We start from the raw sequence: 60,948 nt of genomic DNA, 5'->3' as shown, positions 1-60,948 counted from the left end.
CTCTGCACATCTGCCACTTTTCATATTTCTCTGCTTGTGCTGTCCCCCTTGACAAGCACTTCACTCCTGCTTGATCTGGAAAGGGAACAGCATTGTGAAAGATGGAGCTGGAGCCTCTTTCCCCTTGCAGATCACTACCAGAGCTAGGCCCAGAGACTGTCCTGACGGTCAGACCCACCAAATGGGAAGAGCTGCTGTCTCCGAGGGCTCCTCCAAGTGCCAGGAGCTGCCAGAACAAGTGACTCTGCCAAGAAATCACAAGCAGTGAATCCTTCCCTTCCACAGGTCCTCCAGACCAGGCTGGGCAGATATTCCTCAGGGCTGACCACAGGTAGCATTGCCCAGGAGGAGAGAAGGGGCCACCCCAAGATCTCCCCTACACTTGAAGTGCTGCCATTTCATGGAAAACATTCACAGCACAACTGTTCCTCCTGGTGGCAACATCTGCACCTTGGGTACTGCAGCTGACACCAGCAACTGCAGCATGAAGGGCTTCAAGCAAATACCCATCGGGAAAAAAATGGAAGAAATGTCATGGAAGGCTGAAGGTTGTGATGGAGGGCGAGCGTCGTAAACAACTGGTCAGCTAAATTTAGGAAACCAGGTTGGGAGCTCTCCATGACCGGTTGGGTGTCCTCAGTTCAGACCACTGAGTCAACTAAAAACATTTAGCTATGACAGTGATGTGCTTTATAGAGAATACAAGATAAATGAAGGGAAAAAGGTTATCTAATAATTACTGTCACTGTTTCACATCCAGCTGCATCCACAGCTCAGTTTGACCTTTGAGGAACAATGAATAATGCACCGTTCTGGTGAATGTTCCCCCTTTCTTGACAGACCATCAGCACACTGGTAAGGAAGAACCTCTCCTGTTTGTCCTTTACTCACTGCTTGGTTCAATTTCTTTATGTAAGAGGACCAAGAAAGTCCCAGAAAAATTTCATACCTGTGTCAAATTATTTCCCCTGTAATTTCACATTGCTAAAATCCACAAACCATTGGTTCTCCAAAATCTGTTGCAGGGACAGCAGCAAAGCTCAGGTGAAACATGGGATCAAACTGATCTCTCTGTCTCTGGGGACCAACAGGTAACCAGTCTGCAATGCTGAAGCCACTGATCTCCAAGACATCCAGAAACTGATCAAAACCAGGGAGAGATAGACCTGGATTCTGTTTCCAGATTGGCAATGTTTACATGGTGCACAGGTAAGCCATGCCTTGTACTGAGCTGAATTTTCACGTCCTGCTAAATTGGGCAATGAAACAGAACAGAGAGGTGTGAGGGGTGCTGGGGATGTGCTGCATTGTAGCAAACAGCTACAGAGCTCTCCAGCTGGCCATGAGGAGCCAAGGATGAGGAAAGAGAGGGCTTTCTGGGAGACCTTCTGGGAGGGGAAGGTCACACAACCCTATGGCAATGCAGTGGTTTTCCAAGCTGTAAAATCAATTGCAATTCACCTGCTCTGCACCATTGCTTGTTCCAGGCAGATCTCATCTTTAGCCTGGCCCATTTCATGTATCCAAAACTGAGTCTTTTTATGGGCTTCCACTGGCTTCAGACCAGGCCCTACCAAAGCAGGCCCAGCAGACACCAAGCCCCACAACCAATTCTTGACCTGGCTCATGTGCAGAGGGGAGCAGAGACTTGGGGCAGGAGGGAGCCCCAAGAGAGGCAGCTGGAGGTCGCAGTATTGAGGGCTCTGCTGGCACTGGGGTTTGGGAATGTGCCAGAGTGTTGAAAGGACAGTAAGCAGCTGTTTTGGTCACTGGCTACTAATGAAGGAATCATCCTGGCAAATTCAAAGAGAACCTCTGCACCTGATCAGATAAAGCACAAAGATCAAAAGGTCTATTTAAAATCGGGAGAGGAGGGGACAGTCCCACCAACAGCTCTCCCCCAGCACTTGGTAGTGTTCACACACATTATGATATGAAGGACTAATGGCTGGAGGTCATGGAGAGTTTGTGCTTTCCCCCAGCTTCCCAAGGAGGTGTGTGACCAGTCTCTGCAGGGCTTCGGCCCGGACCACCGAGATGCGCAGCACTTCCTCGTGGTTGGCCTTCTCCTGGCTGCTGCAGCTCATCACCACTTTGTTGGTGATGAGGGAGATCCCAAGGACTCGGAGGCCACAATGCCTGGCGACAATCACCTCTGGGACAGTGCTCATGCCTACAGTAGGGGAGAAAAGAGCCAGAATGAGTCAGGATTTACACCAAAACAAGATCTCCCCAAAGCTGCAAACCACGATCCTACCTCCAAGCACACGCCCTTGTCTCACTCCCCCCAGGTCTGTGTCTGAACTCTGTAATAGTTAAAGGCTGTGATATGTACAAGGCTCAAATAGCTGCAGCACTACAGTTACAACTCTGCTCAGCACAATAAGCCTCCTGCATTTGATCCTTGTGCCACAGCTCCCTCCTCAAGATGTGTCAGACTGCTTTGCAGACTTGCTAAGGAAGTACTGATGTGCTATGTCATTTGGCTCTTCCTTGGCTAAAAAAGCTATTGCAAATAAAAATGGCTTTGAGGGAGCTGAGCTCCTTTTCTCACACACAGTGAATGTGCAGGTACTAATGAACAGAGATCCATGAGCCAGGGGTCATGGAAGGAATCATAGCTGGAGGAGTCATATGGATCATGGCACTTAGTTTTCCTGTACACAGTTGGGAAGGTATCCATGATTACTGTCCCTAAACAAGACTCATAAGGGGGACTGGATTGTAGAGAAAAAGCACAGTGAAAATCTTTACAGTGTCAGAATTGGAGGAAAAATGCTAGAAAAAGACTTCATTTTTATTGGGTCCCTCTCAGTCCTCCTGAAGTGGAACTATCTGAGCATGAGAGATTTTGTGTTTAGAAAATAAACACAAAGTTGTGCCGAGATCCCTGTCCTGTGCAGCTGCAAGCACAGGGACTTTCTGCAGATCCTCCCAGGAGCCGCACTAAGCCACTGCAGAATGAAGCAGAAATACACAGAGCTCATTTCTCCAGCCCCAGGAGACTTAGAGAGTCAAAGACTGAAGCAAGTCAGCCTTGAGCAGAATTAACTGCTTGGTGCATGTGCCCAAAGAGCCCAGGCAGCCCAGCCTGGCAGCTCAGCTCACCCACAGCGTCGGCTCCCAGCGCCTGCAGCAGGCGGCACTCGGCGATGGTCTCGTAGCAGGGCCCGGCCAGCAGGCAGTACACTCCCTCCCTGGTGAAGCTCAGCAACCCCAGCTCCTGGGCACTCTCCATTGCCAGGCCAAGCAGGTCTTGTTCATAAGCATCTGACATGCAGGGAAACCTCACTCCAAACCTGAAAGGCAGTAGAGGACACAGCTGTGTGATAGTGCTACTGCTCCCTCTGTCAGAGCCCAGGGGTGGTCATTCTTTGGAGAAAAGGGAAGGGTTAAGGGCAGACCTGCCATGGATCAATCTCTCTGATTCCTCTCTTAGCATCAGGTAATTCTGCCATCAATCATGGAATAATTTGAATTGGAAGGGACCTTCAAAGGCCATCTCATCAAAACCCATGCAGTGATCAGGGACACCTTCAGCGAGATCAGGTTGCTCAGAGTCCTGTCCTACCTGACCTTGAATGTTTCCAGGAATGGGGCACCTACCTGGGCATGAAATTCCTGCTAGATCTAATCACCCAAGACTGTCAGCACACAGAGGTGATGGCTGTTGGAAGGCCTGGCACTACTTCCCCACTGCAGGAACCCTTCTGGAATGGTATTTCATGGGCTTTTGTCTAGTGAGAAATGATGGCCAGTTGTCTTTCTCCCCAGCAATTGCTCATGATGGCTTTTAAACATTCCCCACTAGACAGTTGCTGCTCTTTGGGCTTCCTGAGGCACAGAGTCCTTCAGGCTGCCCCTGAGTGGGGGTTTGAGCCAGGCCTGATGGAGCATCAGTATTTAAGGCCCATCACAGCAGGCAGCTACTTTACATCTTGGAGCTCCAGGGCTATATTTTCGGTAGCTTTCATCTTCTGCTTCAAGACTGGGTCTCTTGCTTTAGGTCTCAAAATAGCAGCTCAGTCCTGCTCCTGATGGAGAGAATTCTGCTCCTGACTCAAGGAGAGCAGAAGTAGAAGGCAAAGATTGTTATGCTGCCACTGAGGAAACCTGGAAAATAAACTCCCAGCCGTGTTCACCAATGCAATTCAGTAGGAGTGGACCAGGTCCCTCGTTTATGCCATTAAAGCTTCTGCTTGTTTACATGTTCTTCCAGCTGAATGCTTAGGGCAGTAGGTGGCTTATTTTGTTTTTATAAACACTAAATATTATATAAATAAAAACAAACTTTCCCTTCTGGTCTAAGGCAATAAGTATTCATCACCATGAAAATTGCTTCCCTTTTCTGAAGGATGGCCAGCTATGCAGAAGCCCAATCTCTAATTTATTAAAAAAATATTATTTCCACATCACTTCATTGCCTCTAGTTTTGCTCTGTTGTGCTTAGATAAATCCTTCCTGGTAGCTCAGCTGGACAGGATTTTAGAAGTTTGCTCAGCTAAATCTCTGCAATACTTTGAAACCTGATTCATAAAGACCTTTTGCCCATTTTGATGCCTTGGTCAGCAGTACAAAAGTCACCTCCCGGAGCACTGCAGTCTTCACCAAGAAGCTGCTTTTGGGAGGCAATGAGGCAGCTATGCTGCCTTTGAACGTTGTCCAGATGCAGTTGTTTGATTGGAGTTTCTCCTCCTGCTCCAGAGCAATTATGCAAGTCCAGAGAGCTTTAAACACTCCATGTGGCGTCCCTGCTTTTGATCACTTTCCTCCAACCCACGGCAATACCTACAAAAATCTAAAGATGTTCCACTTCAGATGGGTACTGTCCTCTTGCCATGGAGTCACAGCACAGGGATTGTTTCTCCTGAGGGACCTTTGCTGTTTCTCCTGCCAGCACCTTTCAGATTCTTTCAGAAGCAAGAGCCAGGTCTGCTGTTACATCAGGAAAGAACTGAAAACCAGGCAGGCCACCTTACTCTCAGCAGAACTTTTTCTCTGGAAAGATCTGAGGACAATCCAGATGCCTGCCCTGCAAATCCATCCATTTTTCAAGATGGGCCTTCGATCTTACCAGTCGGATGGTGTCTTGGAAGGATTTTAGGATCATAAATTCATTTTGGAAGGGACCTCAAGGTCATCTAGTCCAGCATCCTGCTCAAAGCAAATCCAAATATGGTGGCAACTGCAGTTCAGGGGTGAGGATATGTTAGAAGCTCCTCTCTGCACTTTCCATAAGGTAAAGATTCTGCTACACAGCCAGTACAGGAAACCTGAATTCCCAGTTCAGCCAGCAGCAGGTTGTTCTTGTAGATCTCAAGGTCTCTGAAAAAGCTGCCAAGACAACCACCTCTCATCAGAGCAATGCCTTCAGTGAATACAAAGGCACCCCAGTTTAAAGACCTGGATACAGCAGTGGTGATCAGGAAATTTAGAGGTTTCATCTTTGCTCTGCCCTGCACCTACTGCCTGGCCTCTGCTGTACTCATTCCATCACACCAGAAATGGCTGTTGATAAACCCAGGCTGGAGACAGCACAGTTCACTGATTGCTCAGTTAAGAGGAACCAACAGAGAGAGGGACTGACAAGAAGAGAAGCAGTGGGTGTCTCTAGCAGATGGTGCAGCTGGTTGTGTCAGGAGAAGGCTCAGAAGCCTACTTGTACAAAACAAAACCTTCTGAGGGTTTGTGTGTAAACTCCTTGTAGGCTGGTAAAAGTAAGCAACAGCCAAGGGAAGGCAGGGCAGGTGGCACAGCACACAGAGCTACTGCTGTAACTCCTCTCTTGTGGCTACCTGGAGCCAAACTCTACCTCTCAGTAAATATTTGTCACAACTGGCACCCCCAGCCCATGGCTGAAGGAAGAAAGGATTAATTGATATGGACATGGAGCTGATGCCTTCTTACTTACCTCTCATCATTTGGTCCACGCAGGGGATTCTGCCCTCCCAAGCCAAACAAGCTGATGTGATCCCTTATGAACATGATGTCCCCCACTTGGAAGTGGGGATTCAGTCCTCCAGCAGCATTTGTGACAATCAAGATCTCCACCCCCAGGAGAAAGAACACCCTGATGGGAAAGGTGACCTGCAAGAAGCAAAAGTATTTGTGCAATGAGTGTCACAGTCAGCAGACAGCTACTGCTACTACATTTGTAATATCACAATTTGTGGATGCAAAGAGTCTACACATGGAGACAAAACAACCTTCTTCAAATTTAAACATTCCTCTAATTTAAATAGAAGGTTAATGATTTAAAAACAAATTAAACATAATCTTGCAATGAAACAAAATCCTGCATTAAAACCCAAGACCACATTTCCTACAGTTGCACTAAGGTCAAATAAAGGTGGTGCAGAAAGAACATGCAGACAGTTTTTGCTCACTGCCAAGGTCTTGCAGAGATCAAACCACTGTGCTGATTGAAGTAACCACTTATTCACAGGGACCTGGAGAGTAATCCAAAGTTAAGGAACAATTGGGAGCTGGAGAAAAAAAATTAGGAAGTTTGATTTGAGGAGTCACAAAGGAATTTGGATGATACCTGCTATCAATCAGATGCTACTGTGAGCAAAAAATTTCCTAATAATGGACACCACTTCTTCAAGAAATTAGTTAATTTTAATAGGCAAACATGTCTTGATAAACCTAGTTTTGTACTGAGTGATTTTAAAATAGTTGTTTTTCTATAAGAAGTTGAGTGGTGCCAAAAATTACAGTTTATATCCACATGCAAACAACCTCAATGCAAAAAGGAGAATCTCAGAGCAATCCAAATTAAAAAAGAGCCAATAAATAAATATTATTGTTGTTTTCTAGCAGAAAAGTACATATGTGCATGGTAGGTAACATAAATCTCCACACATTCCAGTGTGTTAGCTGGGAGGTTACAGCAGCTTGCAGTAGCCTGGGAACTTTTTCTAGGGGAAAAAAAAGCTGTAAAGTGTAGAAAGGCAATAGAAGATTGAAATAGATTATTCTTATCAAAGTTTTGTGGTTGCTGATTTAAACCATGATTAAACTGACTAAGTTAAAGCATGTAAATTAATCTGCCTTCTATGATAAACTATTTCTCCCTGCAAGAGTAGCAGGGTCAGCCAATTTATGTGGCTGTGCAGCATCACCTTCACCCAGCAGAAGCCATCCACCTCGTGGTTTGAATTCCCAGGTTTTTTTGGGGGGGGGAAGATCTGAAATCTAAGAAAGACTCATTTCAAGAGCAATATGAGTTCATTGCAAGAGCTAACATCCTGTAGCTAAACAGCAAGGCAAGCAGTCCCTTCTGCAGCTTTTACAACACATCTCCCCCAGTGAATATTTTCCTGAAGGAGGACTCACCGTGCTGAAGGAGTAGCCTTCGTAGGAGTGGAAACGCCCCTGCATGCACACACAGGGCTGTCCCTTCAGCTCCCCAAACACCAATCTGCCAGCATGCCCTGCCACTGGAAAGAACAGAGTGTCACTTCAGTTACAGGTCTCAAGGAGTTTGACTTCAGACTGATCTGTTAGTAGATGATTTTGCTTTACCACAGGGCCAAGCACTCCTGCAAAAGCAGAAGCTGGAAATCAAATAAATAAAAACATATTTCTGTGCTATGATATTTATGTTTTTTACTGCGAACACACATTTCTCCAGCATGGGACTGGTTTGCAGATCCGAGTGACCCCTGTGTGAGGCTCTGCTCAGGCTGCTGCTGCGTGGGGCGCTGACGCCCTGAGCTGTGCTCACCCGTGCTCCGTGGGAAGTGGGGGATGTCCTCGTACAGGAATTCTGTCTTGTTTTCCAGCACATCAGCCAGACCTCCCAGCCCAGAGCCGCAGACGATGGCGACCCTGGGCCGCTGCGCAGCACGGGCACGCAGCCACTCTGCTGTCTCCTTGTACACCTCGTAGCTGTTTCTGCAGGAGGAGAACAGGTCAGTGAGACTACCAAAGAACAAGCTTCAAAGGATAAAGGTCCTGAAAAGGTGCAGAGAAAAAGAAATTTCATTAAGACTATAATAATAGAAGCTTCACTGCTATTATTGAAGATGCATCACTTTTAATCTCATGTATTTTACCCCTGACTACAGGGAAGTCATTTGAATCCCCTTGGCTGTTTTTATTCTGTAGATGAAGAATGGCTAATGATACCTAGATCACAGAAATGCCACAAGGCATAACCACTCCTGCTTCTGATGGGCTCTGGTCTCTCCTGAGTTACTGAAAAAAGGCAAAAGCACAGTTAGACTGAGAAATTCCAACCTATATGAGTCTGTGGGCCTGATATTTTTGGGTCTTAGAGGTTTTAGCCTGCTGGTAGTTGCTAACTCCTTTCTCAAGGGAAAAGTTTCTTAGGAAAGCTTCTTCCCAAAACAATCCTAGGAAAACAACTATCCTTTCCCAAAACAATCTTCCTCCAGGTGGTGTTTGTCTTTCTGGTTCCCAGAGAAAAACATTTTGGCTGTTTCTCTAGTTTGACCAATGGGATTGAGGAGGCATCAGTCCTGTTCACCAATCGTGTTAAGTCTGTATCAGAACACCTTATAAAATTAGACAATTGAAGGGTTTTTATGCCTTTTGCCTTCTGAAATATTTGGAATCTTTTGTCTTTTTTTTGTGTTCTACACCGACATGAGTCTGCATGGGGATGTCCAGCCTGTGATGGGGAAATCCAAGTGCGGAGCTCTGAAGAGACCTGAACAACACAGCTGGAATGCTGTGCTGATGGAGTAGACACTGTCACCTGCAGTAGGTAAAGATTCAGATGAACTCCTGAGACATGAGTCAAGCAGCATCGACAGAGATGGAGAAGGCAGTCTCTGTAAGTGTTGAGTGCCATCAGCTCCCACTTCCATCCAGGCTGGTACCACATGTCAGACACCCACCCACCCTCTCGACACCTCGTGCCTTCAGTACAGAGGGTAAACAGGGAGATCTTACCCAGCCTCTTCTCTCCCACAGCGTGGGCATGGGATCACACCTGCAGCCCAGACATAGCCAAGAGGCCCAATGACATCAGTTTCCATCAAAACAAGTGAAAAGCAGGAATCTGGGCTCCACATCTTAGACTGACTCAAGAGAGAAACTCAGCAAATACCTTGGTTAAAAGTCTTATCCAGCAGGGAGCCTCATTGCCTGAAGGGGGGGTAGAAGTTGGCATTACAGTGCCTGTTGTATATCTGTCTCATGGGAAGGGAGAGGAGTTCAACTTTTAACCTCTTAGCCCAGTATTCAGATGCCTTAATCACAGTTTTGAAGCACAATCAATAGCAAAATAATCCTATAATCCTGTTTCCAATAGGACAATGCAGATACTTTCTGGAAGTCAATATCAAGGTTGATTGGAAGCTATCCTCAAAAGCAGGGGTACTAATAGCAGTTCTTGGAAGCAACTCAATCATTACCATTGATGAGTAGAATTAATGATTGTACATTGTAGAGGACTGGGTCCTGGCATGAACCATCACAGGCAGGCACAGTGGTTCTCTCTATGAAAAGTTGATGTGATTATTGAGAGGTGAGAAAATCAGATACTGTGAGGCTGCAGGTGATGTAAAATTGACTGGAGGTGGTGATAAGCAGTCACTGTCTGCCCAGGAATGCTTCTTTTGGTTCCTTTTTTGTCGAGTCTCTTGTTTCAAGAGGTGTAAACCTTAGGAATGCTGTGATGCTGCTCTCAGCAGTCTTAGAGGACAGACAGAAAATCTTTCAAAGGGGTGCTCCTCACTCCAGGAGGTCTCAGGCCACTAAAAGGATTTGACTGTCTGTGTACAGTTGGTTCTTCCAACTAAAGTACCAGATATTGAAACAAAGGTTCTCAATTCTATCTTTTCTTTCTTTATACTGACAGGGTCAGTAGTTACTGCACAGATATTTTTTTGTAAGCATTTAATCTCTTAGCTGTCTAGTTACTACTGTAAGTCTTATCCAGCATATGACACATCAAACTTACAGTCCTAGTTACAAACTGTGACGTCAAAAATACCTAAAAAGTCATAAACCTGCAATCCAATGAGAAGAAATAACTTCCATACACATAGATTAAAATGAAGAGTCATACTTAGCTGAAATACTTTTCAAAGGAAAAGTTTGGAAATGAGAGAGTTTATTTACCATCACATACTGAATTTTCTAAGTGTATCATGAGCTCCTGAAATAAGCAGGAGCTGTGAAAGTAACATTAATAAAGACTACACTTGACTACGTTATCACTTGCTCCCAGACAAAAGCTTTAAAAGTGCTTTACATACATTAATGAACAATTCTCCCCAATTTCTCTGTTGAATAACCATAATCCTTGTTTAGAAATTCAAGGGAACCAAGAGAATTTATATGTAATGCCCACGCTTTTGACATACCTGTGGCAGGCATGAGGAAAGAACAAGGTCACCAGGATCTGCTCTTCCTCGTGACCATAATACTGCTTGTTTCAGTATTTTTTTAAGTGCATAAACCATTGCAAAATAACACTAAAGAATGGATATTATTCCTATATCCTCAGAAATTTTAGGAATGTGGGAAGGAATCCATTCAATGTCAGCTGAAAACATCAGGATTGACTGAGCTATGGGACGTTACAGTGAATTCTTTTTCCCTTTAAACAGAAGATATTAAAATACTTCTTAACCAAAGAAGTAAATCTGCAGTGCTGCATATGTTTTCTTGCCTGAAAGGAGCTCCAGCAAGTGCACAGGGGCCTGGCAGAGCCCTGTCCATCCCAAAAGCTTCGGGCACATCAGAGCTGTCCCCAGTGCTGAGAGCACAGCGATGCCAAAATTAATCTGCTTGCAGCATTTAGCTTTCAGAAGCCTTCCGGATGACATCAAAGGGACTGGCAAGCACTGATAATTTCTGAATGCAAGGGAGATACCTGCTCAGCAGGAGCAAAGGGGGAGTTTGACCTATGGGTCACCAAACAGAGTGTTTGGCCTGGAACTGCATGAGCACAAGGCCTATGCAAGCTTTTTGACAGCTTGAATTAATACATGTAGCACAAAGGCCCCTCTAGCTGCTCTAACAATGCACACCTAATAATAGTGCTCGGTAGCATCACTTTGGATTAAATCACAGGATCAGCTGAAAACACAATCCCCTTTATTGTGATTGCTGTCATCCGCTGGAGAAACGCATCTGTTGCAAAACACAGGACTGTCACCGGTGACAGATCTTTCATGGCGTGAAAGAAAAACCCCACCCTTATTGTGCTTCTAAATTGGCTGAAAGCAAATCCATGTAAAAAAGCGGGCATATCCCAATAAACAGCTAAAGCATTAGGTTTGGGGGCACACGGCCATACGTTCTCACAGTCTGTGCCTCTGCACAGGAGACATTTGCCTCTTCTGGCCCATAACCTCTCCCAAGGTCACCTACTTGCTGCCATATTTCATAATACCAGCACCTGCACAGGCAGATGGCCAGATTCCTCTCCAATAACAAGATGTTTACTTCTGAGCAGCCTTTGTCTGACATTTATTGAGTGCCCAGTAGAAAGAAAACAAGGTGAGGAAAAGCGATGTAATTTTGTTAGCCCATCCAGCTTGGACATCTGTGCATCCCCTATTTCACAGCACCTTACCTGTCTTCCTCAGCATAGGCCATCCTCCTCCTCTCTGGTTAACCAAAAGAAGGGGATGGTTGCTGCAAGTGGAGCTGCAGGGTTTTATTTGAGGCCTATTGAACCTGCAGAAGCTGCTGCTGTCTCCGGCAGTGAGTCAGGGAGGTGTGTCCCAGCTTCTTCCTGCTGTCCCCTGAGCATCTCTAATCCCCGAGTAGGAGTGGCATGCTCAGGACATCTGCTTTTCTGGCCTCACCCCACATGACACACATGCTCTGGAGCTCTGCAGAAAGCTTACACGCATGCACACACACACACTGTAATGCAGATTAAGCCTAGAAATTTCACACGCACGCACACAACTTTTCAGTGGCTGACAAGGGATCTGCCTGGATTTGCACCTCTTGTGTCACCTGGGAACCAGCTGGAATCACCTGCTCCTCTGCAATTCACAAAAAAATCAAAAATCAAACACTGGGACTGTACCTGTACCACCTACCACTGACACCAGACCTTTCCATATCTCACATCATCACCTTCCCATTCTTTCATGGCAACCAGGGCTGATGACCCATTAGCTCCCCTCAGGGTTTTTTGTTCATATTTAATTGCCTCATCCTTTCCAAAAGAAAATACTTATTTGAGATATGCTAAACCTCTGTTCAGGAGATTATGGGAGACACAGGAAAGAAGACAGACACCCCACCATCTGTCCCTTTAATTTTAGCTTTGCTGTGTATGAAAACAAATATAAAAACAACCTTGTCATATGGATCTGTTAGTGCATCAGCGTTTGATCCCAACAACTGATGTGAACCACATTTTACAGAGCCAGAGATGTTTCCAAGACAATTGAACGCCAAAAAAATTCAAGAAAATCAGTGATGAGTAGAGACCTTACACGCCCCAGCTGAAAGGCCATATCTACAATATGCATTCACAGCTTAACAGATCCAAAATGGACACATGGGAGTAGAATTTATAAATATCCCAAGCAGGGACAAAACCTCTATTAGAACTTGTCAATTCTTAGACAAATCAGCCAGACATTAAAGAAAATTTAGAAAACTGGGCAGTACCCATTTCAAGTCTTGGATTTCTTATTTCTTACAGTCCTCTTTAATTTATCATCCTGAGGACCTTGCATCAAACAGACCATTGTTGCCCCAGAAAACTGTCTCTGAGAACTTTAAAGTCAAACAAGGTAATAAACACAGCAAGAAAAAGCCAGCATTTTTAGAGATAGATATACCTCATGCTGGAAAGCAGAAACCCAGCAAAGCCAGCACAGGCTGGGAGTCTGCAACAACCAGAGAATTTATAAGTACAATTCTGTTTTATTTGTTGAAAAATACAGTTGGCACCAAAGATACAGAAAATGGACCTGAATAGGAACCATAATGAGGCCCTTTCCTGTCAAGTTCTTGACCTTCTCCCTTAAATTCACACTTCCATTTACTTCTTAATTTCTCTTATAAAGCTTAAAATTCCTCTTCTACAGAGACAAAGCAGGTGGGGTGCTGCCACTTCATTGCTGCACTGGCATGGTGCATCTTACTCTTGGTTTGCTGGAGGCAGTGGGAAAATCAACATGAAGGATCTATAAATCATTTTCCCTTCTATGCCCTCTTTCTACCTCTGTTTTTACCATGTTTCCCCTCATTTTTCAACTATTTTTATCATTCTCATTCTTGTACTACTTCTGAATCTTGGGTCATCTCTGCCTCTGTCTGTTCTAGGTATATCCTTTTTTCAGTATTGTTTTTCTGTACAAAGCACAGCAGAATGAGAGCAGAGAAGGTTTTAGGTAGATTTGACTGCACCAAACCCTGTGCCCAAAGAGGGCTCACATGCTTGGCTGTGAGCCAGTGTGCCAAAGGACTCTGCCAGTCACCATCATCCCAAGCAATTCACCCAAACCCAGGGTCTTAGAGCCACTTCCCAGCTCCCTCAAGTCTTTCTGCCCTCTGGAAGTCCAGGCTCCTCTTGCCACTACTCAGGACTTCTTTGAAACCCATTACTTGCTGCCATTAAATTCGATTACAGGGCAATGTTAGGCCCTTAATGTTGATTTTCCATATAGTTTGTTGGTATCAGCAGAGTTCTGATGCCCCCCAGATATGTTCCCTTCTTCAGCCTTAATCTGATTACATTCATTAATCTGATTCTTTTTTGCAAAGCAGACAAGAGAGATCAGACAGCCTGAGAGCTCTTCCCAATTTGCTCTCATCTGAGACAACCTCCTTCCTAGTTTAGATTTACATGGAAAACAGGATTATCAAAAAGGGGCCATTTTATCTGTCTTTCTGCAGTGTCTGTTATTTAACAGCCACAGAAATTACTTGAGTTTTAACCTGTAATGCCGCATTGGCTGGACAAGAACAAAATAAACGTTCACCCTACTAGGACAAAATTAATTTGAGCACTGAGGGCATTCATGCCAATTAGACTGCAGGGAATACTCCAAATCAGATTTATCTAGAAAAAGAAGGTATTGAATAGGTTGCATAATGCTGAAAAAAAGTATTGAGAGTCTTCTGTCCTGAAGGAATCTCAGTTGTCTCTGTCTGTATGTGTCTGCAGCAATTTGTATCTATAATCCTGATTTTACTGCCTTGGCTGTCATTCAACCCCTGCTTCTGTAGTGAGAACTTCAACTGCTACAGGATGCAGATACAATCACCTGAAATAATTTTCTAACAGTGCTGTACATTCCTACAGCAACTTCCATCTAAAGAAACGTCCTGAAGTATTTTGCAAGCATTTCATCAAAACATTTAATTAATGCTTTCATGCTAAGTCTCCACTTCCCTGTGTGCTGACATTATCACAGTATCAAATTATCTTGCAGTCTTCTCACACGTACTGCACATCACTCTTTTGGGAAGGGGAACTGACTGCAGGAATATTCACAGTGTCCACACAGTGGGGACACCTAGCTCAGAAGTCAGCATCCCCCCAAAGCACTGCAGGCACTACCCTGCCCTTACAGGGGCTGTGCTCACTTAGCTGGGGGCATTTCTCCCAATTCTCTCATATTTAAAAAAGCCAGGATTGTGCCTCAGAGTTTTGGAGGAAGGTGAAATGGCTAAAGCTTGGAAAGTTTTTCCTTTTCTGCTGATTACCAAATGCGCACGTTCCAGGTTTGATTTAAAAATTACTGCCAAGAATTATTCAGGAATTTTGCAGCAATTTGGAAAGGCTTTGTTCGGGAAACTCATTATTGTCTGTACACTGGCTAGCCAGACAGCCACTGGAGTGTTACTAGGCACAAGAAAGGTAAATAAAATCAAATTATATATCAGAAAAGTTATTCCCCAACAGATATTTTTCATAACAATCTCTAGCAGTATCTGCCTGGAGTGGTGTGTGTGCTGCTCATTGTATTTCGACAGGAAAGAGACCTCTGACCACATGAATGCAGCAAAGGGTTGGCCAGGGGAACAGAAAACCAGACGATCAAAGAGCCTGTCATGGTTAGCTGAGCAAAATGAGAGCAAAGCAATGCTTCCATGACAGCCTAAAAATGTTGCCATGGAGGCAGGAGAGATACAGAAACTTAAGACAGGCAGCAGGAAACCGAGGAGATGCGTGTTCAGTCAGGCCAGACGTCAGGAAAAAAGCTTCCTGCTGCCCAAAATGTGCAGTTCTAAATAGCCCTCCTGTGAGGGCAGTGGGAAAAGGCTTTTAGGACAGAGATCAGTTAATGTAAAGGGTTTATGATGTTTACTGGCAGGGAAGCAGCCACAGCACTCACAAATTGTATGCCTGCTCTGTAAAATCTCACCATCTCTATAAGACTCAGGCAGAAAGAGGAAGGAACTTGATGAAACCTGGGAATAAATGACACCACAGAAATCAGTAAAAGAGCAGAGATGTCTTCATACCAGCCAACATTTCCATCTTCCAGCTCTAGGAGATGTATCAAACAGCAAAGGGTAAGACTGGGGTTATGGCTATGGGACTTTGTGGAAGCAAAGGCACCTGTGGCAAGGAACTTAGAGAGAAAGAGTATAAAAAGGATTATTTGGGGATTTTAAGAAAAGGAGTTATACCTTCTGAAGGTATACAACCAGGGATCAGCAGAATGTCAGGCTTGGGATGAATAGATGGGCTTTTCAAAGTGGAAGAGCTTTGAGGCAGGCAAAAAATCAGAGAGTTCAGGGGAAAGTGTGGAGGGCTGAAACAGTCCTTCAGTGAGGGTAAGTGGAAAAGAAACCACAGATCCTGATGGACTAGAGACTAAAAAAGGCCAGGTACCCCGCTGGCCTACAATAAACACAAATAACTTGAACTAAAATTATAAGGAATAAGGAAGAAATGCTTTCAGGCCTGTCACAGAAGAAAACAATTCTCAGATAATTAAATAATACTACACAGCTCCAGGTATCACTAAGAATCCTTGACAATAGATATATTTTCCTATTCAACACAGGTAAATGCAGTTCATATCCTGGCACCACAGCCAGCTGCTGGCCTGGGACTCCAATATGCTTCTCCATATGAATATGACTTCTTCCTAGGAAGGCCACTTATGCATATCAAAACAACACAGGACCAAAGTTTATCCTGCTCTGTGGTCTGGTTTCCTCTTCAACAATTGATAATACTTTCACACAGTGAAATGCCAGACCTTTCACTAGGTCTCAAGACCATGTCCTCATTTCCCCAAAGCCCCTTTTGGAAAACACTGATTTCTGGAGGTCAGTAGGTGAACATAGTACCATTTGTAATTGTAGTCTGTCACAACTACATCTGTAGGATGTATTTGTGCTTTTCCAACAGGATCAATGATTCCTCATTATCTTGTTTGTGGTGCAATAATAACACATTATTGAACAGTCAATAGATTCTCCCTTTCATTTCAGTGATTTTTGTTTAAAGAAGCAAAGGTTAGAAAATTGTATGTCATTTTACTAACTGGCTACATCAGACACTGTTTACTGGAGTTTCCCAACTCACTTTCCTTGCAGCAGATAATGGCTGCAATTCCTCTGGTGATGAAAGTGAAGCAAAAGTCTGCCTGACTTTGGACTGCAAGCCAGAAGCAGAACAAGAATGACCCATACAGATCAGTCCTCAAGGTCATGGAAATCCACTTCATTAAGGGCAACCAGCTGTCCCAGCATCATGCATTGCATTGCAATAGAAGATAGTGTTGTGATTTAGATACCACACTGGCAAAGTTTAGATACTCTATTAGCAATAAATCTAATCATAATCATCCCTATAATCACTGTGGATGATTTCTCTCATGTCTGACTGAGAGCCTTCTCTCAACTGCTCAGCCACACAATTGCTATCACCCCAATTTACAAATATCTTGCATCCAGCACAGTGACAGATAAAACCATAGTGAGATCTGGTGCAAAATTATGTGGGTTTGGGACTGATCTTTAGAAGCAGAGTGAGAAGCACTAGGTATCCCATGGAATCTATGGAAGTTTCTTCTGTGGCTCAGCATAGTCCCCAGACAACTCCCTGCACACATCCAGTATGACTGAAAGGGCTCCCAAACCCCAGCTCCAACACGTAGTAAGAGTTATACCATATATCTACAAAAGAAAAAAAAATCAGGGCCATAAACAAGACTACTTTGTTCTTAATGGAATGTTTAACTTCCCATGTTTAACTGCCCAATATTCCCTTAAAGACAGATGCTTCCATCTGGGGCTGTTGGTGCCACAGCTGTGCACACAGGTTATGGTCTGACTGGGAAAATATCAGCTGTAGATCAGCTGAGAAAAGTTTAGCTCCATAGAAGCAGGGCTAATGCAGGAAGAAAGTGCTATGTGCTCATTTTAAGTATCTTACGTGGACCAAAAAACCCCAAAACCAACAAACAAACAAACAAGAGAGATTATTTTGCATAACACAGAAATGTCTACTCAAATTTCTGCTTTAACCTGAAGACATTTCAGAAAACATAGGAGGATCCTGAAGCTCACAAGCTGAGTTAAAAGTTTAATTTCAGATAAAGCATCACATTTTTCTTAAGCATGCTATTCAATCCCATTTATTTTAGCTAGGACTCTTGTGCTGTCATGTGCTCAGTGATGAATTGTTCTCTCCTGTGATTTGGAAGAGCCTTATCTCCAGGAGTCCAGGGGAGTGTGACACTGAGATGCTGCAAGCTACAGTAAAAGCCTGGCAGGGTAGAAATGCAAAGGTCAAGCCTTGCTTACACCACTTTCCCCTGCAATCTGAATTGTAGCTGTTCTCTTGGTAGTGTTATCCAAGCACTCAAGAACACATGAAAAGTGAGTGTTTAAGAAGAAATTAAAAAGAATCAACCCTTAAACTTAATGCTTTAATTACCTATGGCCCACAGAAGTCAGTCAGAGTAAAACTTGTAGCTGGTGTGTGAGTACACAGAAACAACAAAAGAAAGGCAACCAAAACATCACAGCACCACTAGAGATATCAGAGAGAAAAGCAAAACTAAAGGAAAGCTCTGTTCAGGCTTTTATTGCTAACAAACATTTCAGACTGTAACATATCTTTGACCTTCCCACTAACTTTAAATTCTCATGAGCTAAAGATAAGATGTTAGCCATGCCATTACTGTGTGCCCTGTACAATCAACAGAGACCAGAGCAGGCACTGAAGAACTCACCACACCCTCAGCTCAACACTCTCAGCTCCCCACCTCACCAGCTCCCGTCTGCTTTCATTCATTTGTCCCAGCTCTCCCTCTACTTTTACACAGCCAAATATGTTGAGTAAAAGGTGATTTTCTAACAGGTCAGTTAAAGGGAGAAGAGGCACTGAGACAGAGAAATCTTCCATCCACACCTCAGCTCTTTCTCATTAGGTAAAACTTCTTTCTGATGAGGCAGCCAAATGGTAAAAACCATTTCATTACACCACTATTAGGAGTCAATGTGACAGTCTTGGCTGGAAAAATACAGTCTCTCCTTTTTCCCCCTCATGGGATTTAAAGAGTTTTAGTCCTGTATCCCTGTTTATAGGTAGCAATAAGATTTTTTTATACTTAAGATTCTTTTTTATTTTTATATTTTTAGTAATATTGCTTCATTTTAGAAAGCAAGTAAGCAGTTAAAAAGAGGGGAGGAAAGTTGTCTAGTCATAGATGCCTGGGCTCAGTAATGACTTTAACATACAAATTCTCTCATGTACCTAGAGCAGGTGAAAAGATCCCTTATGTATACATTATTATATCCTTAAGATGGACACGTAAAGGATTTTTTTAAGTTACTGGGCTTCAAGCAAAATTTTCCCAAGTTATCAGTTCTGGAGTACTAGTACTGATAGCACTGCATTTCTGTACCGGAACTACTTCTGGCTTAGGACTCGATTGAGCTTCATGAAGAATATGTGAGAGTGCAAAAATCAATAGCAGGAAGCCTGGTATTAAAGCAAAAGGATTTCTGCTTACTCATGCTCCATTGTTGGCTATTTGTTCCCAGAAGGGCCGGGGAGTGCCACATTCCTGAACCTGCATATAGGAAAATCCCCACAATATTTAAAGTCTCGAAAGCAACTTGCACCTGCTGTCTACTGTAGTAATGAATATGCTTTGACCTTTCTGCTTCTGTGTGCAGATTAGATGCTGTTTTGCTGTCTAAAGTGTGTGTTTCCAGGGATGCTGCAATGGATGCTCCCTGATGCTCATTATGACTCTGTTAATATTTCAAGGCTCTTGCCTCCTGCTAACCCAAGCTGGGTGTAACAAGTCTCCTGGGGATTTAGAAAGGGCAGTAAGATGGGTTATTATGTGAAGAGTCTTCTTAAGTAACTGCCTTGTGGGTTACAGAGGGCAAAGCAAGCTCTGGAGGAGCATCACTGCTGACTCCGGAGACAGCGTGTGCTGAGCCGCGGCCTCTGCAGGGCTGCGAGCCGATGGCGCTGGGCTCAGGCTCACACCAGGGCGTCGAGCCCCAGCCCTGCCTCTCCAGCGGGCGGCCACACATCCCAACAAAGCCCTGCTCCTCCTGAGCAACCTGCCAGCGCTAGCCGTGGTGAGTGCTGCCTGGATGACTCCAGCAATGCCGTGCTGCTGGGCTGGGCTGCCCGCTGCTCACAGGCGGCTCCTCCGCTCCCTTTTCCTCGTGAGAAACAGCCGCCCTGATGCTCCTGGATGGGAACGGAGCCGATCGGCCGCGCTGCCGCCCGCCCGGCCTGCGCAGCCTTCGCGGGACTCAGCCGCGAGCCTTCCCCGGCGGGGATGGCGAGAGCCGCAGCGGCAGGAACGCTGCCGGCCCGGGCCAGGGCGGTGCCCCGAGGAGAGGGCGTGCCGGGCGGCGGGCAGGGGCCGGGCAGGGGCCGGGCCGGGCGCGGTAAGAGCGGAAGCGGCTCCGGGCCGCAGCCGCGGCCTCGCGTAGGGAGCGGGCGGCGCGGGCGGCGCGGGCGGCGCCTCGGGCGGGCGCGGCGCTGCGGGCGGAGCGGGGCGGCCGGGCCGGAAACGGAGCGCGGCGATGGGTGAGGAGCTGCGCGGTGAGGCGAGCCCGGAGCTGGCCGGAAGGGGACTGGAAATGACGATGGAAAAGCAGGCGCTTGCCTGTTCTTGCCATGCGCTGAGTGAGCTTGGATTTAGGGTTGAGCTTGTTAGTATTGTGGCTGGAGCTTCGCTGGGACAGGCTAAGAGAGCTGGGGTTTTCAGCCTTGGAGAACGCTCCGGGGAGACCTTAGAGCCCCTTCTAGTACTTAAAGGAGACTGAGGTGAAAGAGGGAGAGTAGCTTTTTAAACGGGCAGATAGTGGTGGGGCAAGGGGGAACAGTTTTAAGCTAAAAGAGGAGAGATTTAGATTGGATGTTAGGAAGAAATTCTTCCCTGTGAAGGTGGTAAGGCCCTGGTTGCCCAGAGAAGCTGTGGATTCTCTATCCCTGGAAGTGTCCAAGGCCAGGTTGGATGGAGCTCTGAGCAGCCTGGTCTAGTGGAAGGTATCTCTGCCCATGGTTGGAACGAGATGGTCTTTAAGGTCCCTTCCAACCCAAACCTCTTCTATGAGTAACTGAGGTGAGCTGTAATTAAAAGCTTATACTCATAGTTGGTGTTTAAAATGAAATAAACTAGTCCAGGGCACAATGGTCTGTGTTTTTTGCAGTTTTCCTCATTCCTCTGAACATCTTAGAAGAAAGGACAAGATTAAAGCCAGAGCTCATCTGCACAGAGGACAGTGAAATTCAATCTGCCCGTTGAAAGGCCTTAAATTGGAAAGGCAGGATGAAACCTCAGCTGTGTGTATGACCATGTGCCTCTCTTCTCACAGGGCTGATGGTCATGGGGAGAGACAGATGGGGGCTGTGGCCTGAGATGCTGCATGGGTTCGAGGGGAAGAGTCAAGTGCTGAGGGTGACCATTGTTTCCAAAGTTTCTCACCTCTTTCAGTTTTAAGCTAATATTTTCTCAAACTCAATTATTATGTAACACTTAAGGTCATTGTATTTTGCTTTTGAGGGAATGGGTGGGCTTGAGGGATGGTTAAAGTGATAGGCGCAGAGATTTTCTATCTTGCGTGTTAATTTTGATTAAATTATTTCGCTTAAATGAACATTTTAGTTTGGAATCAATTGCTGGCTGGCTGATTTCTGGTTAGTGCCTGTCACTTGTGTGGTGTGTGCTTTGTGCTGAGTGGTGGAGCAGATTGCAGCAGCCTCATCAGCTTTGTGTGGAGCGTGCTCGTGTTTGTTGGCCTTTACCCACTCGCAGCACAACACTTAGCACTACTTTCTTCTTTAACATCAAGCACTTATTCCCATTGACCACAGCTGCAACCAAGTCCTCTCATTTCAGGTTTATCACAGTTGTTTCAATCAGTAAAGGAAGGCACAAGGGTTTGCAGTCATCTGGCAGAGAGTGGTAATGCTGAGCAGAGAAAAGGGGTTTTGCTCACTGGCTGGTGTCCAGCATCCCTCCAGGGCCCTCCAGCTCTCCAGGGTGCCAATGAGGGGCTCCCTCAGCTTTATGCTGGGGCTGGTGGAAAAGGTGGAAGTGTTGTTCCCACTTGGGAAATTGGAGGAGCAGCAGCTGTGCTCCCTCTCAAAGTTGCTTTTGCTTGTGGCTCCCCACCCTCCATACTTTGAGCTCTCAGATAAACACTGCCATAATCAGATGGTAAATTTTAAAGGCCACTTGCTGAATTTGGAGAGCTTGTGGTGTGTTCTCTTTTGTGACTGACAGAGATATTTGTGTTGAAGTGTTTAGACCCAGACAATGAGCAGAATATTTAGAGTCAGTGAAGGGCCAAGCACCAGCAAACTCTTCACTTACTATGTAAATGGCAAGATGGGGGATTGAATTGGTGAACCTTCTGATTTCCTTATTGAATAATGACCTTATTTAGGATAGGTCTCATTTACTTTCCTTGTTGGTGCATTACTCCATGAAGCATTTACCTCTGTTGCAGAATACAGCTGTTAAGCAGGACACATTTTTATTTTTTATAAAAATCTTTTCCTATTTCTGTACTGGTGTGATTGGAATGACATCATTTCTTCTCCCCTGCTGTTGTCCAGGTTGTGAATCCACCCAAGAATGGATAAATGCAAGCAGCCTTATGTTAACCAGAAGACCAGCCTTGAAAAGTTCAGTCCTGAAATTCTTTCTGAAACTGAGAAGCTCTTTGCAAAGAAGTTTACTTACACTAAGCCAGTGAACGATGAATGGAAGCTGCCAGATCCCAGCAATGCTTTTACATGTGATCATGTGGAATTTCACTCACTCCTGGCTCTGAAGGACTCAATGAATGAAGTGAAGAACCAACTGAGTGACAAGAACCTTGAGGATTGGCATCGGCACACCTCATTCACCAATAAAGCAGGGAAGATAATATCTCATGTGAAGAAATCTGTGAATGCTGAGCTCTGTACCCAGGCATGGTGCAAATTTCATGAGATCCTATGCAGTTTTTCTCTTCTCCCAGAAGAAGCTCTTCAAGATGGAGAACTGAATTCTGTCCACCTCTGTGAAGCACCTGGAGCTTTTATAGCCAGCCTTAACCACTTCTTGAAGTCCCACCATGTCCCTTGCCACTGGAATTGGGTAGCTAATACTCTAAACCCTTATCATGAGGCCAATGACATCCTTATGATGATCATGGATGACCGCCTGATAGCAAATACGTTACCTTGGTGGTACTTTGGCCCAGATAACACTGGGGATGTGATGACATTAAGACATCTAACAGGACTTCAGAGCTTTGTGAGCAATATGACCACAGTCCATCTGGTAACTGCTGATGGCAGCTTTGATTGCCAGGGAAATCCAGGTGAGCAGGAAGCTCTCGTCTCACCCCTTCATTACTGTGAAACAGTCACTGCTTTAATGATCCTGGGCACTGGAGGCTCCTTTGTTTTGAAGATGTTCACTCTGTTTGAACACTGTTCTATCAACCTGCTCTTTCTGCTAAACTGCTCTTTTGAGGAGGTCCATGTCTTTAAACCAGCCACCAGCAAAGCTGGAAACTCAGAGGCCTATGTGGTTTGTCTTCGCTATATGGGCAGAGAAAGCCTTCATCTGCTTCTTCCTAAAATGACACAGAACTTTGGAACAGAAATCATCAACAAAGCCCTTTTCTCCCAGCAAGCACTACCAGAATCATTCCTTAGAACACATGAGGAGTGTTGCATGTTCTTCCACAAGTGCCAGGTGGAGACTATCTCGGAGAATATTCGCCTTTTTGAGCACATGGAAGAAGCAGAGCAGATGAAACTGAACAAGTTAAGAGACTGTGCAGTAGAGTTCTTCATGCGAAACTTCCACATGAAACCCATTGGCAGAAATAACTGGCTTGTCAAGAAATCCCAGGCTGGTTGCAGCATGAATGCAAAATGGTTTGGGCAAAGAAACAAATATTTTAGTACATACAATGAAAGGAAAATGATGGAAACCTTGACATGGAATGATAAAGTGGCAAAGGGTTATTTTGATCACTGGGCTGAGGAACATAGTGTAAATAATGCTGGGAACATGTGCATCCTGGAAGGATCATTTTCTAACCTTGAATGTAGCTTTTGGTACATTTTGGAAGGAAAAAGATTGCCAAGGGTAAAGTGTTCTCCATTTTGTGATGTTCAGGTCTTAGAAAATCTTAATGAAGCTGTGAAGGAGTTGGGTGAGGGGAGGCTAAAAAGCAGATCAATGCTGCAGCCTTGTCACTCTTGCAAAGTTCTTCCTGGGGAACTCATACTGGCAAAAGTATCTGACCTTTCCAGGTGCCATCAGGAAGTCCTAAATGAAAGTTGTAGTGAGCAATTCAAGTGCCTTGTGGTGGGCTTTCCCTCCCTCTGTGACACAGAAAGCCAGCCCAATATGGAAATAAAGCCCCTGGACTCAGCCTTGCTGCTGACTTTCAGCTTCTCTTTGCTGTACGATGGAGAACCAAAGTACCAGCAGCAGCTTTTGGAGTGTGTCCTGCATTCGCTGGCCCAGCTGGCAGCAGGAGATGCCTTGGTTTTGCCCGTGCTCTCCTGCCTGACACGCTTCACGGCCGGGCTGGTGTTCATCCTGCACTGCTGCTTCAGGAGCGTCACGTTCGCGTGTCCCACCTCGCGGGAGCCGCTGCGGGCCGGCGCCGCCTTGCTCTGCGTCGGCTTCCGCGGCGTCCCCGCGCCCGTCCTGGAGTTCCTGCAGCACCTGAGTGCACTCGTCAGCTCCCTGCTGGACACAGACTCTCCCCAGCAGGTTCTGCAGTTCGTGCCCATGGAGATCCTCCTCCAGGGCAAGCTGTTGGAGTTTCTGTGGGATTTAAACACAGCCATTGCAAAGAGACAGCTCCACCTGATTGTGCAGGCTCAGCAGCAGCAAATGACTAGTGACATTCCACTTTAAAATAATTCTAAAACTGCGTGAGTTGCTGCTGCTAGACCTTGTTTCACAGGCAGGCAGAAGGTGTTAAAAATGTTGTTAATGTCAAGGTAACATTAATGCAAAACTGGTGTGACATTGATAGTGCTGGGAGGATGCTTTGAGCTATCAATCCTACTTGCAACATATTTTCTATGTGGGAAATAGAGAAAGAAAACGAGATCTTGATTTCTGGCCACTGAGCTGGGTGTTTGAGGATGCAGAATAACATGGAATCCTTGATTCAGTGGAAGCAAGGGCTGACAAATGAGCATAAGCCTCAGAGCCTCCTGCTGCCATCCTTAAAAACTGGCTTTTGACATCCAGTAATTTACAGTTGGTTTAATTCTTAATGATGATGTGGGGGAAATACTGTCTAGCTTGCCTTACCATTTTGGATGGTATGAAATGGTGGTGGTTTTGGGTACGTGTCCCAGTTTACCATTCTTTAACAAGAGCCTCTGAATTTTCACCTTGTAGCCTTTGAATATTAGCCTCTTCTTTAGCACTTCAGTGAGTGAGGACTGAGATAAAAATTTCCTTGCCAAAGCCTGATAATGGTTTCTCCATCTCATTCTTGCAGCTGTTTTGTGAATGCCATGCTGATATCTTGAGTTCCAGTTCTTTGTGCACTTCAGTCACTTGACAGAAGGATCAAGTGGAGCTGTTTATGCCAGAGAAGCGCTCAGCCTCTGGCTGTTCATTGCTTACTCTTCAGGCAGTAATTTGGATTGCCATCAAGCCCTCTCTTGTGACTTCTTATGGGTCCAAAACTGAGCTCAATTCTCAGGAATGAAATTTGCTAAAAGAATTAGCCAGTGGCTGTAGACACTTAGGCTTGTAACAAGCAGAACCTTTAGGAGACATTTAAATGCAGCAAAGTTCCACCAGCCACGAGAGGCTCGAGTAATGTGCAGTTGCTGGGATTTGCCAGCCTTTCTGTGCTAAAAGTCCTTAAAACAACAGCTTTGAGGTGTTACCACCCGAGCAAACAGTTCACCAATTGTGTGCTGCCTGTCTTGTGCCCACAAGTGTGTTCATGTCTGTGTGGGAACCCTCAGGGTTGTGCAGCCATGAAGCTTTTGTGTTGTAAGTAATCAGTGTGTGCTTTTAGTGTGAAGGATACATATATTTTTTGAAGTAGAAGAAAAGATGTTGATTTACATGGCTTTTGTATATTTTCATTTTATTGACAAATATTGAGAGTGTTAAAAGATCATTTTTGAAAAGAAAGAAAGGAAAGCAAATGTTGTTTGGAGAAAATAAAGCCTTTTATTTTAGGTTTTCAGTGTTGCTGTTTATATGTTTCTTTACCAAACATGGAAGAAATCAATGAAATGCAGTAGGGGAGCCTGCAAAGGTTTAATTTTTATTTTTAGCCAGGCTTTTCTCATCTTGCCATTTGGATCTATCCTTCATGAGTGAAGGCTACAGTCGTCTTCATTTCTCTCTAACTTTAACTTTGACGTTTTCCAGCTTAGAGAGACTCCACTTGAGATGTCACAGCAGTGGAGGAGGGCAGCACACAGTTCCCCTTGGCCTTGTCACTGAGCCTTGCAGTCTGTGTCCCTCTCTGTGGTTGCTGTAACTCTTAACAGCAAGGATTTTCTTAAAGATCTTCAGTTTCTCCTGGCTGTGATAACTGCTCTGGTAGGACAAGGTTGTTATACACTGTATTATTTATTCTTTTCCAAATGTTCTCATGCTAATTACTTGCCTTCACCGATTAAGAAGAAGCTGTGTGCCTTGTTCCTCAGGGCTGGCTCTGCTGCACTGCCAGGGGTTCCAGGTCTTCAGGTTGCCTGTCCAATTTGGACACTTGCCAACTCATTTTGATTGCAATTACTAATGCTAACATGTTTTTCCCATCGCCTTTCCCTTTGGAAGTAAGTCACTTTTGATCTTGGGGAAGATAATTCTGTGTCCTAGAGGTGTGAGATGACACAGGAAATGAATCCTGTTCAATACTTTCATTTCCATACAGGTTGGTGGTTTTTTGGGGAAGTCTTTATGTAGGAGAGGAGTTGAATGGATGCTGAACTGCGTGACAGTGTTGCCTCTCTTGGTTTTAGTGAAGCTTATGGCTTAGCTGTTGATGTCAAAATGTTCTTTAGGATGTGAGGAATTTGAAAGCATCCTTGAAACAGGAGACTGGGTTGGAATTCCTTGTTATGGTGATTGTCAGGTTGATTTTGGTAGAAATACTGTTTTACTGAATTACAGGGAAATGTAAATGCTCAAGAATGTATTCAAGCTTATATAAAGTTTTATGAAATATTTGCATTCCAAATATAACAATATAAAAACAGTGCCTAAAGACATGAAATGGCAGATTGGAAAGTAAAGAGAAAATATGGATGTCTTCATTTTGCTGCTGCAGACCTTGAAAGATACATATGCAACTTCTTCAGTCCTTAAAGTCAATTTATATGCTACATTATTTATTATTTTGATTATGCATCTTATTTGAATTTTGATAGATCTTAATATACTAGCATGCCTGGCAGTTTTTGAGTTTAAATAGTTGGTGTTGAAAGCAAAGACAAAGCACTGAGCCCAAAGCAAATCAGCTTTCTCCCTGGCTGAACAGCTATTTAACAAATGTCCTTTTTCTGTCTTGTGTCAGGTCCTCTGTGTCCCCCGTGGAGACTGGGGAGATGAAATTTTACCTGTAATACAATTTGCAATAGAGCACCACAGTAAATGGCTCATTTTATTAAAACAATAATATGAAATTGTATATTAAAATAATATTTTTCCTCTGTAGGAAACTTGAACAGATTTATTGAAGTATATCTTCACAGTGCTTTACTAAATGAGGATGAGTCGCTTGTTAAAGAATTGATTTATCTAAACTGGGGGAGAGTAGGGAGAAGTGTCTGTCATTTGCTGGTGAATTGATATGTTTAGATTGGGGGATAGCAGGGTGAAAGTGAATCAATATTCAAAACTTATTTGTTGCTGAAGCCAGAGATCATTATCTGGGTATCAGAGATGAATGAGCAAATGCTGCCTGATCCAAATGAAAGCTCATGCCGAGGTAGCCCCAGGTCCTCAGCTGTCAGGTACCTGTGCCTCAAAACAATGACCCTGTAGCCAGTGGGTAATGAAACCTCAATTAAGACTGAGGAATAAAGGGACTGTGGTGAAGTGCCTTAATTTAAGTCTCTAGAGGGTTAAGGTGATTAAATACTTGGCTTTATAATCAGTTGACTGCCCCAGGTTGATGACAGAGCACAACTCAACCACTGAGTTGAAATGTAATGAAATCTGTCTTGGGGTCACAATTAAACCTGATTCTAAGGTGGCTGCTGAACAGCTGCACGTCCCCACAAATAATGGTGTGCTCTGACAGATGAGTATTTAGCAGAGGAGTGTGGGGTGGTCAGAACTGTGTGAGCCCTCTGAGCATCTCCCTGCCTTCACTACTGCAGCAGTGCTGGTGGTACCCAGCCATGCAGCTGCAGCAAACCATGCCACCAGCTGTGCAGGCAGCAGGCAGAGCCCTGCATGGAGTACATCAGTAGCACAGGATGTGTTTGGGATTAGTGCACCTAGGGCTGGGCTGGCTGCAGGATTCATGGCTGGTGGGAATGGTGGTATTTGGCAGCAGAAGCTTGTCACACCTGAAAACCACACAGCAGCTCTTTGAACTGTCATTGAGTGTTAGCACAAACTAGAAGGGACCTGGATCCAGCTAATACATTGGGAATTAAAGGAAAGCAAGTTCAAACACTTACTTTTGCTCCTTGGGAACACTGGAGAGATTGGTTCACACATAGGGTGAGCTTGCACTTTTTGTGGAAACACCAGAGGAGGCTGGTGTTTAGTAAGTGTCAGCACTATGGTCCTAACTATAAATCACAAAGTAATTGATTTCAGGGTGTTAACGAAATTTAGATTTATGGAAAAGTTCAGTTATGCCTAAGATGCACAGTTAATAGCACTGGCACTGAATAAAACCCAAATTAACTTTGTTTCCATTATGAAACAGGGTAGTATTAGCCCATAAATTTATATTCATATAAGTAGTTTAGCTCTTAATTATGTGACTAGCTTTGTGAAAGTTCTGTGCTTGAAAACTGTTTTCAGACTTGGAAACCTGTTCAAAGCTCTGGATGATGTCCAGCTTTCAATTCCCTGCAGTATCACTGCTCTGAGTGTGAAAACTCAAGACCAGACTCCGGCTGGATTTGCTCAGACTTTATGGAGGGAAGAGTTTGAGTAAGAAATGGATTAAATTCAGGTGTAAATTCACTCTGACTAGTTCCTCGCCAGATTACAGAGGGGGGACAGGCAGGACAGCCACTGCTCATTCAGATGCTGGGACAGTGGGGTTTACCAAAAGGGAGCCAGAACAGAAGTTACAAATGTAAATTTTATAAATTTACAAATGTACAATTGTAAATTAGACAAATTCTGAGTCCTCTCTTACAATCCTGATGACAGACTGTGCTTAGTGAGTGTAGCAGGCCTCCGAGCTGGTTTGGGGCTGAGCACATGCAGCAGCTGAGAAGACCTATTTATGTTTCAGTAACTGACCTTACTCATCACATCACTCTCTGCAGTTTTGAAGTGACCCCTGAAGGAAACAGTGACAGCAGCAGTCTCAGGAGCATGAGTGGAAGTAATGAAGCAGTAATTAGCAATTAATAAAGTGTGGTGAAACTTTTAACTGCTGTGCTGGCCTAGAGGTCTGGTGCTGGAGTGGAACAGTCCCTTGGAAATCTACAACTCGGAAACTTAATTATCATAATTTCCTTTAGACACCATCTGCTCTTGGAGCCAACTTGTATATTTAATTTTTTCCTTGAAGGTAGGTGAGTTCTAAGGACTCCACTTCTGTGGCTTTTCACAGCAGAGATTAAATTGAAGCTGGGATCAAGATATGGGGAATGAGATGGCCCCTGTGGCTGATGTGTCCTACAGAGAGACTGTGAGGGCAAGGTTCTGTTGGAATAGCCAGCAGAGTGTCAGAAAAGTGTTGGAAAAACATGGACAGAACCTTCTTTGTAGTTGGCAGAGCGGTGTTACCTTTTCCAGGGGAGGCATAAATTGAAATTGTGCTGTCTCTGTGCTCTTCTCTTCCCCTTCCCACCCAAGCCCTTCCAAGCCATGTCTGGAAGATGCCACTTTTCCAGGAGTGTGATAATGAGAGACAAGGATTGCTAAGGAGCCCTCCTGACTGAAGTTGCCAGACAACAGGCAAACCCCAGTGAGGCCAGTAACACTCTCTGAGGAGGAGGGACACCTGTGGCTGTGGGGATCACCGTGGGGAAGCTCTTTGCTCCTCAGAGCTGTCGCACTGTGCTGCTTTAGCAGGCGTGTGCTGGGTTATGCCTTGCTACACACTGGAAGGTCAGCCAAGGCCAGAAGCTAAACTACATCACCACTCCTTGCTCTCCTAAAGATGAGCCTGAAAAATGGGTAGATCATGAAAACATACTGCCCAACACCACCAGCCTTCCCCTCATTCCCTACTGTGTTAATCATTCATGGCAGGAGCTAAGAGCAAGTCAGGAGAGTCAGGTTAGGCTGAAATACCTTTTGATTTTCAGCTATAGGAATGCCCAATGGACTTGAACAGGGCAAAACACTTTTCAAGCAGCAAAGGTGCAAAAATGGGACATGGGAATTTTGGAATATGTCAGTGCAATTTTAGACGTCACTCGTTTGCACTGAAGGCTTGTAATAATGATTCTATTTTGTCTTGTGTAAATCAGTTTTAATTAATAGAGCAGATGTACCAACAATGCATCTGGAAATGAAATGGAGGAAAAAAGAAAAGAGGCAGCTGGTGCTAGTGGATGTAAATATTTGCTTTTTGGGAAGTGAAGCTCTGCAGAAACTTCAGGCTCCATTTCAAATTCAGAAGCCTGCTTCTTATGCCTGTGGAGCTATATGGAGCAGAAAAAATTAACTAAACCATAATGCTGCTTTATTTGAATCTAGTGCATGTGATGTAAGTAGCCCAATTTTTGGAATAGGGCCAACACATGAAGTCTTGGTTCCTGCTGAAATATTAAGACTTTGTTGATGCAAGGTGCATTAATGCCAGAGGAGCTGTCTCTGTATGAAGAAGCTTTCCCAGGCCTCTGCAGTACAGTCTAGGCTTATGAGCATGGACAAATGGAAATGCTAATGTTTGACCCTTACTAGAGCAGAGCAAGGTGCAATGATGTTACTGAAATATGGTCTGATGTGTGAAATATGGCAAACCAAGTGTAACAGGTCCATATATCTGAAAGCTGCTGCTGGGGAGGTGTGACAGATGTGTGGATGGACTCTGAGCCTTATGTGAAGCTGAGGGTTGAAACAAAAGCAAGACATGAATTGCAGCTTTGCAGGTGTTGATGGAACTCTCCACAGTTCTGTTGTGTTATTTTTGTGCACTCTTAACTGAGAATGGTCTTTTAAATCTTCCTCCTTAAATCTTCCTTTCAGTATTGTACCTTTTGAGAAATCCCAGGCTATTTGTGTTAGAATTAGGAGAGCTTTTTGTTCTCTTTTGTGTTTTTTTGTTAGCGCCTGTAACTGCTAAGAAGAATTTGAAAACACAATCCTGAAAGCACAAAGTACCACAGCAAACATAGAATGTAACGTGCAAGACAAACCCACTTTTAAAGCAAGTCATGACTGGCAAGTGGTGATGTCCAACCTGGAAGTGGCAGTGTGGGAGAAGGAAGACAGTAAGGGTTGATCCAGGGCAGGTATTTTGTGCTTGGTGAACCAGACAGCAGGGGTGGGAAGGATTCCTGGAGGTAGTTTAAACAGCAGTGCACATAGTGTTAATATTAGTGTTATCCTCTCTGAGGATACGACAGACTTCCTTGCTCTGCAGTTTACTTTTGGAATAGGACATCAGGATGCACCCAACCTTCTGTGTACATGTTCTGGTTTAGGGTTTTGTGCCTTGATGCTGAGAATGCCCCACAGCAGAGGGAACACCTCAAAATGGCAGCACAGACCAGAGCTGAGGTGGATCTGGATCCAAGTGAAGCTCCTCTGTCCTTAAGGCTTAGATAAGAAAGTTTGCAGGTGTAAGTAGTGCTGCTGCTGAGGGGATTGGGTTTTCCAGGCCTGGGAGCAGATTATAGCCCTGTCCATACTGTGTTTGCATTGTGGAAGCTTGTGTACAGTAACACCTCACTGTCTGTCCCCTCTGTTTCAGAGCTCTGCTGTCAGCTATTTATTACCCCACTCTGGTTACTGCTGTCATTGTCCTGCTATCCTTCATCCTTAATTGTCCTTGGTGAGCAGCAGGCATTGGGAAGGTGGTGATGAAAATGTAATGGATTGGAAGAGGCAGCAGGACCGCTGGCTGTGAGAGATTTGTACGGTGCTCAGTCTCGCAGGTGAAGCAGCTGAGCTCTTTCAGAAGGATGATGTGCTTGAAGATGGGTCAGACAGGGTCACCAGGACATGATGACATTTAATTTTGCATTATAAAGGGATTTTCCACTCAACTTCAGATTAATAAGCAACTAGTTCTTGATACTTTAAAGGCAGAATCTCCTTCAGTACTTTTAACATTACCAGGTGTTGAATTGGCAGCTGACAACCCCACTGGTCTTGCTTGTCTATCCATCTTCCACGCCCTGTCTGCTGTCTGTGTGGGCTGAGGTTGTGTGCATTTCTGGAATGCCTGCACGCATTCCTCTGTCCATTGTTTCTTATGGGAAAGATTGAATTGTGGTCAGTCACATTTCCAGGATCATATCCTCCTCAGGTAATGGGATGCCTGAAACTCTAGTTTAACAATTTGGAGAATTATTGCAGACCCAGAATTTAGGGCTGAGGAGTCAAATGAAGAGAGAAGAATGCAGAGCACCCAGCTACAAGCCTTTACACCCTGGTTGTGTGTGTATTCAAATGCATGGCTCTATCTCCCCAGGCTGCAGAAGTTATTGTGGGGAATAATTCTCTGTTGTTTGAGGATTCTGGAGACTAACTGGAAGAGGTGTCACATTCTATCTGACTTATTTTATTCCCTCACTACAGCAGGGTCATTCTGACTGTGTCCTTAGGGTGTCCCTTTCAAGTCCTGGCCCTCTGAGACTTGAAGGGCAATGAAAAATTTGCCTTCAGACCCTGCGGACTGTGTGGGGGCTCCAGCAGGTGAGATGAGGCTGTGCCCAGAGAAGGGATTTTTCTAAATGCACAGCTACCTGAGCTGCAGCCACCAGCTTCCATTTACAGGAGCACTGTAAATTGTGCAGGGCCTGAGCTGTGCCTTAGCTGACTCTAAAGTGTCGGGTAAATCTGTTGTCTGATGTTTAAATGCTGGGGTAACCTTGCTCTGTAGGGGAAATGGGAGACTTCGGAGGCAATGCTGTGACACAAGAGTCCTGTAAAGCAAGGAGTGATTTGTCAAATGACATTGTCACCTTTGATGTGGTGGAGGGAACCAGCACAGGGCACCATGTCCTAGGTGGCTTGCTTGATGTTTTGTTAAGGATTGGAGCTGCCCATTTCCCACTGAGCTTTGGGATACAGATGTCAAAGCTGGCTCTATTTAGATGGAGCTCTGCTTCAGAGCTGCACTTCAATACCTGGTGGGGAATGTACCAGCAGGGGGGACTGTAATTGCCATATATTTTGCCCATAATGATATGGGGGAAAGAACAGGGGCAGCTGTAACAAATAAATGAGATGTTACATCTGATGACTCCCCGCTCTTCTCCTTCCTGGGTGTTAGGTCTGCTGTGGAAGCAGGAGGAGGGAGTGGAATCCTGTGTCTCCTCAGCTGTGTGGATGCCCCCGTTTTTTTAAATTCCTGACTTTAAAATGGAATGCTTGTTAAAAAGCAGGAATCAATAAGAGAGGCCCGGGCTAAGCTCTTTGCTAGCAGAGCTGTGCTGAACACTCTGCCCTTGCACCAGGAGATAATTTGCCTCCCAGTGGTGAAAGGCTGAGTAAATGCCCCCCACAGAAGGGAAACATCTTGCTCAGTCAGGCTTCTTCTGCCCTTTCCTTTTTACTTAAGAGAGCCAACCCCGATGAAGATGGAGGGATCATTGGCACAAAAGGTAAGACACAGATATTTTCAAAACCTTATCTTTATGAAACTAGAGCAGAAAGGAAAGTTAGGGTGATCTTTGGATTTCGCTTCCTCTGTGGCCCTGACAAGCCCATGAACAATTGCCCATCCTACCATACGTGACTTGTGAGCAGGAGAGCCCACTCTGAGGCCTGTCAAAGTGAACCTGTCAGATCAGGAGAGAATTTCTTTCTCAGCTAGAGAAGAAATGGTGTCTGATCCTTACCCTCTTACAGAGCTGTGGCAGTCACCCTCAGGAAAAGAGTGGTCTGGTTTGCTTCTGGGCAGCAGAATGGGATATGTACCTTGTGACACAGTGGTACCTCTAGGGCAAAGCAGGAGACTACTTTTGATGAATGCTAATTTTCACTCTGATTTTATCCTGTCTGAACAGTTTTGTTGAATCCTGACTGTTCTCCCCAGCTGTCCATCACTGACTCTCACGCTTTGATGGCTCTTGTCATGAATAGCATGGTAAAGAGATCTTAGTTATTTTCTCTTTCCTTTTTTCTCCTTTGAGAAGTCTCATTTACTTTCTGCAGCTGTCCTGACTCCTTTCCTCCTATCATTACTGGGTAGCAATGTGGCAATTAGAGCTGGCCACCCCCAGGAGGAGGTGTGCTCCACTGGCTTGAAAGACTTTGCAGCGCTGTCCTTTGTGCTCTTCTCCAAAGCTTTTCTCCCTGTGAAATGGATTTTAATGTTATACCATTCCTTGTATAGTAACATCTGTAAGGATACAAAAATGTCTGGGATCTGGATTGGTTTTGTGAAGCCTTGATTCTTTTCATCTTCCTTGGAAGGTATATTGCTCCCATCTCTCTCTCTCCCCCTCTCCTTTCCCTTCAAAGGATATCTTGGAGGTGATGTAAAGGCATCTCTGGCTTAAATATTGATGTGCCAAGCAAGGGCAGAGAAGGCACTAGGTGGCTCTTTCTTGGAGCACCAGCCTGTATAGTTCTGGAGCCAGATGGGGGCATTTCTGGAGGGATGGTGTGACATTCAGATCCCAGTGCTCCTCGCTTTCTCAGTCTCTTTCACACCTGCTTTTCTTCCCCAGGCTTTGCCTCATCCGCTGCTCAGGCTCTGTGGCTGTTGTGGGAATCAAGCTGGTCAGAGACAGCAGGACTTGAACTAACAAGGAAGGAGCTTCTGTGGTCTGTCTGATCCTGCTGAAGATGCTCTCATTACCATTTCAGAAGACCAGCCTAATGCTGGGGTTGAGTTGGACCTGAAGGTTTGCTCTGGAGACCAAAGGATGGGGAAATTTAAAGCTAATGCCTAATCCTGTGGGCATCAACAACATTTTAATGCTGTTTCTTTGATAACTTGTAGGAGGCATTTAATTTTGGGGTTTGTGTTAGGTGGTGTAAAGTAATTCAGTGCAGCTGGAAGCTAGAGGCAAGGCTATTTATTTCAGGGCTTTGAAGAGCTCTACTCCAGTGATAGCTGTCCTATTGCTGCAGTAGCTGGTTTATTTTGCTTTGGAGCAAATGAATAAAAATGTTCCTCTCATTTCATTTTCTCTGAGGTGAGAAAATTCCTGGAAGTCTGCTGATGAAGTTGAGGAACATCTTAATCTTTTTTCCCTCAAGTGGCTTAAATGCAGCTCCCAGAGAGCCAGGGTTTGGAAGCCTGAAAGCATTGACTGGATGTTCTGAGAGGACTCCTGACCCAAGGGCTGGGCTGCAGACGTGGCTGTAGGTACTGGATGGAGATGCTGGATGTCTTGGTGTAATGACCTTTTTTTTTTTTTTTTGAGATTGCTGTACTCTCTATACCCATTGCTAATAAACTAATTTCTGTTGGCAGGGCTGATGATCCATCAGTCTGCATTCTCAGAGATGAACCCTTTGCTAGGGCATCACTACAGAGAGCGTTGTCATACCTTGACAGTATTTGACATTTCCTAGGCAATGCTGAAATCTCCCAGTTGGCAATGTTTAACCCTTTTCCCTAAGAGCCTTCCAGTAGTGATTCCTGTGAACTTTAGTTTTCCCTTCAAAGAATTGTTACCAAAAACATATCCTGGGCATGTATTTCTTTCAGGTCTTGGCCCTGCTGTTTTGTGAGCTGTAACCCTCCAGGCTCAGTTATCAAGTGTTAGGAGAGACTTTGTGTTTTGCACTCTGTCAGTACAGTGATTGTGTAAGTCACATATGGAAAAGTCCAAAGTGCAGGCATATGGAGGTAGCAAGTCCTCATTATTTTGCCCAGAAAAATAATTCTGACTCCAGAAAGAAATGAACACCTTTAAAAATTGAAATTTGGATGGCAATGAGTGATGCAAAGCAGTTGCATAATTTTAATTTTAGGGGATCAGCAAAAGAATGATCCTTTGCTCTGTTCCCTCAACTAAAACGCTCTGCAGCTACATAAAGCGGTGAGCAGCAGCTCTGGCTTTGCTTTGATTTTTGCAGTGAAATGTTTGCTGTATTTAATCTGCTGGGCTGTTATAAACAATCTCCCTGTAAGCAAGAAACTTGTGAGTGGCTGAGCTGAGATTTCCAGGTTCCTAATCAGAGGAAAGGCTGTCCCAGCTAAATCGGAGTCAGGCTCCTGATTGCATCCTGATAGAAAGGATTATTCATCCAGTGGAAAACAAATAGAGCTGCTGTTTGGCATATATTAGCTGAGCAAATCTTGGCACTCAGTATGTGTTACAGCTCTGCTTTTCTGAGCCGTGAGCTGGGTTCACTTAGAGCTGGCCTGACTCTGGAATGTTCTCTACTTTCTGACCTTTCCTCTGTGGTATGGCTTAGGTGCTTTGGGGGAACCCTTTTCCTTTTTTTCCTTTTCATCAGCCAATTTACCACATGCTCTGTCAGGCTGTTTGTGACTCAGGCCTCTCTTTACTATTTCCTGGCTGATCCCTTTGGTTTGTGTAATTAACTGTCTGGATGCCCACCTCTGATGTGCTGTGTTTATATTCAGCTGAGTGCCCAGGCAGTGAAACAGATGGTGGTGATGCCATGGCCTTGACATTGCCTGCTTGGTCCTGTTGGCCTGCAAGAGGCCATGAAGAAGAGGGACCAAAGATAAAGGTTGCTAAAAGAGGTTGCTTTTATTTCTTGGTCTGTTACCCATCTTCTGGCACTTGCATGTACAGGGCAGATAACCTCAGAGCCTCTCTGCTGTATGGTATGAAACAGTTGGCATTTTGGTTCAACACATGCCTGCTTCAAAACAAACAACACCCACAACAGGAGCCTTTTTCCTCTTTTCAAGGAGCCAAGGGCATTGAGGCTGTATGCTGAGCTTAACTCACAGAGCAAGGACCACGGGATCATGGCACACGGTGTCTTTTGGAGCCTGTTTTGTAGCTGACAAATGTGTGTCTGGGAACTTTAAAGGCAGGTGAAGGCTTCTGTGAGCCAGAGAGGTGGGGAATCTCCATCCTGGGAGATACCTAAAACTGCTGGGTGCCTCCCCACACAATCTGTTTTAACTCAGAAACTGTATGGTTTGTGCAGAGAGCTTGGACCAGAGACATCTGAAGTCTCCTCCACCTAAATCTTTCCATGGTTTTGTGCCTGATCCCACTGACCACCTGTGCAGTCTGCTTTATGTAGAGTGAAAGGGAGTGAAAAAAGCCTTACAAAACATGTAGAAATGTCTGCTGTGGGCTCTGGCAGGGAGCAGATGCCAGCTGCCTCTTCTCTTCTAGATGAATTTATTTTGCTGGGAGAACTACTGTTGTTGCTGTGAAGTTGCCAGGTGGGCTTGGGGCAAGTGAGGAATGTCAAGGGGGGAATTCTGGAAAACAGGAAGCCCATGCTGGCAGCAACCCCTGCCCTGCCAAGGGACCAAGCAGGGCTTTGGGAGGGATGTGCTGGGAAGTTCTTGCATTGCTTCTGTCTCCAAGAGCAGCTGTTTACCTAAATTATGGGCACAGTGAGGGAGAGTTTCTTGTTGGGTGTACATCCCCAGGAGGGGTTGTGCTTGATACCTGACCTTTGTTTTTCACTTCATGCCAGGTGTTTCTAGGCCTTGGAATTTTGCTGTGGGCTCAGATGAACACTTAAGTCAAGGAGGACAAACGTAGGATTAGTTCCCAGGGAGACAGCACGCGTGCAGGAGTTGTGCTCTCTCACAGCTTTTGTGAGAGACAAACAGACTTAGTGGGCCAAGAATAGCAGGACTGATGATGCACATTTCCAGAGGGTTATGTGCCTTCAGAGCTCTCTGCAAATGTCAGCCAGTTTGTCTGCTGCCCTGCAAATGCTACTTGCTGGGAAGGAGAAATCCTGCTTTCCCAGGTGAATGTTCCTCCCCGACTGCTTTTCAGCTCAGTCTGCCAGTGAGACTAAAAAAATGGGCTGCCCTTATGTGCAAGGTTTGAGGATTGCACAGAGATGCAGCCCAATGAACCTGAAAGTGTGGAGGGGCTGGGCTGGTCTCCCCAGGGTCCCCTCTCGAGCTGAGAGCATGCAGGGACCAGTGTGTCCAGTGAGGCAGAAAAGTTTGCTGAGCAGTGGAGAGGAGCAAAGCCAAGGGACTGAAGGTGCCATTACAGCCTCAAATGTCCTGTCTGAGGGGAGATTTGCTGTCTGATCTGCTGGAGGGAGGGCTCTCAGAGCAGCAGAGGAGGGAGCTGTGTTCTGTTAGCAGCTGGAGCCTTCCCCAGTCAGCCTGCAAAGCTGTTGCTCCTTTTGCTCCTGGAGAAGTGTTATTTAACAAACTGGCTTCCTGAGCAGCCTCATTGCTGGCTAATTCCCGGGTCTGCTCCATAAGGAGATTCATAGCTCCCTTTGCAGCCCAGCTATTCCTTGTGAAGGTTTGATGTATCTGGCTTGGTTAATCCCAGGCATCTCTGTATGGAGATATCATTTGTTAAAGGAGTTCTCAGTGCTGGGAAGACCAGCCAGGAAAAAAAAAATAGTTTCCAAACAGTTTTGGAAACCTCTGTCTTGTAGTCATAGGAAAATAAAACTGAAGCCATCTTTTTGTGTTCAGCCCAGCAAATTGCTGTGAACTTGTCTGAGAGAAATTAGCACCCAGTTCCTAATTAAAAAGGTGGGAGCAGCAGCCAGGGAGGGTTAAAAAAAAAGGGATCTGCCTTGAGGCTGTGCTAAAGAGAGACTGTAGATATTTGTGTCTCAGTAGTTCAGCTGATGGATGCCTCTAGAGGTTCCTGGTGCTTGGGCATAATTTTTGCTTGCCCTCTCCTGATTTTTTTAAGTGATGGAGGATGCTGAGGGCTGAAGGCAGCAGCTGGATGGTCAGTGCCTTCCCAGTTCTCTATAGGGTTTTTAGGTGGGTGGCTGAGGCAGGAGGCAGGTGCTGTAATTTGACTGCAGACATGCTGGGCATCTAAGCCCACAGCAAACGTGGAATTTGCTCCATGACAAGACACCTTGTGCCTTCTGTAGGACAAGACCCTGCTTGTAGGTAGTTGATGGAGAAAAGCTGCTGCATAATAAATTAACTCCTTGATTTTCCTGTGCAGTATCATCTGCATCACAGTTCTGCCACAAGGCTGAGATGCTGTTTGCTCTGCCTTTCAGGACTGCTGCAGGCACTTGTTTTAAAGGTATGTTGATCTAGCCAGCCATGCTCAAGGATATGGACAAGATAAGGTTTGTCACTAGCACATTTTGTTCCCATCAAGTTAGTCTGGTGAAAGATGCCATTTTCTACTAAGAAAGCTGATTTTATATGTTGCTGAAACCACTGGGCTGCTTTCAAATTAGGCTAATCAGAGAGAGAGGATAGATCAGTCTCCCTGTAGCATTCCCAGCACTGGGATGAATGCAAATTTTTTGCTTCCCCTTGTGACTTTACCTTTTCCTTGGTAAATATGGAAAGTTGAACCTCTGTGAGATTGGTCCCTTTGCGTGACACCTGGCAGCACTGTAATTAGATGAGTGCAAATTTGTGACCTTCACTGTCATCTATGGTCCACCTTATGTGCTGCCTCTGGCATGGGGAGGGCAAAAATCTATTTCTTCTCTCTCTGGGAAAGAGGGAAGTGTTTGGGGATGGTGAGGGAAGTGGGGAAGGTTTCCCCTCTCTGGTCTGCTTGCCCTGGGAGTCCCTGTGCTGCTTTGAGAGGGGCTTTCTCTGTGGTGGCACAAAAGGACGGATGCTAAAGGACAGGCATGCAATAAACACCTTGAACAGGGGTGGTGGCTCTGTGTCCCTTCTCTTGTGCTCTTGGTTATAGGACATCCCCTGGGTCTGCTGAGGCTTCCTGGAATGCTTCAATGCCTGAACTACAGGCTGGGAGAGAGGAATGAGAGATTCCTACAGGCCCCACTGGGGGTCCCAGCTCACATTTTGATGGGACTTTGCCCCTGGGTTTTCTGGTTCCTGGAGCTGAGGCTTGCTGGAAAGGATTCAGGCAGGGTGGCTGTTTGAGCCAGCACATCACTCCTTGCTGTTTGCAAGGACAGGAGGGTTCCTGGACATGGCATAGTTCTCATGTGTTGCCTTTCCTGACAAAAGGAGCTCTTATTTACCAAGATTTCATCTGTTCCTACTGTTTATTGCCCACCTGAAATCTTCATCTCCTGCTGGCCTTGTCCTTGCAAGAGCTGCTGGTTGTGCTCCTGCTGCAGTGGGGAGAGAGATGGAGACAGGATGGGAGCAGTGGCTGGCAGCTGACAGTTTCTTTTTATGTTTCCATCTGTTCCCTCTCTTCCTTTTTAATGAGATCAGGTGCCAGAGTGCACTAGGAAGACTTTTCAATGTGAGAGGAAGTCACAAATGGGGTACTCAGGTCCTTGCTTTCATCCTTGGCAGAGAGATGCTGCTCAAATCAAACCTGCACCCTCTTGAGCTGTTCCTATAATGGGAAACCAAAACTCTGCAGTGAGGCTGACAGCTCCAATCAGGTGGGTCTGTCCAAGTTCAGCCTTGGAACTCAGAGATGCTTGTGCTGATGGTCACAAAGGTGCAAACCTGGCTGTTCCTGCCCCCACTTGGGTGCCTATCTTTTAACTTTTTATAATTTATTTATTTATGTGATTTTCTTATGTGGCTGCTCTTTGTCTTCTAATCCCCCAGTTGTTTTAAATGGTATCAGTGGCTAGACAGATTTATTCTTTCAGGCTCTTGGTGTTTGCTACACAGATCCAGCTGACCAGGTTTTCCAATCAACCACTCCAATTTCATGAGTGACTCCACTTCTGCTTTATGTTTTGAAGGGTTTTCCTCTCTGCTTCTCTGGCCATATGTTTATTACAAAGCTGGTATTTCATGAGTGGGAATGTTTCCCTCAAGGAAAATCTCAGATGTCTGGGGCTGGTTTTATTGCCGTCTCTTTTATTCATGGTAGTTCCTGGGATGAGTGAAGGATGGGAAGAGGTTCAAAGGAAGAACCTGAGAAGCTTGTTTAAGAGCTCAACTTGGACACCCTCTTTGTGGAAAATTACAATCTGTCCCTTTGCTCCTTCTGCCAATATATGACATGATGGGAGTCAGCATGGAGACCTTGACCAGATAAAAGCTCTAGAATCTGACAGTACCTCCAGGGCAGAGAGCAGAGGCTCTTCTAGGGGATGTACCAGGTGTCTTGTTTAAAAATCAGAAAGCCCTGCCTCATATTCCAGCTCAGAATGGCCTCTGCATGGCTGTTTTTAGCAAAACTCCCAATCTTTTAAGCAGAAGACGTTTGGATGCAAATGCAGTCAAATATCTGACTAAGCCAAAGGCAATCCAGTAGTCCCTCCTTAAGCAATCCAGCCAAATGCTTTGGAACTTTGCTTGAGTTCAAGCTCTGCAATTGTGGCTGTTGTGTGGTTATATTGGACCTGTGAAGGCAGCTGCCCAGTGTAAGAAAAGCCACATTTAGCTTTGATTTTTTTTTTCTTGGTGCCTTCTTCAGTTGGTAAGTTCCTTGCCCAGAGCACTGGTGCCTGCAGACTGCCCCAGCACCTCTCAGCACAGCCCTGTGTGCTGCAGGGAGCTGCACCAGCTGGCTGGCAGCAGCAAGGACAGCAGCTTGTTCCTTTGGTGCTTCTCAAATGATAAATAAAACAAGCTACTCCTTTCACAGTGCTGCTTCTGAACAGCCTGGTGCTTTGTAGCTGCTCTAATCATGCCAGGTGCTCCTGTGGGTTCAAATTGAAATGCATGTCACGGGCTGGGTTTGTCCCTTCCCCGTGTCCCACTTACAACTGTTGTGTTTTCTAATCTTTCTCTGCCTTTCTTCTCATACAGAGGCAGCTGTTGGTGTTTGGAAGTGCCCTGCAGAGGCACTAGACCTGCTGGGCTGGGGATGACCAACCTGCTGCGAAGCCAGGAGCCAAGGAGACCTGTCCTACAGCAAACAGAGCTGCCAGGTGATGCCAGAAGCTACAAATGCCAGCCAAGCTGTTGTGGATCTGGTTAAGCAGACTTTTTCCTCAGCCTGGAGAAGCTGGAGGGAAGGCCTGTCTGTGGCATTTGGGGTGGCCCTTGGGGCTGGCTGTGGGATGATGGTGCTGGGTGCGTAGGTGTTGCCATGGTTTTAGTGGCATGAGATGTCCATTTGCAGGGAGCTGCCATGTGCCTGGCAGTTCTGTGTCTTGGGGAGAGCAGAGGAGAGCCTGGTGCTCCCAGCCTGTGGTGGGTGGGATGGAGCAGGCCCTGGCAGGACCCTGCTGGCAGAGAAGAGCTGGGTGTGAGGGAGGAGACAACACTGAGCCCTGCTCTGCCTCTGTGAGCCCTGGTCCTGCAGAGTGCTGCTGCTGCTGCTGCTGCATGTTTCTGTCCTCAGTATCATGGGCTCTCAGATGGGTTTTAGCTGCCAGGAAACAGGATGCCAAGGCAGCTGGGATTCAGGTAGTGGCAGCCCCAGAAACAACTATTGAATCATCCTGTAACTGCACAGGTATTGTCACTCTTGACATCTGTCCCTTTTTTTGTTGAGGCTGAGATCCTGTGCCAGTACCTTGCTGAGTCAGGCCTGAGCCTCCATCCAAAGCCCACCCATCTTTCCAAGGCACTGTCTCTGGCAGGCACAGCCTTGGTTACTGCCTTTCCTGACCTCCATGTCAGATTCCCCTTGAACTGTGATTAACTTCTGGAGGCTTGTAACTTTTCTTCTTCATTGACATAAAGACAGCTGGCTGGATTAAATGGCTTCATAGAACTAAAGAAAAAGAAAACCTAGGAGGCATTACACTTGTTGGGGTCAAGGATTTTTGCTTTCTTTTAAGAGGCAGTGAAGATAAAGCAATTTATGCTTTTCAAATTAGTTGACTGCACAGCTAATGTCAGAGTCTCTAAAAGGCAGAAATTTGAAATAGTGTCTTGATTTAGAAAAGACTACAGAAGCATTTCAGGGTTTGAAAGTGAGATGTAAATTAAGTAAAAAATGAGGAAAACCAAATTGATTCCCAGCATGGGAATAAAAAGGGAGAAAATAAACCCAAGGCTGTTTGTTGAGATCTGTGCTAGCAAAAAAAAAAATTCTTCCTTGCAATGGGTGATTGTATTGTGCAAGAGGAAGGCAGGGGAAGTATGGCTAAAAGGACCCAACTTTATTTTCCTTTTTCTTAGAAGAAAACAAATATGAACTCTGCTTGTTTGGAGCTTCATGATTGGACCTTCTTAAGGCTGCAGCTGGGTAAGTGATCTCAGTGCAGTTATTCAGTAGGGATTGTAAATATTTTGATAACATCTAAAGAGATTGAGCATTGCAGTCACTCCTTTCTTGAAGTGAGCACTTCATGGGTTAAAATGGGGGTAGGGAGTGCTCCCATCTGCACCTCTTCCATCCTGTGAGCACTTCCATCCTGCCAGCATTTTCCTCTTCTCTTTGGATCCTCATTGCAGCCTTTGCAGCAGGTTTGTGTGTTCTGCAAGACACCAAAGTTTCCAGTTAACTCTGTTAACTGGCTTGATCTGGTGAGTGCAGCAATGATGACAGGAGAGATGTTTCTGATGTGCCTCTTGCAGCCCCCTCAGGGTCTCAGGTTTTGATGCTCAGCAGCCAGTGTGCCTGTGCTGTGAGCTCTCCTCTCAGAGCCTGCAGTAGGGTTTTTGGGGGATGCTGGCTCTGAGTCCTTCTAGCACTGCGGCAAAGGAGAGGTTAATAACACAACGTGCCTGCCTGTTGCCTCTGGTTGAATGTTGATTTGCTGCTGCAGGAGGAGTAAAGCTATGCAAAGGGCCTTTCCCAGGGGATGGAGGAAGGATTTCAGCTCCTTGCAAATACTAACAGTTACCTGCACCTGTAAAAGAGCAGAGTTTGGAGCCTGGTTTGATCACAGCCTGCTAGGATGGAAAAGGGTAGCTTGTCTGAAATGCTGAGGTGCCTGGCTTGCTTTTGTGCTGGCCTTGTGGGCAAGTGTGTCCCCTCTCTGCTTCCTTGAGATTTGCTGCAGTTCTTGCAGGTGTGTTGGAGGGAGCTTCACTGTGTGTTTGCTGTGTTCATTCTGTGCTGTCCCTGAGCTGCTGTTCTACTTTGAGACAAGGCACTGCCACCCAGGCATTGCCAGGATCCCAGCAGAGGTGGGGAAGTGCAGCTGCTTTCTGCTCCCTGGGGCAGGGAGACACAGCAGCTCCTCTGTGGGCACCAGGAGGATGCAGAGCATCCCTCTGTCCCACTGCTGTCACCTCTGGAAACCACCACTGCCTCCTCCCCTGTTGACATCCCTGTTGTTGCCATGGTGGTGCTGGGGCTGGCTGGGGAGCCCTGGGGCTCCTGAAGGAGAGCCACAGCCTGCCTGGCTGGGAGTATCCAAGGTGAGAGTGTGGCCCTGCAGAGTGGGGAGAGTGGGGCATGCTGGTGACCACCCCTGTGCTGAAGTGCTGCTGGCTGTGTCCCTTCTCTGGATGGAGGGTGGCTTTTGGTGCCGAGGTTGTCTGGCCTCAGGGGGGAGAGCTTGGGAGCAGAGCTGAGTGGAGACTCCTGTATGAAGTCAGAGAAAATAAAAAGGCTAGGCTACTCCAGGGGGGTGCAAATTTCTCATAGCAGTTCTCCAGACATGGCCATACCTGAAGGATATGGAATAATCAGTGAAGTTAAAGCTTGTTTTGTAACACCTTGGAGTTACAGTCGGTGCTGTAGTATTAGAGCAGCAATCCAGTAAATACAGAGTATTTACTTTTCTGGCAGCCAGAATTGTGTGTGTGTGTGCTGGAGAAGCAGGTCTGAGGCTGGAGCCAGCCAAGGTCAGGCTTGGCAGTTGTACTCCTGCTTCTGCTTTTGGCTGGTTCCCTGTCTCCAGTTTGGTGTCTCTGAATTGAGTTAATATTTATGGCCTTCCAGAAACTGAAACTCCTTTGTGAGAACTGGGCATGAACACACATTCACTTTGAGAAGCTTTGGAAGTCTAAGATTAAATCATCTTGGTTGGGATTGAGGTTTACAGAAGCATTTCAAGAACTCAGCCAATGCCCAACCTCTCCATGTCTTCACATGGTGAAGCAGCTGGTCAGGATGTGAGCATTGTTCAGCCTGTGCTGTGCACTGAGGGTTGAGCTGCAGAAGTGAAGGGATGGCTCAGAAAGGGAGTGGATGGGTTTTAGGGATGCTGGGAATGTCCTGTGTTCCATCTTGGGGATGCAGCTGAAAGGTGCATTAACAAATCACTGCATGTCAGCAGAATGGAGGAGACTGTTTAGGAGCCAGGCACTGTTATTATTATAACCAGAGGTTATTATTGCTGCCCTAAAGAGAAGAGGTGAAGGTGCTTCTATTTATCCTGTACAGGTCATGGCCAAAATCACTCACCTGGGAGCAGGGTGCAGGTCCTGTACAGACCCTTTTTTCTGCCTTGCCTGGAGCAAGGAGTCTCAGTAGTAGCTGTGAGCCCACAGCATGAAACAAATCTTTCCTTCACTTTAAAGATGGTTCTTGTCCTTTTTTTATTCCCTCCAGAGACTGCTTATGCATTGCACATTAAATAGTCATTAGCTAAAAGACTCTGTCATCCAGGGAGCAGAGCTCCCCAGCCAAGGCTTTTCCTTAGCTCTTGAGCATCCGAGGTGCCAGCCTGCAGATCAGGCTTTTTCTCACTTGCATTCTCCTTGCAGCAGTCTAGGAGATGTAGAAATGACTTTGTCTGGGCTTACAAGCTGGACCAAGGAATGGCTTGGGCCCCCTCCATCTGCCTGGCAGGGGAGGAGAGTTTGAGCTGGAAAAATACACGGTGAGTTCAGGGACACAGCTGAGTGTGAGAGCAGGGTTGTTGAGTTTGAGAGGACCAGCATCAGGTTTGGCACTGGGTGCTGAGGTGCTGCCAAGCCTTCCAAGTGTGGGTTTCATGTCATTTCTGCCATGCAATTCCATGCATATCCTTTCCTGCCAGCACTTTCCTTTGCTAAGCACCTGAGGCTTCTCTGAGAAGTTCTCTGAGAATAAATCTGGCTCCAGCTGTGCTCTTTACCTGCAGCAGGCAGAATCCACCCCTGTGCTGAGCAGGTGAGAGCCTCTGAGGTTGGTTCTAAGGCACTGGAGCTGTGGGAAGGAGCACAAGGAGGAAGCCCTGTGAGTGCACCTCAGACCAGGCATGAGAGATTTGGTGGACCTCACCTGTCTCTAAGCTCTGCCTTTTGAGCCAGGAAGCTTCCACCATTCAGATTCCTTTGCTTGCACGTCTGTCTTGGTGTCTTGAGTGCACAAGGGTGTCACAGGGTGAGGCTTCTTTTCCCCAGCTCTCCAGTTTACACTGAGCTTTGCTTACACTGGATGTCGTGCAGGAGATGTTTTGGAGTGAGTCTCCACAGGCTGGCTGGAGAGCCAGTTATTTTTCAGAGCTCAGATCTTCCCCGGCTGGGGGCATTCCTAAATATTCCTAAATCCCTAAATAATAAATGTTGGTTTCCAAATGGAGGGTTCCTTGTTCCCTGCCAAGCAGATGCAAGGATTGGGTTTGCCTGTGGCCTAGAGTCTCCTGAGAAGCTTTTGTTTATAGCATCTGTTGTGCCAAAAATGCATGAAGCTACCTGACAGCAGAAATGCTCTTGTCAGTTGGGTGTCCTTGGCTCTGTGTGGGTAAATGTGTGCCTGATTAATTGGAACAAGCTCATCAGAGAGTATTCACCAGGTGCAACACCAAAGGACACCCCCAAAGGCATTGTCAGAGCTGTGGCAACACAGAGATTTGCCTGCTGTCCTTTGCATTGATATGATCAGGGTCCTCTATGGGTGAGCAAAATACAAATTAAATTCTTGCTTTGTAATTCAGTGTGGAAGGTTCTTCTTTACTCCTTAAGCAAAGATGTCATGGGCTTGTTTGCAGTGTCTAAAATTAATTCACCTGAAGCTTGTGGAGCCTTACCAAATGGCACTCTAAGGTGCACTTTCTAATACTGTTGCAGCCACAGGAACCAGCTGTGCCACCTAGAAAAGCAGTGAAGAAATTTGCCCAGGGCTGGCCATTCCTGACATGTCTCAGGAAGCCCAGATCTGTCAGAACAGGGTGCCAAGCTGAAGATCACCAAGGACATCCCAGATTCAGCCTCCCCAGTTCTCCCTTTATTCCAGCATCTACAGCTAAGCAAGAAGTCCCCACCACCTCTGCAAGCTGCACAGCAATTTCATAACCCATTTACCTACTCAGACTTATCCTTAGACCAGATCAAATCCTGCTGAGTATGACAGAGCTGTCTGAGGTGGGGCACATGGAGATGTCCCCTCATGGGACAGGGCTGGTGGGCTGGAGCTGTGCTGTGTCATGGCTGGTGTTTCATTCTCTCTGCAGGGAGATCAGGCTGATTTCCCAGTTCTGCTTCTTTTCCCTGGGTCTGGGAGGCTGATCTGTGGAGGCTTTAGGGAAGTACAACTATGGGTTGGGAAGAGCTTCTCTCCAGGGCAGGGGAAGCTGCTAGACTGGGATGGAGGTGTGGAGAGTAGAAACTATCTGGACATGAGCATTGTGGGCATGATGGACAGGCTTCATTTCAAGCGAAATGAAATTGCAGTTAGAAAATTGGAACAAATAATCCAGTTATTCTCCAGACCCAGTAATAAATCACTGAAATCCAGATTAATGTATTATCCCCCATTAGATTTCTCTCTTGAAAAATAGGTTTAAATCCTAGTTCTTGCTGCAGCCTGTTCTGGTGTCCATAAGACAGTGCTGTGCTCTCATGTTTCGTGTAAGAACAAAAGGAAACAGCAGCCTTGTGGATTATGTGCATAATGCTGTAACTGCTTTGAGAATAAAGGAATGGAGTTACTGGGTTGCTTGTGGATGTGGATAAAACTTGAGGGAAAGGAAATGGTCATCTTTGTGTAGACAATGTCCTCTTGTATAAAGCAAGTCCACACACACAGAAAAAATATGATGTGGAATGAAGGAAGCAGGAGGGAATATGATCAGAGATTTTACTTAAGGTCAGGATGCAAATAATTTCAGTTTAGGGCTGGTCTCCCAAGTCTCCAAAAATAAGAAGGGGGCAAATGCATCTGTTCCTTGGTCCAGTTTGCTAGAAAGGGAGGGGGCATTATTTCTAATCCAAAGTAGTGCTTAGGAAATGATGTCCGTGTTTGAGTCTTGTCAGTGCTTGAAACCTGGGATTTTCTTTTCTTCTTGCCCTTTCTTATACACCCACTTTGTGTGACACAGACTAAGAGAGGTGGTTGTCAGGCTGGGGTTGGAAAAGGAATGAGCCTGTTTACCTGTGCTTCTTGTAGGATAAGGATGCTAGAGAAGAACTGCCACTAGGATAAAGCCTGAAGTGGCCCTGCTTTCCCATATGTTGCATTTCTGTTTGAGCTAATTGCTCATATTCCTTTAATGGTTTCATGCTTTTATTTATGCTGTTACAACTTCTAATGCCTATAGGAAGCCTTGAATTTGGATGTTACAAAATGAAAATTAGGGCCCTCATTCTCCATGGAGAAATGCTCTTGGGCAGTGTGGTAATTTCACGCCTGGAAGGAGTCATATTTGTTGGATAATTTTTGTAACTTAACCAAATTAGCCTTGAGAAACTATCGTTCTTAATCAGAGTCTTGAACTCTCTGCTCCATTAGTTAGAAATATCAGCAGAAATATTCTTGCACAAAGAGTGGACACTTGGTTTGCAAAGCAGGAAAGTGCTCAGATTTTGTCTGCACTTGGGGCAGCAGTGTCCCTGGGTCTGAGGTTGTTCATAACGCTCTGAGCCCTTAGTAGGGCCAGACTCAGTCACATCAGGTCAGACTGATGCAAAAATCAAAAAATTAGGCAGCCAAGTAATGATAACCTTTCTTCTGTACCCACAAAAAGAGAATTCTTTTGGTGGGAATTAAATTCCTGAGAATATTCTGAAGAGTTATAAAAGACAGCTTGGATATTAATAAGGATTTGGTTAATAATGCCAGTAAATAGGGTTCCAATAGTCATGGGAGAGGGGGTGGAGGGAAAGGTGAGAAATGCCAGCAGGCTCTGGGGTGTCTTTGTCACCCTTGGGAAACAAGGTGGGGAGGCCTTGTGTTCTCCAGTTCTGAAGGAGGCCACAGCCTGGAGACACCAGTGTTAAAGAAACTTCTGAGCAGGTCTCCTCAGTGACCCAGCAGAGTGTGTTGTCAAGGTTCACTCTGTTAGTTCCCACACACAGGCACAGAGATGTGCACGTCTATATCTGTGTGTAAAAGGCACCTAGTGAATGTTCTCCTTGAGTCTGGTGAAATAATCATATCAATCTCTCTGCACTTCTCAACAGGCAAGAGTTCTGGGTCCCTCATTCAGGAAAGACATTGAGGTCCTGGAGCAAGTCCAGAGAAGGGCAATGAAGCCAGTGAAGGGACAAGAGCCAAGTTAAACCAATGCAAAGCTGAAGCCATGAGTGTGGGCTACTTCCATCCCCTTTGTGTAACTCCTTCTGTCAGGCTGGACACTCGCCTGTGCTGCTCTCACCAACCTGCCCTTGGGCACCTGGCATGTGGAGGGCAGCTCAGACTCTGCCTGGAGCCTTGAGAGACAGGGCTGGTCCCAGCTAGAACAGCTCCCAAACCAGCTGTTCTGTCTCCTCTCCTGTGTGGAGCACAGGTCCAGCCCAGCAGTGCAGTCAGGGCAATTCCTCCTTCCCACCCACAAATGTCCCTTTGCTGACTGGAGCTCACTTGACTGGAGATGCCCTGGTGCTGGGGCTCTGTCAAGGACATGTCTGTGTTCTTCTGTGGAGGGGTCTGTGAGGCCAGACAGAGAAAACAAGTGGTAATTAAAAAGAGAGCTCTGAAACTTGGACCCATTCCTCTGTGCTTCAGTCTTGGCACAGAGCTGCTTTCTTGCCTCCCTTGGACTCACCCAGCAGTGACATCTCCACGCTGTGGGTTGTGAGTGTTCTGCAAGGATGGAGTTAGGGGAGTTCTGATAACTCCTCCCCACTCTCTGCAAAGGTCACCAGCTCAATGCAGTGAAACTAAAGAGGAAACAAATGCCCAAAGAGCAGAAATCCCCAAACATGTCACATCAAATCACAGAGAAGCTAATGGGACAGAGCCACGTGGTTACAGCATGTGCATTCTGCTCTATATCATTAATTTACTGATGTTAAATATTTCAGCAGGTAACTTCCAGGGCTTCCAGAACTGTCCTAGTGGCTGTGATCACAAATTATTCATCAGTAGCAAGTGAACAAGAAAAGCCTTTTTGAACAAGGGCATTTCTGAGTCTCTTGCCTTTTTTTTTTCCTTTCAGCTGACTCCCTCTGCCTTCCAGAAGGAGATGTCTCTCACCATCAAGCAGAGGCTGGCCAGCACTCAGGAGATGAATCTGCCCCAGGTTGTCCAGCTTCAAGACAAGAGCGAGACCTCCATCACAAGGTGGCCTTTCCCTGCCCTTTTCCGTGCTGTTTGATGTGACATTTGAAGTGGGTGTCTGCTTGTGACAGGCTTCCCTCCAGCTCATGGAAATACCTCAGTGCCCAGGTCCTGCTGTCATTTCAAACTGCTGCTGGTGATGGAGTTCCTTCTGCTGGGGGAAAGGCAAAAACTTTTTTCCCCAGTGAGACACTGGTGTCCCAAATTGTGCTAAGTTAACACAAAAACCTCTGCTGAAGCTGGTGGGGTTTGCTGAAGTGTAAGTGCCATCCCTAAAGAGAGAAGGCTGGGGCAGGACACAAGGGAATGAGCTTGCCATTTTCCATTCTTCTGCTGAAATAGCCACCTCTTGCTTTGGTGTGGTCACTGTCAAATGCTTAGGGTTAAAGGATTCCCTCCACAGTGGCAGCATTGGCCTTTGAAGGCTGAGGGCCCGTGGTGATTACTCCTGATTTAACAAAACTAATTGCATTAAAGCTTTGGGTTGGAACAACGTGTGGGACCCTGATGGGGTGTTAGATTTTGCAGGCTAATGTACAGGGAATGTACAGGGAATTCCTCCTGGGCAGAGGGGAGTGGATGTGCTTTATCTGGATCACTGCTGAGGGGTGTGTTTAAGGCTGCTTTTCTTAGAGGGCTGCTCAGCTTAAAGCACAGTCCCAGTGGGTAGATGACTGAGATAGCTGTTGAAATTGTCAGCAAGAGAGCTGTAACACACTGGTGAAGGATTGCCCTGGATAGCACAGGAGGCTGGGAATGCCTCAAACGGATGCACAAATAGCTGGCAGGGTGCTGCAGCCCCTCACTTCAGCCAATTGTGACTCCTGTGGAGATGCAGGAGACCTGCCAGGTGTGTTTTGAGTGGGAACAGTGCAGCCGGAGAGGGGAGACAAAAGCAGAGAGGGGTTTTGTCAAAGTAATGTCTCTGTTCAATGAGCATTTGCTGTTGTATCATTCCAGATGTGCCTCTGCAATGGCATTAAATACAACACCAATAATGGATTACAAGAAAGCAGCCATTTTAAGCTCATAGAAAAAAGAGGTATCAACTCAAGTTGCCCAGAACTGCTGAGAAAAGAGCTAAGCCTTATGCCCATCCAGCATTCACCTATTTTGTCTTTTTCCTATCTGCTGTGTTACTTTCTTTTTGTCCTTACCTCCTCTGCTATGGTTCTTTTCTTACTGGTGTCTAAGTGTCAAAACTATTTGGACTTGTGTGGGACTCTATCCCAAAGTAAAGGTCATCCCAAAATTGTTCCCACGGAGCCTGATGTAAGTTCTGGGGTTTCACTTGCTCCAGGAGTACTCCGGGCTCTGTCAGTCCATGCCCTGGGTCTCTGTGCCCCATTAGGACACAGCTCTGCTAGAGGTAAGCGCTGCCTGGGATTTTGGAGAAGAAAACCTGGAGAAACAAAAGAACAGCTTGGCTTGAGCCTGTTCAGTGTGGTCCAGAAGCTTTTGATCAGCCCAGGGCTTCCAGAGGTGGAAGAGCCACTGTTCACCCAGTGTGGGCTGGGCAGATGTACTCACCCAGAATCTTCACTGGGGATCAGTGCAGAATCTTCCTCCCAGCACCTGAACCTCTCCCTGCTCTCTCAGTGGTGTTTCAGAACTACACCCCTGGTGAGGTCTCTGAAATGCCCCTGCTTCTGAGCAACAGGGACAAGGAAAGTGCTGGGATGTGGAGGTTTAACACTGTGTTGGAAGAGGAGAGTCATGTAATTCCAATGGGGTACAGCACAGCAAGTGACCTGCTGCAGTACATCCACAAGAAAATGTCTCAGCACCTTTGTTCTGCAAGATGGTGGAAATATTCTTAGGAGATTCTCCCCTGATTTTGGCCATATGTTGGTGGTATCTAACCCAAATGACCTTTTGTAGCCCCTTTCTTTCCTTTGAAAGCCCTGGATGGATGGGAATGTTGAGAGGTGTGCAGTTCTTGCTTGTCCTCATGCTGTACCCTCGAGTGTGCACCATGTCCTGTGGTTCCTTGGTTAATCTTGGTTCCTGGCAGGAATCTCTGCCTCTCTAAGCTTATTTAGCTGTCTCTGTGCAACCTGCACTTAAAGCTCAGGTGTTGAGTCGTCTCTACACTTTATGCTGGAATTAGTTATAATTAGTAGCATTGGCACTGCAGGAAATGTGTTTTGAAGCAGCCCTGGAATCGGGCTGATTGAGCAGAAGCAGTGGGAGGCCTTTAGGTGCCATTTCAGGCTCCTGCTAAGCTTAATTCACCTCTGCTCAGATTTTCCAAAGTCAAGGTAATGTTCTGCTTTCCCTTTGGAGAACCACACTACCTCCAGAGCAATGTGTTCTTGAAGGTCTCTACCTTCGCTTGAAAAAATTGCGATTGTTTTGCAATTTCCCAAGAAAGTTGAGAAGGGAAAAGTTGGAAAATGTCAGCAGTTGTGTTCCACTGTGAAGAGGAAAACTGAGACCTTTCAAATTTCAGTCAGAGGAACATTTTCTCAAATGACACTTGTGCCAAGAGCAAGCTGGTGGGAAGAGACAGGAGAGAGGAAAGGAGCAGAGTTCAATTTTTCTCCCACAGCACTTTCTTAGACACAAGAATTTCTCTTGATAAATAACAGCAGAATGTAGTGGAAGTAGAAAAAGGGCAGAAAAAGAACAGTGGTGTGATGTAATGAAGAGTAAGATGAGTGCATGAGAGAAAGGCAGGATGGGAAGACAAAGAGTGATAGGAGCAGGTGAATTAACCCCCTCCCCAGATCTAGCTGTTGAGAGAAACAAAAGTGGCCAAAAAAGCTGTTGGGGCATATGACAGGCAAAGGAACAACAAGAGAAGTCCAAGTGTATCCTTGGATAACAGGTTTAACAGGGACAAGGCTGCAAAGGGGAGACCCCTTGGCAAAGAAGGAGGCAGTTCTGGTCCCTCAGTGATTCCTGGAGAGCACTACATCATTCCTGTCTGGCATTTACCTTGGGAATATTGGAAAGGTGCAGCATGGATGTCCATGCCCAAGTGATTCCATTGATGGGGTTCATGCTGATTCTGGCACTTTTGCTGCAGGTTTCCTCTGCCAATTCAAATGTGCCTCAGTTTCTCTGCTCCTACTGAGCCTTTTGGCTTCAGCTGCTCCATATCCACGCAGCACATGAGATGTTTGTCTTTGCCAAGCACAGGCCAGCAGACAAACAGTGAATTTGCTCTACTCATGCTTCCTCAAGTGGAAAAGGACAGCTGCATTAATATTTCTGCCACTCTCAGTAAAAAATAATGAACTTGTACAGCTGCATCTTGGGATTTGTATGCCCTGAAAAGGGACATACCAATGTGTGAGCTGTTAATTTTTCCCAAAAGAATTAATTTTGAAGCTAGTAAGACCTCAGCCACTGGTGTGGTGGACACCACTGGTGTAAAAGTATAACTAGCTCTGAGGAAAATACTTGCCGTATTTACATCCATAAAGATAGAGATGATAATCCCAGAGCAGTTATTGAATTCTAATTTTGTTGGCTTTTAGTAATGTCCTGGAGAAAAATAACATTGTATTCTGTCTCCAAGGTTTCTCACCAGATTCCCAGATTCCTTTGAGTTACACCAACTTAAATTATTTGGGAACCTGAGGTGATCTGCTCCATAAAAATCCAGCTAACAGCCAAGTGTATTCCAAACAGAGGCTCTATAATCATTCAAATATAGAAGTTCTTTGCCTGTTTGCTGTCAAATTGCTTTTCTGTCTTCTAGCTGCTCCTCTCCACTCTGAGACATCCTGGGAAACTTTTGCTGAAGGTCTTAGCCATGTGTATTCATCTTCCAGGGGTCTTGGTGACCAAAATGTTTGCCTTCAGTGTGAAATTAGCCCCCAGAACTCACTGTCCCAGGCTGTTGTTGTGGCAGATGGATTTTGGAGAGTTCAGGACTGCCTTGGCTATGGATGATCAGGCTTGGGTGGGTGGTGCAGAACAAACACTCATTTTTTTCCAAGCCTCATGGGAGTTTGTTGTTTATTAGTGAAGCTGCATGTCAGTCAAAATCACTTGTTTTAGACTTTGTGAGATGTGATTTGGTGCTCAGAGGTTGATGTCTGTATGCTAGAAAATGCCTTTTTGCTGTGTGTGAGTATTCCAGAAGGCAGAACCTGGCAGCAGGGTGCCTGCAGGGCCTCCTGGGTGCAGGAAGGAATGCCCAGCAGTCCAGCTTGCCTGCACTGGCAGCTGCCTGGCCACAATCACCGGGCAGCAAGAGCCCCTGGGGAGCTGAGATTGGCTTTTAGTAATGAAACCACACTGTGAGTCAGTGCTGGTCATGTTTCTCCAGGCAGAAAATGCCTTTGAAGCCCATAATTGATAGGCACAGCCTGGGGTGTCATGTGGTTTTCCATCACTTTGGCAAGTTGACTGCTCTCATCTTCTGCCTCAACCTTTCCTGGTAATGTTTTGTTCTTCTCCCTTGCTTCTTTACAGCCCATTTAAATTCTCTGTGCCATCTCCTTGTTTTGGGTGTTGTCTCTTTGTCTTGCTGTGTTCTTCTTCTTGCTTTTCAGGTTTCTTTTCCTCCCAGTAAGTGTCTGGTCTCCTCTTGCTGGTCTGCCCATACAACTGTATCCCCACAGCTGGACTACCCCACTCAAACGTGGTGTGTTAGAAGGGAATTTCTTCCTTCCCCCAGGATAAAAAGTGCTGTTTTGCCTTCAGTAGCACATTCCCCCGCTGGAACACAGATGCTTGGTGTGTGCAGGCAGAAGCAAGCAGGTTCTTTAGGCTTGTAGAATATGTGGATGATTTGCTTCAAGTGTTTTGTCTATCCTACTGCAGGTGTCTGACCTGCTCTTCCTTCCCTCCAGGCACTGCCCTACTGCCTTTGGCTGAGGTGCTTTGCCCAGGTAGGTGGGATTCCCTTCCTGCCTCACCCAGGACTGACTCAGAGGCGATGTGGATGTGTTTCACACCTCCTGTTCCCCAGCCTTGCAGCCGTGCTGTCCCTGAGGACACCTGCCTGGCCACGACCCAGCGAGGCCAGGGGAGAGGAGGAGCTGTGCCCCTGGCAGGGAGCCAGCCTGGCACAGGCACACTGAGCTCTGCATGCCCTCAGTCAGCAGGGGGTTGGTGAGCTGCAGGTGACTTGGACACCTGCCAGAAAGAGCTCACGAGGGGCAGGTACAGCCTGTGGGCAGTGACACCGCTGTGGCTGTGTCTACACGTGTGGCACTGCTTGTTCTGGCAGCTCACAACTGCTCTGTGCCAAACCCTGTGCTCTTGCTTGGGGGTTTGAACATCAGTGCTGGGGCCCTGGCAAGTCTAATCTCAGTGCTGTTATCTAGAGGCTTGTTATTACAGGAGGATTGAAGATATGGGAGGAAGGAAACCTTGCAGGGAAATGGAGAGGCAGGCTGACTCTTTCCACCAGCATCCTGCTATCTCTTAGCACCATTCTTCACCTGAATTGTTCGGAGAGGCAAAGATGGGGGGAGCTCTGAGCCAGCTGATGTTTCTGCACCAAGGCAAAGGTGCAGGATCTCTTTGGGTGCAGCTGATTTCCCATCCTCCCTTTGCTGTTTAGACTTAGTTTAACACTTCATCCTATCCTCAGGCAGTGTGGATATAGAAACCTAAAGAGGAAATGCTCTGTGTTCCTTAGCTCTTTGTTCCTTAGGAAGGACTGAGGAATTCCTTAACACTGTTAAAATTTAGAGTAAAAATTATATTGGCCTAGGGAAGTTCTCTGTACTACTCAAGTGGCACAAGAGCTTAATATCACTGAGTTAGGCTTTGCAAAGTACACAGGTGCTTTTAAAATGTGATTTATTAGTATGAATTAGTGCTCATTTTCAGGGTGAAAAGAGGTAAATTGATACCCGTGAAGGGCAAAGTGCTGCACTTTGAGTTGAGAGGCAGCAGAGCAACATGTGAATATCACCACAGATAGAAGCAGGGTGAGATAACCCACAAGGGCACTTAATGTGCCATACGCTGTCCCTTGTCTTGCCCTTGAACTGGTGAGTGCAGGGCACAGGGAGCTCTGCCAGCGAGAGGTTCTCTGCACAGCCTCATTGACACCCCTGGCAGTTTTGCTGAACTGGACTGTGGGCTCCTTGCAGGGGTTTTGTAGGGCACCAGGAGAGGGTTCTGTGCTGCTCAGCAAGCAGCACGTGAGGATTCTTACTGCAGAATCAGAATTTTGTGCAAATTGAACATTTTGTCTTGTACTTGATGGAGTGCGAGTCAGCGAAGTACCAAAGTGCTGTAGCTCAGCTAGAAACACATCGATAGCATGGGCAGGAGGTGCAGAGCACCTTGAAAACCCCTTAGCAAAGAGGCAGGCATTGAGAAATGGTTCTGAAAAGCCACTTGCATTGGGCTGGAAGTTGCTGACGTGCAGAATATCAGTGTTTTTGTTGTGGAAGGCTTAGGAGTGCTCCTTTGAACAGCCTCTTCATCTCAGCTGCTCCATGATCCACAGGGATTATGGATGACCCAGTGACCTGGGCTACAGGTGCAAATCCCTGTGTCAGGGTTGTGGATGTTTCAGTTGCTTTATATAATTCTATTGCTTTGAATCTGTTCTTCCCTGGGGTAAGTCTGACTGCAGTGAAGTCACTCCTGATTCAAGGCAAAACTGTGGCTGAGCCCTAAATAAAAGAACCACGTGAGTTAGTGGCTGAAATGCCACGTGCCATGTTGCCCTTTCTTGACAAATGAGCAGTTTCCTATTGTCTTGCAGTCATTTGGGAATGTATCACACAGTTGGACTGTCAGAAAGTAAATTAATAGCTGACATGTCTCTTTGTTTATTGGCACTTGCATTATAAATATGAAATGCTAACGTTTCTGCTGGGCAACGTTTCCAATTAGTTCCTCTTGCTGCTTCTGATTTACACATTCCTGTTTTATGGCTCCAGTTGCCCGGCGTGGGTCTTCTCATGCCACCCTGTGTTCCCTGGTGTCCTTGCATTGTGGTCTGACAGTCTCTGCCTAATTGGAAACCGTTATGGAACTGACTGGCAAATACCCAACAGACAGGAATATTTACATTTGTGTGTCCTTCAGGCTTATTAATAGATTATCTGAAAGGAAGAAGGAAGCAGGAAGCACATAAAATCATAGCACAGCTTATTCTGTTCTGTCCTCTTGTTCTTTTCACTGTAGGAAGACAATATTTTTCAGGCAATACAAGTTCAATCTGTAAGGTTTGCAAAATTCATTCCTGATGCTCAGCAGAGACTGAAATATTGCTCACTGATTAATAGCACAGATGACAGGACGATGAGTTACTGCATTACTGAAATTAACTCCTTTAAAATTCAGTCCAGCCCTGTCAGATGTTTTGTAGCACACAGAAGTTATTCCAAACATACTTTTAAGTTGACTCTTGCAGGGAGGAAGGGGACAGGAGATGAAAGCAAATGAATGTGCAGAATGAACCTGGAGAGCAGGGATGGTGTTTCAAAGACGCCTGTGAATTGGTAGCTGAAGGGGCAGGAGCAGGGGTACCCCTTCTCCTGTGGAGCTCTCCTCAGCCTTCAGTCTCTCCTCTTTTTTAATGGCCCTTTTTGCCAGCCTATATGATATCATGGTTTCAGCAGGGAGCTTTCCCTGCTTGACTTGCTATATTACCTCATGCTACAAGGCTCTTTTCATTGCAAGTTGTCTGCTGCAGAGAATTCGGTGAAGGATTTAGGATTGGCTATGCAGGATAACTGGCATCTGTGTCTGGTGTACTGGGCAGGCATTAAGGTTGATGTAGGACACCAATTAATGTTGGCCTGAGTCTGCAAAGGGCCTGAGAGCCATGCTGGGTTAATGGTTGGACTTCACCATGTTCAAGGTCTTTTCCAAATGAAACAATTCTATAATTCAAGGAAATAACATCTGAACCATGCAGTTGGTTTAGTTTCAGTGGCTACTAATTTGAATGCCAGGGGTGGTATTTGGAAGGCCAGAGCTTGTAACTTTTTCCTCATCAAAGGGGAATAAAAGCAGAGGAATCATCCTGCAGTCCTCTGTATTTTCCTTGAAATTGAGAAAAGGGTTGTTTGAAGGCAAAAGTTATATTTCCATGAATATCTGCAGCCTGAAGCTGTGTCTAAATAATCTCTAAAGCATAGAAGTGATGCACACTCTTGCGCAATCAGGCTTATTTAAAAACCCGTTTTAAAAATGTCTGGTAAGGGTTTGCAAAGCAAAAGCAAGATTTTAAACTCATTTTGGCTGTACTCCAGAGTCAGTGTCCTGGTAACACAGGGCAGTGCTGCAGTGGAGAATTTGCAATCCTCCCAAGGGAGGGCAATTCAGCTTTCTGAGGCTCAGTGAACCATGAGTTCACAGCAGCAGGGACAGCCAGCCTTTGCCACAGACACCCTCTCTGCTGGGGTTTCCCTGTTTTTGGCCCAACACTGCACCCACTTTGGTGCAGAGTCCCCCTTTGGGGGGCCATAGTGGGGGTGAAGGGTCAGCACACTCTGCCATGCTCGGGGTCAAGCTTTGATCCGGCTGCAGCATCCCTGGAAAAGGGGTTCAGCACACAACGTGCTTGGCCATGAATGGCGAGAGGCAGCGTTTCCTCAAGGTGAAGGCTGCCTCTGTGAGGCCAAATGCTCTTGCTTTGCCTTGGCAGACACGAAGTGCCCTTCCCCTGCAGTCCCAGTGCCCACCACTGGCAGCAGAGCTGGCAATGGCTGCCTGTGCTGGCTTTTGGAGAAAATTATTCCTTGGGCTCTTATTTACATTGATGCTGATCCCCTCCCTTCTTGGCAATGACAATGACTTGAAATTTCCCTTTTACTTCCCTGAGATACCTCCAGTTGTTGAGGCTTCTTTTCTCTTTATCCCCGTACCGATCTGAACTCCTTGCATCCTCCTCAGTGTACCTGGCATCTGGAAGGGAGAGATAACTGAACAGAAGATGCCAAGGCTTAAAAAGACACAGAGCTTTCAGTTGGATTTACAATGCCTTTGTTACAGTAGTGAGGCCAAAATAACAACAACCGAAAAAAAGGTAAATAGCATTGTTCATTTGCTAATGCAGTTTCTGAGGATCTGAGCAGTCTGGGACGTGAAGTGCCCAGATAATAGGTGCTTTAAATTCCCATGGGCTGCCCGTAGCTTTTATTTTAGAGGGCTTAGGCTGCAAGATTGAGTGCAAAATTGCTAATTCAGAAAGACTTGCTGAAGATGAAACGCTCTCCTGAAATGTGATCTTCAGTCCTGTAGGTCGTTTGCTGCCATTCCCTTCCTGGTATTTTACCTTCCAAATACGAGAAGCAAAAGCACTTCTGCAATTTCAAGTGTGAATTTTTGAGATGTCTAGAGAAAAAAAAGACATTCTTTATTCTTTCACTATCTCTTGGATGTGACTGCAGCTGTTAGGGTGATTTTTAAACTGCTGCTGAGCAGCTGATTGATAGACACTGGTGTTAGCTTTGGGTTAAAGCAATGGCTGTGTGTTTGTGTCTCTTCTGGCAGCCTCAGGTCCCTTTCCAGGTTTGGACAGGATGGGAATGGGAGCAGGAAGTCCCAACCGTGGAAGAATCTGAATCTGTTCTGGTTAAGGGAGTCTGCTGCTGTGTGCAATTCCTAAATCAAATTGTCTGCTTGCTGCTTCAACAATGATAAAAATATAAAACGAGTTGAAAGCACTGAGGAGAAAAGATCAGGCCAGCAAGCGAGTGATAAGAGGCAGAGCTTTTATCAACTCATCGATACAGGAGCTGCTGGAGGCAATGGCTCCTGGCCCTACAGCAGCAGCTCTACCACTGATTTTGGCAGGGGCAAGGGGATGCTGCCAGCACAGCAATGCCATGTCATGCATCTGATGATTGATCTGCTCATCCCTACAGTGGAATGGTTTTGGAGACTTGATTCACCTTCCTTCTGCTAAATGTCAGACAGCTGGAGGAGGGGGCTGTCTGGCTGTTTCCTGAACGAGCCAATGACTGGGAATAGCAGGGTTTAGTTTGCTCCAGTAGAGATGCCTGAGGGTTTCCTGTTTGCAGTTCCATCTCACCTTTGTCCAAATAGGCACCAAGTCACTCCTAGTGACCTTGGAAGAGAGAGGTGATTAAGGCATCAACCATACAGAAGAGGCAGCTAAGTTATTGCCATGTCCCCTGCAGCTGGAGTGAGATGTAAAGGGAGACTGAGATTCTCCCATGGGAAGAGCTCTCTCTAAGGGCAGAGCTGGAATAGGCTGCTGAGGGCAGGGCTGAAATTCTTACTGATTTAAGTATTTGTAAGACACTGGCAAGAATATTTTGGCATTAGGGCTGAGTCAGTTCACTGTGGGGAGATGGATCAGATGGCTTTTTCAGCATATATGTCCCCAGCCTCATCCCTACGATGCTGTGGGAAGAGGTGGGAAATACACATGTACCCCACTCTCACATGGCATTAAAGCAGTTGCCATCCCCAGCTTGGTGTTTCGGCAAAAATGGGCTGTTGATCATGCATGTGGTGAAGTCCTCTTGAAAATGTACCAGAGCACTCCCTGCCAAGCTCCACCAGCACTGCTGGGACTGGAATTGGTGCTGTGCACAGCTGGATTCTTAGTGGTGCCTTTAATAGTCTGCAGTGGTGGTGAAAGCAGGTTCTGTTATTGCTGTATTCCACTACCTGAAATTACTCTATTTTGGTGACTCAGAATCAAAGTATCAGACAATTTTGTCAGGTTGGGCTGTGAAAACAGGTGAATCAATAGAGTTGTTTCTGCTTTGCAAGTTAACAGCCCTGTCCAAGTCATCCTACTGGAATGAATGGTCATTGAGGTACAAAGTACTATTAATTATTGAGTGCTACTCTTATGGTCGTAGAACACAGCAGTTTTCTTTCTGTTGTGAGGATGGCACTTAAATGTCCTGTGCAGAGACAGTTTCTTTTCCTGCAGGATTACTGCCACCAGCTCCCCTGCAGCACTGAAAGGG

General features: G+C 45.9%; 2 protein-coding genes across 8 annotated transcripts; one reads left to right on the top strand and one right to left on the bottom strand.

Moving 5' to 3' along the window:
• Positions 1-1,879: 1,879 nt before the first annotated feature.
• PNP (purine nucleoside phosphorylase) lies at positions 1,880-11,580 on the bottom strand. The gene is made up of 6 exons (XM_063410429.1): positions 11,558-11,580; positions 7,730-7,899; positions 7,339-7,442; positions 5,912-6,087; positions 3,109-3,299; positions 1,880-2,173 (listed from the first exon to the last, which is right to left on the bottom strand). Exons 1-6 carry the CDS (start codon positions 11,578-11,580, stop codon positions 1,956-1,958), a joined length of 882 nt encoding a protein of 293 aa, XP_063266499.1. The 3' UTR covers positions 1,880-1,955.
• A 7,863-nt stretch (positions 11,581-19,443) lies between these two features.
• On the top strand, positions 19,444-25,632 carry CMTR2 (cap methyltransferase 2). Of its 7 annotated transcripts, none has more exons than XM_063410787.1 (2): positions 19,444-19,836; positions 22,016-25,632. In XM_063410787.1, exon 2 carries the CDS (start codon positions 22,035-22,037, stop codon positions 24,327-24,329), a length of 2,295 nt encoding a protein of 764 aa, XP_063266857.1. In that variant the 5' UTR covers positions 19,444-19,836; positions 22,016-22,034; the 3' UTR covers positions 24,330-25,632. The 7 variants fall into 7 exon arrangements, with proteins under 7 accessions (XP_063266857.1, XP_063266852.1, XP_063266856.1 ...); XM_063410782.1 differs by lacking the exon at positions 19,444-19,836 and adding an exon at positions 19,843-19,978; XM_063410786.1 differs by lacking the exon at positions 19,444-19,836 and adding an exon at positions 19,891-19,993.
• Positions 25,633-60,948: the final 35,316 nt, after the last annotated feature.

Source organism: Prinia subflava, chromosome 13 (assembly GCF_021018805.1).
Source record: "Prinia subflava isolate CZ2003 ecotype Zambia chromosome 13, Cam_Psub_1.2, whole genome shotgun sequence".
Taxonomy (NCBI): domain Eukaryota; kingdom Metazoa; phylum Chordata; class Aves; order Passeriformes; family Cisticolidae; genus Prinia; species Prinia subflava.
This window is presented reverse-complemented; position numbering and strand designations above follow the sequence as displayed.

What these genes read in the sequence shown, in the direction of transcription:
- PNP (XM_063410429.1), bottom strand. Translation starts at nt 11,580, where the DNA reads ATGGCCTATGCTGAGGAAGACAG. An exon ending in CGTGGACCAAATGATGAGAG is followed by an intron (nt 3,300 to 5,911) that starts GTAAGTAAGAAG and finishes ACTGCCTTTCAG; the next exon opens with GTTTGGAGTGAGGTTTCCCT. An exon ending in GCTGGGAGCCGACGCTGTGG is followed by an intron (nt 2,174 to 3,108) that starts GTGAGCTGAGCT and finishes CCCCTACTGTAG; the next exon opens with GCATGAGCACTGTCCCAGAG.
- CMTR2 (XM_063410787.1), top strand. Translation starts at nt 22,035, where the DNA reads ATGGATAAATGCAAGCAGCCTTATGTTAACCAGAAGACCAGCCTTGAA.